At 45.4% G+C, this 70,664-nt stretch overlaps 2 protein-coding genes across 5 annotated transcripts in view; both read left to right on the top strand.

Annotated features, from left to right (window-relative positions):
* ZPR1 (ZPR1 zinc finger) overlaps nt 1–7,596 on the top strand; it is a 9,555-nt gene extending 1,959 nt beyond the window's left edge. The window contains 10 exon segments of the mRNA NM_001280293.1: nt 282–368; nt 528–650; nt 1,018–1,065; nt 1,239–1,305; nt 1,712–1,782; nt 2,536–2,625; nt 3,126–3,236; nt 3,910–3,996; nt 6,314–6,379; nt 7,094–7,596. Of these exon segments, the coding sequence (NP_001267222.1) occupies nt 282–368; nt 528–650; nt 1,018–1,065; nt 1,239–1,305; nt 1,712–1,782; nt 2,536–2,625; nt 3,126–3,236; nt 3,910–3,996; nt 6,314–6,379; nt 7,094–7,228 (885 nt within the window). The 3' untranslated portion in view covers nt 7,229–7,596.
* Nucleotides 7,597–12,907: 5,311 nt separating this feature from the next.
* Nucleotides 12,908–37,950, top strand: BUD13 (BUD13 homolog). Of its 4 annotated transcripts, none has more exons than XM_054662721.2 (11): nt 13,069–13,295; nt 15,896–15,989; nt 20,666–20,750; nt 22,841–23,554; nt 25,154–25,371; nt 26,927–27,032; nt 27,697–27,835; nt 28,154–28,338; nt 28,884–28,965; nt 29,762–29,877; nt 37,548–37,950. In XM_054662721.2, exons 1-11 carry the CDS (start codon nt 13,153–13,155, stop codon nt 37,676–37,678), a joined length of 2,013 nt encoding a protein of 670 aa, XP_054518696.1. In that variant the 5' UTR covers nt 13,069–13,152; the 3' UTR covers nt 37,679–37,950. The 4 variants fall into 4 exon arrangements, with proteins under 4 accessions (XP_063640618.1, XP_001152604.1, XP_054518696.1 ...); XM_063784547.1 differs by having other exon boundaries at nt 13,119–13,295; nt 20,436–20,750; XM_063784548.1 differs by lacking the exon at nt 29,762–29,877 and having other exon boundaries at nt 12,908–13,295; nt 20,436–20,750.
* The last annotated feature ends 32,714 nt before the right edge of the window (nt 37,951–70,664 follow it).

Here is a 70,664-nt window from a genome sequence, read left to right as displayed (position 1 = left end):
GGGGAGTCCCATGAGAGGACTGATATATTTACTATTATATCTCTAACATGGCATGAGTGCCTGGGCTAAATGGTTGAATGAGTGAGAAAAATGAGGCTCACCTGTCACCACCCGTCAACTTCAGGCTTGTTTGCTACATCTCATTGTGAAGCCTGAGTCACTCTGTTTCCACTCACACTGAGATAGGTGGTGACTTCCTAATGGAAGTAACATGGGCATGACAAGGGGCAGGGCATAAGGTACACCACCAGGGCTGATGCTTTACTCTCTGTTCATGGCAGGCAAACAAAGATGCTACAGCTGAAAGAATTGATGAGTTCATTGTCAAACTGAAGGAGCTAAAGCAAGTAGCCTCCCCTTTCACTCTGGTGAGTATTGAGAGACTGGAGTTGCCCTTGATTAGGGGAGGAGGGACCATTAAGACTGCTGGGATTTTCCACTGTGATGCCTGCGTGGTCTGATAGTAGGTGATGTAGGATTGTTTATGATTTCCTTTTGCAATGACTCTCTCTTCTCCCATTTGTTAGATCATTGATGATCCCTCAGGGAACAGTTTTGTGGAAAACCCACATGCTCCTCAGAAAGATGATGCCCTGGTGATCACACACTACAACCGGACCCGACAGCAGGAAGAGATGCTGGGGCTCCAAGTAAGTGGACTGAAGGATCCAGAAGAATGCTCTGGAATTATCGCGCACTCTGGATTGCTTGGAGTCAGTGGAACTTATTTTGCTGCTGCTGCTCTGTGTGCCCTATCTCAGCATGTTTGTGCTTCTCATCTTGCTTATGTCCAGGACTTGGGTAAACTTCACAGAAAGGATGGCAGTGGCTGTGATCCTATCTTAAGTCCTGTTCTTCCTTTGGTTGGGGCTTTACTTTGTGGTTTCTCTAACTGATGAGGTGGCACTTGACATAACTGATGAGGTGGCACCTGAGCATTTCTCCCACTCCAGGGCAGGGTGTTGGGGACGCTGAGGTATACCTGCCAACTTGCGACGTGCATCTTTGCTATTTTAGGAAGAAGCACCAGCAGAGAAGCCAGAAGAGGAAGATCTCAGAAATGAAGTGAGTCACATTGGCTACTGGTGAGGAAGGAGCAGAGTTGTGGGCTGAGACTGATGCTGTTCAGCATCTGTCTTGTCACCCACATAGATGACCACCAGCATACCAACTGAGTGTCTTTAGCCTGAACATCCCATCTGAGAGGGCTCACCCTTTGTCCCCATGTTGTGTTGCAGGTGCTCCAGTTCAACACAAACTGCCCAGAATGCAATGCCCCGGCTCAGACCAACATGAAGCTAGTACGTATCTTTTGCCAAGCAGTTGGGTTGCTCTTCATCTGACTCAGGCATGAAGATTATAATCAGGCTGGGAGCATCCCTTTCAAGGAAAGCACATGCTTTATACCCAGTGATAAGGAAGATATTATCTTTGATTAGACTGTATACCTTGGGTTTTGTGTTCAAAGAGAAAATTAGGCCATGGTCACTAGACTGTGTGTGTGTGACCTGAGCCATGCCTTCAAATGTGTGAACAGGGATCGCCATGGGTTGGGAACTTGCCCTCTTCTGGAGGACTCTGTGGGCTGCCTCTTGTGAATATTTCCTGCAGTTCTGGGACCAGCATATGTTTGTGTGGGGTTTGGCTTTGTTTTTCCCCAGATGGTGGTCTTGTTCGCCTGGAAGTAGATTTCCTTAACTCCGTTTTCCAGAAATCCCTCACTTTAAGGAGGTTATCATCATGGCTACCAACTGCGAGAACTGTGGGCATCGGACCAATGAGGTGGGTGGGCGCCATTATTTGGGAAGAAGACTAGCTTAAGGGTAACCCCCTTTTAACTATCATTCTTCCTAAGTACTTCAGTACTCGGGGGCAGGGGGTGTAGAGTAGCTTGGGTCTTTTTCTTAGGTCTAGTGTAGGGTGAGGAGCCCTAGAAGGAACGGGAATTAGCCTAGAGAAGAAGAGTTAGAGATTCTATAACTTGTTTAAGACATATTAAAGGTTGATGATATGGAAGAGAGAAGTCTTTTGACCCACTCCTCAGAGGTGTGGAAGTTCAGGGAGGCAGACTTTGACTTCACAATGAAGAACTCAATAGAGCTGTCTGAAAATAGAATGAGCTGCCTTGGAGAATTATAAATTCCCTTCCCCTGAGTGTATCTGAGTATAAGCTAATTAAATTCTTTAACCAGAATATTATAAAGGAGACCCACACATTGGATGCAGTGGATGAAAGGACTGCAATAAATGCTTAAAAGTCTCTTTCAACCCCAAGAGTCTTTTTTTTTTTTTTTTAAGGTAAATTCAGAGTTTATTGGCAATTTGGGATAAGTTTTGGCATGTTACCAGGGTTGGGCACTGTTCCTGGCCAGCTCTTGGTGTTTTTGGTTTGGCGACTGCTGTTTAGAAGGCTCTTTCTTTGGTAGCTATTAATGGGCCTAACTGATTGGATGTCCAAGCCTACACTCCAGGTCTCCTGGGTACCAAGTGAGGCTCAGGTCTTCTCTCAGTTGCTCCTGACTGTTATCTATGCAGGTGAAATCTGGAGGAGCAGTAGAACCCTTGGGCACCAGGATCACCCTCCACATCACAGATGCCTCAGATATGACCAGAGACCTCCTCAAGGTAACAGTCTGCTTGGGAAAGTCACTGTCATCCTTATAAGTTAGATAAACTGTCTCTATCTAGGGGAAGTTGTCTTTTAGAAATAACGTTCAGGGACATGAGGTATCTCCTACTTCCCTGGCTTTGAGGACCCCTGAGCAGAGGGAATTAATCTAAGATTGGAATTGCAGGTTTAGAAGGCGACCCTGTTAGCTCTTTCTGATGACCTGGTAGCTTTTTGGCCTCCAGTGTCTATCTGGGTCCTCTTCTCTGTCTGTCCCCTAGTGACAGGATACCTGACAGCTCGAAGCTATGACTGAGTTTCCCTTTATTAAGTTGGATCTATTCCCGTGGTTCAGATGGACAGGAGTGAATCTCAAGCTTTAACAAGGGAGTCAGAGAAAACTGAGGCAGCTGCCCTTGTCCGCAGTCTATCACTGCTGGTATTAATTGGGCAGGAGGCCTCTGGTTGGCTTTCTTTGCTTCTGACTTAAAGCTTAAACTGACCTCTCATCTCACAGTCTGAGACTTGCAGTGTGGAAATCCCAGAGCTAGAATTTGAACTGGGAATGGCCGTCCTCGGGGGCAAGTTCACCACACTGGAAGGGCTGCTGAAAGACATCCGGGAACTGGTGAGTCACCTGAGAAGTGTGTAAACCACCTTTGAGCAATTTGGCTGTGTGAAGAGGGACTGGAAGACTTCAGACATCCTAATTTTCGGTGCTGGTAACTGTGGGTTTCTTTGCCGTAAAGCTGGTTTAAGAGACTTAAATATTACTTTGGATTGTGAAGACAAGTTTATGGGAAATGTTGAATGGAAATTCCAGGCCTAACTTTGGGACTTTATAGTTATTTTGTGGTCTTGGATAAGTCATTTATTTTACTGTAAAGTTAGGGGATGAGGGTCCTTCTAGCACCTAAAACTTCCCAACATAAAAAACATACATGTATGGGTTGACTTAGCCCAAATATTTATCTTCTTGATGAATTATTTCACTTGATTCTCTGTTGGGCATTTTGTATTTGTAAATTGTACTTTTTCTTTGCATTTCTTCTCCAAATTCGTATCAGAGGTCATATTCTAAGAACATGTTTCAATTTTGTTTTACATTGCCAGTTTTGTTATCTTGGCACATTATCCCATAGACTCCTAGGAGTGATGCCTTGGTCAGAAAGGTGGTGTGGGCTAAATGGAAACCAAGTTTCCCTGACAGGGCACCTACTGTCACCCCCTGCCTAGTTTATGGTCAGGCCTAACAAATATAAAGCCAGTATTCACACAGTTTGGATTATCATTTATTGCAGGTGACCAAAAATCCTTTCACACTGGGCGACAGTTCCAATCCTGGACAGACGGAGGGACTACAGGAGTTTAGCCAGAAGATGGACCAGGTAAGAGGTCACTGGCTAGTCAGTACTTAGAATCCTGGGGCTCCAGTGAACAAGAGGCTGCATGCTCATGTCTTGCCACTTTTTGAACATCTAACCATCATGTTGGGGATTCTTCTTCTGGTTTTCTTTTTTTTTTTTTTTTGGAGACAGAGTCTCGTTCTGTTGCCCAGGCTGGAGTGCAGTGGCGTGATCTCGGCTCACTGCAACCTCCGCCTCCCGGGTTCATGCAATTCTGCTGCCTCAGCCTCCCAAGTAGCTGGGATTACAGGCGCACACCACCACGCCTGGCTAATTTTTTGTATTTTTAGTAGAGACAGGGTTTCACTATGTTGGCCAGACTGGTCTCGAACTCCTGACCTCGTGGTCTGCCTGCCTGGGCCTCCCAAAGTGCTGGGATTACAGGCGTGAGCCACCGCACCCGGCCCTCTTCTGGTTTTCTATATTCCATGTCTTCTTTCTTGTTTTTCTCCCTTATTTTGTTAGAGCATCTTCTCCAGTAGCTTCCTGGGAAAAAGTGCATGGGAAATAAAATTTCTGGGACCTTCCACATCTGAACATGTCTTTATTCTGTTATCACACTAGAGTGATTATTGGCTGGGAATACGATTCTAGGATAGAAATAATTTTTTATCAGAATTTCGAAGACTGCACTATGGTCTTCCAATTTGGTAAAGACATTGCACTACAGTCTTCCACTTTGGCTATTGAGAAGTCTGAAGCCATTTGATTGCTGGTCTTTTATATGTGACCTAGTCTCGTGATCTCTTCATTTCCTTTGATGTGAAATTTCAGGGTGTGCCTTGGTGTGGGTCAATTTTCACCCACTGGGCTAAGCACTTGGTAGATGTATCTTTTCAGTCTGGAAAACTCATGTGGTTCAGTTCTAGGAAGCTTTCATGAATTATTCTATTGAAGATTATCTTTTTTCTGATTTTTTTTTTTTCTGTTCTTTCTGAAAACTCCTGGGTTTTAGATATTAGACTTACTTGTCTGGTCTTCTATAATTTACTCTTTTTTTTGGTCCTATTTTTGGTTTCTTGGTTTTTTTGTTCTTTGGGAGATTCCCTCAACTTTATTTTCCAACCCTTCAATTGAGGTTTTCATTTCCACTAAAACTTTTATTTTCCAAGGAGCTTTTTAAAAAATAGCATCCTGTCTTAAGGATGTAGTATTTTTTCTTCTTGAGGATTATTATTTTTAAAATTTTTTCAGCATGCAGTTTATATAGCACTTATTGATACTGATGTTGGATCTTTTTTGACATTTTATTCTCCTTGCATCCTTTTTTTCCCCATTTGATTTCCCATCTTTCAGTGTTAAGGGCTTTGCTCAGATGTCTGATAATCATTGATTGTCTTCTTACAAGTAGCGGGCTAAAGACCTGAGTGGGGGGTGAGCCTTGTTGACATGGGGCTTATTACAGGGGAATTTAACTTAGCTGTTTTGCTGAGGTGGCCTCCAATGCCAGAATTGTTAGGTCTTTCCTCTTGGGCTAGTCAGACAAAGAGGCTATGCCTGCCAGACAAGAACCAACCCAATTTATATTACAGAATCCTCCAAAGTTTTAAGAATTGGTGAAATTAGGTAGCTCTGAAAGTAGAGGGGAAAGGATCTAAAATAAGGACTGTTAGAAAAGCCAACATCAGCAAGCTGTGGACCAGGGGGTGCTGGCCCAGTTGAAGGTAGAGGGAAAGGACTCAAGAACAAGGAGGTTAAATGACTGTGGCTGTTCCATTTCCTGGCCTGAGGGTAAAGGCTTGGCTGGCAGTGTTCTGAGAGCTGTGGGAAGGGGGCTGGGGTGTGTATGTATTCTGTTTCCCATAAGCTTACATTCATTCAACCTACTTGTTCTTGATTCCTTTCCCTCTACCTTCAACTGGGCCAGCACCCCCTAGTCCACAGCTTGCTGATGTTGGCTTTTCTAACAGTCCTTATTTTAGAACCTTTCCCCTCTACTTTCAGAGCTACCTAATTTCACCAATTCTTAAAACTTTTGGGGATTCCGTAATATAAATTGGGTTGGTTCTTGTCTGGCAGGCATAGCCTCTTTTTTTAAAAATTTTTCTTTACTTTCATTTATTTCATTTCTTTTTTTATTTATATATATTTATTATACTTAAGTTCTAGGGTACATGTGCACAACGTGCAGGTTTGTTACATATGTATACATGTGCCATGTTGGTGTGCTGTACCCATTAACTAGTCATTTACATTAGGTATATCTCCTAATGCTATCCCTCCCCCCTCCCCCGACATAGCCTTTTTTTTTACCAGGGGTTATGTAAAATTTACTTGCTGTGTTCTCTCTCTCCTTTAGATCATCGAAGGTAACATGAAGGCCCACTTTATTATGGATGATCCAGCAGGAAACAGTTACTTGCAGGTATAGTAGACCTTCCCTGATGTTTCATAGAGATACATTTTCTGATCTTCCTTGAATATGTATCATTTCCCTAGAAACTGAAAGACTTGATTCTAAATGGACTGCTTTTTACCAAGGAGGCAGAAGTTAGAAGATATATAAGGGAGAAAAGAGGGGGGTGTGGGAGAGGATTTTTTTTTTAAGTGTATGTAAAGAAGGAAAAAAAAAGGATACTCTGAGGCCCCTTTTTTTTCTGTAGTCAAGCTCTTGTCCCAGTTCTGGAGTTTTCATTTTGCAAATCTGATTATGGATTGAGGAGAAATGGTACCTTGTCCAGAGGCCAAGATAGGAAATTGATAGGCTTTAAGTTGGCTGAGGAGAGAGTCTGGTGATTGATGTACCTTTACCATTTATTGGATACTTACCATGGGTCAGGCAAAACTCTTCTAAGTTCTTTCCAAGATTGAGACCATTTGTCATACTTTTCATAAGAAGGTGCAGATAATAACAAAATAGGTGGATTGTTCCCTGATTCTGGGGCTGGGGTCTTCTACCCCTGGCCCATGTGGGCTCTGTTGCTACCCACTAGTTCAGTCTAGCCATGGGAAATTGGAGGCCAATAAAAAGAAAAAAAACCCAAAACTCATTCTGTTCTTGGGAAAGTGGGAATTGGAAGCTGCCTGCAGAGAGGGGGAGTGGCACGGCGGCACTGATTGTCTCTCCTTGATCTTGCAGAATGTGTATGCGCCTGAAGATGATCCTGAGATGAAGGTGGAGCGTTACAAGCGCACCTTTGACCAAAATGAGGAGCTAGGGCTCAATGACATGAAGACAGAGGGCTATGAGGCAGGCCTGGCTCCGCAACGGTAGCAGTGGGTGGCTCAAGGGCCAGCCTCCAGCGCTGCTCTTTCTGTAGGTTATTTATTGGTATTGGAAGAAGGCGAAGGCTGGGAGTGTCTTTCCCACCAGCCCTTGCCCATGGTGGGGAGGACATCTGGTCTGAGTCAGAGATCTGTGCACACTTTCTAAACAGCTTGTGATGCAAGTGTGAGCCTATTGTGTTACTTGACCTTATTTTGGAATTTTTGAATTGGCCTAGGAGGAAACCCAGAAATGAACCAGGGGTATGTCATTATCACTTTTTTCATATCAAGTCCTTACCCTCCTTCCACATAATGCTCTGTCCTCTAAGGTTGGAACTCTGAAGTTGGAGAAGGTGGAATAAAGTTACACCTGGAGTTTGTTGTTGGTTTTGAGTATATAAAATACTGACTTTGAACAGGAAAGGAGTCTCCTGAGGGGAGACCGAGTCCAGCACAAGTGAAGGAGTTACCATTGAAATGATGACTTTCAAACAGCACTGGCCTCTGTATTGACCCTATCCTTGTTTGATATCATGCTGTTAGAATTCAGCCTCCTAAAGAAAATTTTCCCGTGTATCTACTGTAATTTGGGGATTGCAGCTGGCATTTAATTCATTCCTTCAGCAGATGCTTGCTTATCTACTTTATGCCAAGCACACCACAGAACAGAGGACAAAATAAATCTCTTTCATGGAACTTGAAGTCTAGTGGGGAAAAATGACAATAAACAGATGAGGAAAACAGTACATCAGATGGTGATTAGTGTCATGGAGGAATGTAAAGCAGGGAAGGGGGCTGGGTTGTGCAAGGAAACGGGGAGTAGGGAAGATCTTCTGAACAAGAAGGTGATAATTTGACATTTGGGCAAAGCTGAGGAGGTGGTCAGGGAGTGAGCTGTGTGGGTATCTGGGGGAAGAGATTTCCTGGCAGAGGGAACTGCAAATGCTAGAGCTGTGAGGTTAGAGCCAGTGGGGGTACCTGATCAGTTAGCCCTACTCTCAGTTAGAAATGTTGAAACACATTCATCCAGAGAGACAGGAGGCTATCTGCAGTTCTTCTGAAAGTTAAGGACCAGTGAACACTCTGCTGCTTGGGCCCTGGACTTCCCAGCCAGTGTTCTTTGCACCGTAGTCTCCTGCCTCTCATAAACAAAAGGTGACTCCTGTGGTGCAGACTGCAGGGTATTTGTTCAATAAAGACCAGTTCATTGATTAAGATGTTATCACAAACCTTATTGCTTTGTGTTGCAAACTTTTTTTTTTTTTTTTTGTAGAGACAAGAGTCTCGCGCTGTTGCCCAGGCTGGAGTGCAGTGGTGTGATCTTGGCTTATTGCAACCTTTGCCTCTCGGGTTTAAGCAATTCTGCCTCAGCCTCCCGAGTAGCGGGGACTACAGGTGCACGCCGCCACACCCAGCTAATTTCTTCTGTATTTTAGTAGAGACGGGGTTTCACTGTGTTGCCCAGGCTGATCTCGAACTCCTGAGCTCAGGCAATCCGCCCGCCTTGGCCTCCCAAAGTGCTAGGATTACAGGCGTGAGCTACCGCGTCCAGCCTGTGTTGCAAACTTAACTCTGAAGAATGAGTTAGAGATGATTTAGCAATCAGACATCTACTCTCATTGCTCTGTTAAACTACTCTCAAAGGTCACAAGTGATTTTCCACTTGGAAAGTGTTATCTATTTCTGTCACATTTGATAGTGGACCATCTCTTCTTAACCCTTCTTTTGGCTCTCGAGATACTATACCCTTGGTTTTCCCTTCACTTTGAATCTTTCTTATTTGGACATTTTGCCTCCTCCCCTCTTATTAAATTTGTTTCTGAGAGTTCTGCTTTCAGACATCTCTCCATACCAGATTCTTTGGCATCTTACTATCATGTGGGACTAACTTCCATACCTGTATCTCTAATTTCTGTAAGTGAGGGCGAGAGTAAGGTGTTTGGAGACTCAGGTTAGCAAATGACTCATTCAAACTATAAAGCTTCAGTACTTTGGGCAAACTTCTCACAGGCAACTATTCTACCCTAAGAGATTATCTCTAGATATGTTTCCAGCTGACTTGGGAATCTAAGTTTACCAGACAACCCTCCGATCTATCATTTGGTCTCTTAAGTAGACTTCCCCATAGTGTAGCTGTGCTCTGTTAAGATAAACTGCAGTATCAGGTTCATTTTCCATTGTGAAGGAAAAAAATGGCACTCTGGCTTATTACTGAATCTCTTGTGAGTTTGGTTGGTGTGAGGCAATCTCCCAGAATCCACCCAGTTCCTAGGAAATGAAGACCTGAGTTTCTGAACTTGAAGACTGAGGACTAGGTGCCAGACTGGGATAACCCAGCTAAGGTACTTCCTGCCCTTTGATGACAAGGCATTCTTCAGTTTCATACCCTTCTCTTGAAGTATCTCTCAGCTCCTTTCTCATTTCATAAAGTGTGTCAGGATGGGAGCTTACATATAGTTAACTGAGTCTTGCTCCACAGCCCCTAGCATATGACACATGGTTAATAAAATCTGTTAAAATCCTCCATCCTAGATTAAACCCTATTAGGACACTAGGGATAACGTCTATAGGTAAAAAGATAGGGAAAGGGTCTCGCTTTAAGGCCAGGGTAGGTGAGTCAAAGTGCCAGGAACATGTGGATTCAGTTTCACAGCCATGAGTAACATTTAAGTGGAAAAGGTTTGTGATTGTGTTAAAAAAGGAAAGTGGTTCATGCATGAGGGCACACCTCCTGCTTTCATGGGTCAAGTATGTGAAATGCAGCCATGTTCGGTCATTAGACGTGTGGACGAACACACAGGTAGGTACTGAATGTACATCTGTGTCGTGATGAGTGGAGGAGGGGAGGTGAGTGTTGGGAGCAAGTATGAAGGGCAGTTGACTTGGCCAACTGAAAACTTTAATGATGGCAACACTTTCATTCTAACATCAGTATATTTCCTTCTTTGTACACCTGTGGTATGTGCCTGATGCACACTGCAGAAAATGGTGCCTCTGCTTACATTTAGGGCAGTGGTGGTTAAGACTCCTTGGCTTTATTCCTATTAAAAAATGTTTTTTACACACTTCTTTTTAAGGCAAATGGCAGTGTTTCCAACTGTGAAGAGAAAAAGCTGCTTATTTTGTGTGTTCGCCTCAGTTTAGTATTGGCACTTCCAATGCTTGTTTTCCTAGTCTGTAAAATGGGGATAATTAGGATAAACAAAATTATCCCCATTTTACAGGTGACAAAACAGCCTCAGAGAGGTTACTTCCAGAAGGAAGCAGAGCTTTTTTTTTTTTTTTTGAGACGGAGTCTCACTCTGTTGCCCAGACTGGAGTGCAGTGTCGCGATCTTGGCTCACCACAACCTCTGCCTCCCAGGTTCAAGCGATTCTCTTGCCTCAGCCTTCTGAGTAGCTGGGACTACAGGTGCACGCCACCATACCTGGCTAATTTTTTTTTTTTTTTTTGGAGACAGTCTTGCTCTGTCACCCAGGATGGAGTGCAGTGGCGCGATCTTGGCTCACTGCAGCCTCCGCCTCCTGGGTTCAAGCAATTCTCCTACTTCAGCCTCCTGAGTAGCTGGGATTACAGATGCCCACCACTGCACCCAGCTAATTTTTGTATTTTTAGTAGAGATGGGGTTTCACCATGTTGGTCAGGCTGGTCTCGAACCCCAAACCTCGTGATCCACCTGCCTCGGCCTCCCAAAGTGCAGGGATTACAGGCGTGAGCCACCGTGCCTGGCCAGAAGTAGAGCTTCTAAGAGGCAGGTGTCAAACCCAGGCCAGTCAGACTCTGAAACCTGAGGTCTGAATATTTTAAGCTCAACTCCACAATTACTGTGTTTGTTCTATTAGATACAACTGCAGAGAGAGGCCAAAGCTCAGAGCAGGCCATTGGCACGGCATCTGATCCTGCTTAACTGCCCTGCAGCATAGGGTGGAGACACTTGGGCCTTGTCAGGCTAAGGGACTGGGGTAGGATGGGTAGCAGTGGAATTGAAGACAAAGAAAACAAATGGGCAGAAGATGGGTGGGTGGAAGTTGAGAGGGCTATCCTGGCAGTGTTCACTGGAGCAGAAGTGTGAGGCTTTCTGAATGCCTGCTGACACCAGGGTGGGGCAGGGCTGTGTAGTGTGAGATGCACCAAATTCGACGAGAAGCCAAGGCAGGGTTGTGTATGGGGTACCCCTGGGGCCCTCCGCCTAGTGAAGCCCTATCTTCTCAGCCCAGTGTCCTCATCTCACAAGCCCTCAGAGCCCCAGCCTGCTTTCCCATCTGGGCCTGTGCTGCAACCCCCTCAACAAGGCCCACTGGGTAAAAATTCATGCTTCAAGACTGATCCCCAAGCCTGTTTTGTATTATATGAGTAAAGAATTTTTTAAACACTTATCCCCAGATAATGTGTATTTATTTATAAAGTATAGCCCTGTCTGCTTGACTAATATATTTAAAAAGTGACCTTTTTGACTCCTGGTCCAAGAAACTATTGTCTGCACTTTTGTGTAGTTGTGTATAGCATCCTGCAAATTCTGTCAGAAGTCTGTGATTTCAGTAACACTAAAACTTCTCTCTCAAATGGTACAAATTTTCAGTTTTAAGACAAGTTCTGGGGATCTAATGTACAACATGTTGATTATAGCTAATAATTCTGTATTGTTTACTTGAAGTTTGCTAAGACAAATTAAGTGCCCCCCACCGAACTACTACATAAATTAGTGAAGGATGTTTTAATTAATTTGATTTTGGTAATCATTACACAATGTATAATTATATCCAGTCATCACATTGTACACCTTGAATATATATAATTTTTTGTCAAATAATAAAGCTGGGAAGAAAACGATAAAACTGACAATCTAACATATATGATGAGGTAAAAAGATCTGGTATTTCAAGAAATTTGGATGACCTCTTGCACCCCACTTCGCTAGCCTCTACTCCCTAGAGTCATGTTCTGGCTATGTGAAGTTGAGCAACTTCCTTAATCTTGCCACGCTTCAGTTCTTATCTGTAAAATACGATATGAAACGATTTGAGAATTGTGAGGGTTAAATGAGATAATTCAGGTAAAGCTCTAAACCCCCTGCAAAGAATAAAGTCTTTTCTTTCCCCCCAAAACTTGAGTGTTAGAATTCATTCTCTCTGGTTTCTTTTACTATGCTAAAAATGATCCAGGTCCGTCCTTCTCATTGGTAAGATTGTTTTACAGTTTCCTTCAAGAGATAACTGGGGGCTACTTGTAATAGAACACTAGAAGAGTTACACAGGTCTTAGAAACTATGTTTTTCATAGTAATTATGTTGGTTTGCACTTCCTGGCTTCCTTTCTTGGACGGTAGGTACCTGGAAGCCTAGTGGAGCAGATTCCCGCCACTTAAAGATACTTATAAAAATAACGAACATAGTTCCGATGACCATGTGCCCAACACCGCTCTGCGCACTTCACACAGTAGTATCATCTCAGCCTGTGACCGTTCCGAGTTAGGTGCCGGGATTCTCCCTGTTTTGTGATAACTTGCCCGAGGTCGTACAGCTAGCCAGCTATGGAACCAGTATTCAAACTCGGCTACGCTGCAGCCCGTGGCCCTCCACTTTCTTGCTCGTGCTCTGGAGTTTAGGCGGCCGCTGGGGGCGGGGTCCTTTGGGTCAGGTTGTGGCCTCACAGAACAGCGCTTGCTGCGGTTGGGTGGATGGGTGGGTGGCTGGGTGAATGAAGAGAAGAAACCTGGTGGCGTCGTCCCAGGGCTGTGGAGTGCCCCGAAGGTGTGCACGTCCCTGGCTAGCCTGCGAGCGCGTCCCCGGTGGCCGCACCTGCCAGCCGCGCGGTTCTTAGCACTCTCCGCCACTTCCGGCCGTGGCCCCGCCCCGTCGCGTGGCTGGCGTCCCTTACGCGTTGAGGCATTTTGTCCCCAGCGCCGACCCGTCTCTCTGCCCTCGCCGCTGCCATGGCGGCAGCTCCGCCGCTTTCCAAGGCCGAGTATCTGAAGCGTTACTTGTCCGGGGCAGATGCCGGCGTCGACCGGGGATCTGAGTCCGGTCGCAAGCGTCGCAAAAAGCGGCCGAAGCCTGGCGGGGCCGGCGGCAAGGGGTGAGTTGGTACCGGCCGGGGCGGGGCCTGCGACGACTAGCCACCCCTTCCCAACTCCGCCCTCGGCCGCCCGGCGGTTCCTTCCCTCTTGGCGGGTCTCCTGGCTTCTCCGCCGACCCCTGCTCATGCTCAGGGCCCCACTCACATCGCTTGAGGTCCCCCGCCTTGCCTCTGCCGCCCCGCTTACATCTCGAGCCTCTGAGCAGTAGCGTCAGTGCGTTAAAGCCGGGGTGTAACTTTGATTACTCTTTTCCCGCCTTGGTAGACTTCCGTCCTCTCCCATAGAGAATGAATATTGTGCCTCGAGAATAATGGAGCGGATTCAAAGCCTCTGTGCTTGGATCTTTAGGGCCCGGTACCTGCCTGTGGGGATTCCCAGATCCCAAGGACTTGGTTCTGAATCAGAGACCTTTGATCACCTTCTGTTACTCTTAGTAATAGTCCTAACGAGAGAAGCTAACATTTATATAGTTATACTTTTCTTGCCAGGCACCATTATAAGAAACTTAAACATATATAAGTTTATTTAAGCCTCACCAAACTACCATGAAGTGGGTATTATTTTCATATGGGACAACTTTGTGGCCCAGTGTAGTGGGCCCTACCAAATCGTTTTCCACCCAGAAGCACAGAGTGTGACATTTAGAAATAGGGTCTTTGGAGATGTAATCAGTTAAGATGAGGTCATACTTGATTAAGGTGGGTGCCAAATCCAAGATGACTGTTTGCCTTTTAAAAAGAGGGAAGTATGGATACAGACACAGCAACAAAGGAAAAACGACCATGTCTAGATGAAGGCTGAGACTGGATTGGATTTATGTTGCCAAAAGCCAAGGTATGCCTGGGGCTACCAGAAGCTGGGAGAGGCAAGGAAAGATTCTCTGCTAGAGACTTTCCAGGGAGGATGGCCTTGCAGACACCTGGATTTCAGATTGCTAGCTTCCAGAACTGTGAGAGAGTTTCTGTTGTTTTATGCCACGCAATTTGTGGTACTTTGTTACAGTAACCCTAAGGCACTGAGATACCCAGTGAAGTCACATTGTTTTAAAGAACTAGTCCAAGTTCTTTTCTGGTTTGGTGCTTGCCTTATTATTGTCTTCGTCTTTCTGCCTCGCTGACTTGTGTGGATCCTTTGGAGGCAGTGCCATGTGATGAAAGTAGCTTGAGTGTTGGAGCAGCACTGGTCAGAGTTCGAATCCTAGCTGTGCCACTTTATAGGCTGTGTACCCTTGGGCAAGGTGTTTCATCTCACTGAGCTGCAGTTTCCTTATCTTTAAAATGAGAATAATACTGAATAATAATGGTTTTATTAAGTGGTGGTTGTGATTAGAGGGATTGCATTAAGTGACCTTGGCTTTTTGAATAACTTCACATCATGGCAGTCATTGTTATTATTTGGGCTCAGCTATATAGTTTATCCATGTAACAAACATTTATTGAATATTTCGTATTCCAGTTACTGTAGGGTGTTGAGGATGCCTCTGTGAACAAAAAAAACATAGTCCCTGTTCTTGTGGAGCTTATAGATTAATGGGAATACAGGCTTTAAGCAACTAATTACACAACTAATCGATATATTTTCTTTATGATAAATGCAATGAAAGTATTCCAAGAGTTTTTAACAAGGGTTCTTAGTCTTGAGTGAGTGTGGGATGGTGAGGGAATTGGGTGAAGCAGTCAAGAAAAGTTTGCCAAAGGAAGTTAAATTTGTGTTAGGACCTGAAGAATGAGGAAGAGTTTCCTGGAATGAGAAAGAGTTTCCTAGCACTTTGGGAGGCCAAGGCGGGTGGATTGCTTGCATCTAGGAGTTTGAGACCAGTCTGGGCAACATGGTGAAACCCTGTTTCTACAAAAAATACAAAAAAGTAGTCAGGCACAGTGGCACATGCCTGTAGTCCCAACTACTTGGGAGACTGAGTAGGGAGAATAACTTAACCCCAGGAAGTCAAGGCTGCAGGGAGCCATGATGGTGTCCCTGCACTCCAGCCTGGGCAACAGTGTGAGACCCTGTCTCAAAAAAGAAAAAGACTAGGGCCGGGCACGGTGGCTCACGCCTATAATCCCAGCACTTTGGGAGGCCAAGGCGGGCGGATCACAAGGTCAGGAGATTGAGACCATCCTGGCTAACACGGTGAAACCCCGTCTCTACTAAAAATACAAAAAATTAGCCAGGCGTGGTAGTGGTCGCCTGTAGTCCCAGCTACTCAGGAGGCTGAGGCAGGAGAATGGTGTGAACCTGGGAGGCAGAGCTTGCAGTGAGCCGAGATCGTGCCACTGCACTCCAGCCTGGGCAACAGAGCGAGACTCCGTCTCAAAAAAAAAAAAGAAAAAGATTGAAAAGAGTAGATCAGGCAGAGGGAAGGAACTGCATATGTGAAAACTGATGTGATAGGAACTTGGCTCCTTTCTAAGCACCAAAGGATGACCAGGGAGGTGTTCAACCAAGGAAGTAGCAGTAGGAGATGAAGTTGACCTTGTAGACAAAGACTGGACCATGCAGGATCCTGTAGGATTTTGAACTTTATTTTAAAACCAATAGATAAGTGTTTTTATGCTGGTATCCTACAATGACTCTTTTTGATCTTCTTATTCTCATTTAGAATGCGGATTGTGGATGATGATGTGAGCTGGACAGCTATCTCCACAACCAAACTAGAAAAGGAGGAAGAGGAAGATGATGGAGATTTGCCTGTGGTATGTATCTTTGGGGCTGTCAGGATTTTGAAATGAAGCAAGCTTCTCAATTTCTTTTTTTTTTTTTTTTTGAGACGGAGTCTCGCTCTGTCACCCAAGCTGGAGTGCAATGGCATGATCTTGGCTCACTGCAACCTCCGCCTCCCGGGTTCAGGTGATTTTCCTGCCTCAGCCTCCTGAGTAGCTGGGATTACAGGCACCTGCCATCATGCCTGGCTAATTTTTTTTTTTTTTAGTTTTTGTAGAAACGGGGTTTCACCATGTTGGCCAGGCTGGTCTTGAACTCATGACCTCAGGTGATCCACCCGCCTTGGCCTCCCAAAGTGCTGGGATTACAGGCGTGAGCCATTGTGCCAGGCCAAGCTTCTCACATTTATTTTTCCAGCTCAGGGTAGATTTGTAGGGGGGTTAGTTGAGAACAGAAAAGAGGTGACAGTTTCCAAAGAGCTGTTTAAAATAGTTTTCTTTGCTGATGCCTATACACCAACTTGTCTCTTTATGGAGGGTCCATCAACCTAGAAATGAGATGGATCACAGAGAGAGGACTTCTCGACATCAGTGTTAGAGTAATGATGAGACTTAGCTGTGGTTCATTTTGTTGGAATCTTCCTTAAAAACAATGCTGAGGTTCATTTATAGGGAAGTTTTTATTTGCTCCTTTTTTCAGTGATTTAACTAAGCTTTCAAATTGTATATTCTTGCCTAAGTACTGGAGATATGTAGATTAATAGAACATAGCTGTATTTTAGAGTTTATACCCTAGAATGAAAAACTGAATTTCAGATAAATTTCAACAGTATGGTAAATGTTGGGGATGTTTCACATACGTACCAAGTACCATTAGAGCCCGGGGAGGTAGCATACTTTGTATTCTGTTGGGAGATATCCTGAAAGATGTAAATACCGAGTTTTGAAGGGTAAGTAAGAGCCAGGTGGACAAAATCATAGGCAAATGACTTCCCAGTGGTTCATGAAACCATTGCTGAGAATTTCTGAGAAACAAAGTGGAAAGGAGAGCTGTAGATAGGCTGAATTCCACTAAAGTTGGTAAAGATGGATTCCAGTGAGTATTTAATATTAATTCCCAGCAAAATTCTTTTTTTTTTGAGACGGAGTCTCACCGTGTTGCCCAGGCTTGAGTGCAGTGGTGCGATCTCGGCTCACTGCAAGCTCTGCCTCCTGGGTTCACACCATTCTCCTGCCTCAGCCTCCTGAGTAGCTGGGACTACAGGGGCCCACCAACACGCCCAGCTAATTTTTTGTTTTTTTTTTGTATTTTTAGTAGAGACAGGGTTTCATCATGTTAGCCAGGTTGGTCTTGATCTCCTGACCTCGTGATCCGCCCGCCTCGGCCTCCTGAAGGGCTGGGATTACATGCGTGAGCCACTGCACCTGGCCAATTCCCAGCAAAATTCTAAAATAGGTTATTTAAAAGAGGGCTTCCTAGTAATTAGAAGGGAAATAGTGATCTTAGGGAGCCAATTTAGTTTTGGTCAGAAGAAATAAATATTAACAATGTTTGTTGTTATTTTTTAATTTTATAAAAGCAATGCATATTTATTACAGAATATTTGGGAATTAAAAAAAGTTTAAAGTTTTTAAAAGAATAAACACTTGCATTGTTACCATCCAAAGATAACTGCTAATACTTGGATGCATATCTCTTCAGGTTTTTCTCTTTAGAGATTATACACGCTTGTATTTTATTTTTTTGAACATAATTGGGATCATACTGTACATAGGGTTTTGGAGTCTACTCTTCTGCTAAATAATGTGTTGTGGATACTCTGGTAAGACCTTAAAATATTCTTTGAGTGTATGATTTTTAACGGTTATGTAGTAGTTCAATATATATATTTTATCTGTTCTATTACTGGATACATGGATTGTTTCCACTTATAAAATATCATACATCGTTGTACATAAATCATTTGTAGAAATCAGTTTATTTCTTTATTCCCATAAAATGAAATGAGTGGATCAAAGGGTATGGTTCTTTTTAGTTATATTCCCATGTCGCTTTCCAAAAGGTGCTACCAATTTACACTCCCACTAGAGGTGATGAGAATGCCAGTTTGCCTACGTCGTCAATATTAGAGCACTATTATGATTATGATTATGATTATTATTATTATTTTTGAGACAGGGTCTTGCTCTGTTGCCCAGGCTGAAATACAGTGGTGTGATCATGCCCCATTGTAGCCTCTACCTTCCATGTGCAAGCAATCCTCCTACCTTAGTCCTGCAAGTAGCTGGTACTACAGGTGTGCACCTCCATGCCTGGCTAATTTTGTGTATTTTTTGTAGAGATGAGGTCTCTGTGTTGCCCAGTCTGGTCTTGACCTCCTGGGCTCAAGTGATCCTCCTGCCTAGGCCTCCTAAAGTGTTGGGATTACAGGCGTTAGCCACATGCCCCACCAATATTGAAGGATTATTAACAAAACAAAACCAATAGCAAACCTATGCCGATTTAGCAAGTGAGTAATGGTATCCAGTTTCTTTTTTTTTTTTTTTTTTTTTTTTGGTGGAGTCTCACTCTGTTGCCCAGGCTGGAGTGCAGTGGCGCGATCTCGGATCACTGCAAGCTCCGCCTCCCGGGTTCACGCCATTCTCCTGCCTCAGCCTCCTGAGTAGCTGGGACTACAGGCACCTGCCACCATGCCTGGCTAATTTTTTGTATTTTTAGTAGAGATGAAGTTTCACTGTGTTAGCCAGGATGATCTTGATCTCCTAACTTCATGATCTGCCTGCCTCGGCCTCCGAAAGTGCTGGGATTACAGACGTGAGCCACCGTGCCTGGCCCAGTTTCTTTGAACACTAGTGAAATGAATCATTTTTTATATGTTCATTAGGCTTATGTTGTGGGTGTATTTTATCATTTGCCTTTTCACTTAGTTCATAATTGTTTTTATTATTTTTTTTTTGAGACATATTCTCACACTGTCACCAACGCTGGAGTACAGTGGCTCAATCTTGGCTCACTGCAGCCTCTGCCTCCCAGGTTCAAGTGAACCTCCTGCCTCAGCCTCCCGAATAGCTGGGATTACAGGCGCCTGCCACCATGCCCAGCTAATTTTTGTGTTTTTGGTAGAGACAGGGTTTCACCGTGTTGCCCAGGCTGGTCATGAACTCCTGGGCTCAAGCAATCCACCCGCCTCAGCCTCCCAAAGTGCTAGGATTACAGGAATGAGCCACTGCACCTGGCCATTTTCTTTTATAATATTGTCTTGCTTTTATGATGGCCCAAAAACCTAAACAAAGGAGGCTTTAGTGCCGCTGCTCTCTGCATTGGTTAAAACAGATCTTGATTACTGAATTCATTTTTGTAACTGCAAGATCACCACCACCACCAGTAATAATGGTAAAATGATTATGATGATTACGATAGCAGTGGCAGCACAGGAATAATTAATAGGTGTAATTTATTGAGCATTTATCATGTACCAAGCATGGCTAAGCTTACGTGAATTATCTCATTCAATCCTTATAGCAATCCTTTGAATCCCACTTTTACAAATGAGGAAATTGAGGCTTAGAATAATTTACCAAAGGTTACACAAATGCTAAGTGGCAGAACTGGGGTTTAGATCTTAATTCATCTTGCCCGAAACCTGTGCTTTTAACGCTCAGTGAGAGATCTCAAAACTGGGTTATATGAAGAATGATGGTAGGATTTTGGGAGAAGTAGAGGGCTATTATGACCTGGATTTAAATTCCAGTTCTGCCATTTGTTAGCTTGTGACATTGAGAAAGTTACTGAACTTCTCCGAATCAGTTTGCTATTCAGTAGTGTGGAGCCTTTCTTTACAGGGTTATTGTGAGAATCGAGTTAGATTATATGAGTAAACCACAAAACACAGTACCTTGCACATAGTTGCTACTCTGTAACTAGGATTTATTATGCCAGCAATCTTGAAAGTTTGTCATGTGGAAAGGGGATCACTTACATCACAGGTCAGAACTAGAATGAATTCAAAGAAGTTATAGGAAGGCAGATATGGTACTAGTAAAACTAAGAACTTTCTAACATTTTTGAAAAATGCAGTGGACTGTGTTATAAGATAATGAGTTCCTTGTCAGGAAGGGATTGGGCGAGTGACCACTTATTAGGAATACTATAGAGAAGATTCTGATTTGTTCAGAAGTTTAGAAGATATGAAATGTAGTTTTAGCTCTTAAAGATTAATGATTCTGTGTACATCTCAGTGGCTCTTTTTGGTTGTATTCAAGAAAACCTATCACTGTGACTACCTACAACAAGAAAGGTTTCATAGAAACCCAAAGTCCTTGATTAGTGCTAGGCATGATGGGGGGAGCCACCTATGTTTCCACTGTTAATGTAGAAGTAAAAGTGTAAAAGGAATTTAGTTGTTAGTTTACAAGTGGCTGTTGTGTACCTAGCAGGTTAATAAAAAGGTTTGTAATGAAAAAAATTAACCTTTGCAGGGAAATTGATTAATTAGAGAAAGATCTACAATTAAACCAATACAGTGACAATCAGATGTTTATGGAGCAAACATAACTGAAGACCCCTACTTACTTCTTCATGACCATTTTGGATATATGTACGCCCTTGTGTTAGGAATCGGAATGGTTGTAACTTCAGGTTCTTGAGACAGTGCTTCTTGGCTGGATCCTGTGGATTTCCTAAGCATAGGAAATCTTTACTCTCACAGGTGGCAGAGTTTGTGGATGAGCGGCCAGAAGAGGTAAAGCAGATGGAGGCCTTTCGTTCCAGTGCCAAATGGAAGCTTCTGGGAGGTGAGTTCCAACAATAGATAAATCTAAATTTCCATTAGTAGGGGAGATCTTTTTTCCTTTTCTATACTTTTCTTTAGAGGAATGCATAGTTTATTTTAGCATGTCATTGATCCTGAAAAATAAAGCAGGAAAAAGGAAGTTGGACTTCTTCAGAGGTAGTAAGACATAGGAACTTATAGACCAGATATTCCTCTTTCCCTTATATTTTGGCATTAGGATTACTGAGGTCGGTGACTAATTTGGAGGCCTTTGAGCACCCATTCCTCTTTGACTTAGAATAGGAGAGCACTTGGTGTATAGGCAAGACTTTGGGAGGAGTTTACAAGAAACAGGAACAGAATTTGGGGACTTTAGCTACCACTGTCCTCTTCCACAATGAAGCAGCTCATTTCTGGGGGGGTCAAGGACCAGTGTATTTTGTTCTGTTTGTGTTAGTAAATTTCTCTCTTCTTTCCTTAAGTATTGGTGTTTTATAGTGCATTACCCTCCACTTGCCCACTTTGGACTCTTCCTAAACTAATAATCTTAATTTAACTCTAAAAAAATTTGAGTCCTTGAGAATTGGATAAAAAGCATTTGTTTGTCACATCTGTTTGAGCATAGACTAGTCTTATTTGCCATGATATTCCCCTATCTAGCACAAGGAGCTACCTTTAATAAATATTTGTAGAATTGTTTAATTGCTAGTAGGTATTTGATTTTTGTAGCCTAATCAGAATTCTTTTCCAAAGAGAATCTTTTGGTCTCCATGTCTGTTTGTCTAGGAAGACACACAGACACACACACACACACAGTGCCTTTTCTTGTGTATCTGAATGTTTAGAAGGTCAGTCACATACACACACACTCACACTCACACTCACTCACTCCTTTTCTTCTGCCTTGCTTTCACTCCCCCATCCCAATTTGTTATTGGAAATACGCTTACCAATCTCTGACCCTTGCTTCCTTCAGATTTACTGTTAGGCCCCCCATAGACATCATACTTTTCTCTGTGGAGTGGATTCCAATCAGATAGGGCTGTTCCCCAAAGTAAAGGAGTTGACTTGGTTTAATTCATCCATTTAACAAGTATTCATCAGTTCCTACCCAGCTTTTATTTGTATTTGGGCTATGGAGCTCAGTGACAAGAAACAGAGGTAGAGGAAGAACTGGATTTTGAAACTGTTCCAGTTGCTATAGATATTTCATTCTCTGGTGCCTTTGAATATGGAAGGTCTCAAACTATGTATTTTAACTTTAAAGCTTTACATATTTTAAAGATTGCACATGGACTCTGGAGTCAAATAGAGCTGGATTTAAATATTCCTCTACAACTTATTAGCAATATGACTTTGGCAAGTTAATCTTTCTGAGTATCAACTTCCTCATCTATAAATGAAGTGACAATATTTATGTCCTAGGCTTGTTGTGAGAATTGAATCAGGTGATCTCTATGAAACATTGGCACACAGTGGGTGATTGGTAATTACTTGCTCCTTTCTTTTTTATGGTGATTTTTCCCCTCTCTAAGAAAGAGCACAGTGAAATGGATTAAATAGTTAACAGCATTTTATTTTGATATTCACTGTTTTAGTCAATTTACCTTTTGAAAGAAGAGTGAGTACAAACTATAAAGTATCTAGGCAAAATATCAGTAGGAGCCACTAGCTGGGAACTCTGCACAAATGAGGTTTTAGAAAGAACATTGGATTGGGAGTTAGAAGACTTGGATTCTAGCCTGTGTCTTCATTTTAGGAGCTGTGACCTTAGGTAAGAAATCACTCAGCTCCTCAGCTGAAAACAGGCTGTGGCCTCTGTTTTCATGCTGTAATACAAGGGTACCTGCCCTGCTTACCTTAAAGGGTATAATATGAAAAATGTGCTGAAAATGCTTTGCAAATTTATGACTTGGTAGGCGGAGGGGTTATTCTTAAGATATTCATGAGTGGTGGTTTGCTGCCCCTAAGCAAGAAACCTGTGCAGGCCTTTTGGGCTTTCTGAGTAGTTCTGAGGTATGTGCTGCTGGAGCATCTTTTGAAACTGGGTGTGGGGGTGGACAGAGGGACAGAGCATTTGTGGGAATCTGACTCTTTGTTATTTGTGTTTAGGCCACAATGAAGACCTACCCTCAAACAGACATTTTCGTCACGATACCCCGGATTCATCTCCTAGGAGGGTCCGTCATGGTACCCCAGATCCATCTCCTAGGAGGGACCGTCATGACACCCCGGATCCATCTCCTAGGAGGGCCCGTCATGACACCCCAGATCCTTCTCCCCTCAGAGGGGCTCGTCATGACTCAGACACATCTCCTCCCAGGAGGATCCGTCATGACTCCTCGGACACTTCACCCCCAAGGAGGGCCCGCCATGATTCGCCAGATCCTTCTCCCCCAAGGAGGCCTCAGCATAATTCTTCAGGTGCATCTCCTAGGAGAGTCCGTCATGATTCACCAGATCCCTCTCCTCCTAGGCGAGCCCGTCATGGTTCCTCAGATATCTCTTCCCCCAGAAGGGTCCATAACAACTCCCCTGACACATCTAGGAGGACTCTTGGCTCTTCAGACACACAGCAACTCAGAAGGGCCCGTCATGACTCCCCTGATTTGGCTCCTAATGTCACTCATTCCCTGCCCAGAACCAAAAGTGGTAAAGCCCCAGAAAGAGCCTCTAGCAAGACTTCTCCACATTGGAAGGAGTCAGGAGCCTCCCATTTGTCATTCCCAAAGAACAGCAAATATGAGTATGACCCTGACATCTCTCCTCCACGAAAAAAGCAAGCAAAATCCCATTTTGGAGACAAGAAGCAGCTTGATTCCAAAGGTGAGCATATGACTGTCCATGAGAGGGATGTATGTATCCCTGGGAGCTTTCTTTTGGCCGTTTACTTGATTTATTAGGTATAAGAATGGAATTTCTTTGGGAAAGTTTTGAAAAGTGAGAGGCTGGGTTTGGGAGAGTTGAACAATTATGGTGGCAGGGAGAAAGGTTTTCATATGTCTTTTTATGTACTCGCTCCACCCCATATAAAAGTACAATTTATTTGTTGCAGAAGCTTTGGAATGTACAGAAGTATATAAAGATAAAATGTGACACAAAATTCTGTCATTCAGAGGCAATTATTGTTAGTGTTGTAGCCAGGGTCATCTTAGTCTTTTTTGGTTTGCATTTTTTATATAGTTGAGCTCTGGCTGTGTAGAACATTTGTATTGCATGTGCAGTCTTGCCTGCTCTCCTTTCTTAACGTAGTCTTCCTCAGGCCATAAAAACATCTTTATGTTAGTATAATTTTTAATGGTGTTTCATTACATAAATTTAACCATTTTCCTAATAATGAATGTTTTTGGTTATTTCTAAGTTTTTTCTTCTGTAATTCTATAATGAACATCCTTGTACATAAACTGTTGTCCCCATTTTGGATTATTTCCTTATCTACTTCTAGATAGATTTCCTGGAAATTCAACTACTTCTATATAAGTTTCCTAGAAAGCTGAGAAGTTGATGTACTGGGTCAGAAGATGTGGGCGTTTTAAAGACTGTCGATACATATTGCAGAATGCCCTTTGGGAGGTGACTTGTGATGCTTATACAGTCGCTAGAACTTAGGCCTGTGCAGTGAAATTTTTTACTCCCTCTTTTGTTCCTAGGAACTATTTTAATTTTAAAATTAAAGTACTTTGTTATCCTTTAGTCCAAGGATATCAGAATATATTCCAGGTATTTCTGACTTTTGCCACACTATGGAGAGCTGACTACAAGTTATTTTGTCTTTCCATGGGTGGGGTTACTGACATAGAGGAGTGTGTGGAGATTTTACACACCAGTTACAGTCAGTGGTCACTTGGGAATAGAATGCCATATTCTACCTGTTGGTCTTAAAAGTTGTTTCTGACTTTGCTCTTCTCCTGTGCCATCCATACTTATGTTTAGGTTAATGATAATTCTTCATAGGAAAACTAAATAAATATTGTACATTAGCTTGGTAAGTTATTTTTTTAGATTCTTCCAAGGGGATTAAAGAACTCTTTGGCCAGGCATGGTGGCTCAAGCCTATAATCCCAGCACTTTGGAGGCTGAGGTGGGCAGATCATCTCAGGTCAGGAGTTCAAGACCAGCCTGGCCAACATGGCGAAACCCCATCTCTACTAAAAACACAAAAATTAGCTGGGCGTGGTGGCGCACACCTGTAATTCCAGCTACTTGGGAGGCTGAGGCACAATAATTGCTTGAACCCAGGAGGCGGAGGTTGCAGTGAGCTGAGATCATGCCACTGCACTCCAGCCTGAGACTGTCTCAAAAAAAAAAAAAAAAAAAATAAGGAATTCTTTAATTTCTAGGTTCTTCTCCCAGCCGTAGGAGATTTCATGTAAGTTCTTCACCTAGGGGACGTCAGAGTCACACAGATTCTTTGCTCCTATCCAGGTGACTGCCAGAAAGCAACTGATTCAGACCTTTCTTCTCCACGGCATAAACAAAGTCCAGGGCACCAGGATTCTGATTCAGATCTGTCACCTCCACGGAATAGACCTAGACACCAGAGCTCTGATTCTGACCTCTCTCCACCAAGGAGGAGACAGAGGACCAAATCTTCTGATTCTGACCTGTCCCCGCCTCGAAGGAGTCAGCCTCCTGGAAAGAAGGTCAGGATTTTCAGCAGCCATGTCCTTCTTTTCGTGTGACTCTTCTCTCTCAGCTTTATATATGTCCCAGAGAATCAAGCCAAGAAGAAGGACGTAGCTCTTAGAAGTGTAGTAAATCTTAGTTAAAAGGACCTTTGGAGGTCTTTCCTTCTGAAGGCAAACTGGCTATAACCCATCCCAGATGGACTTACAGATACCAGATTTCCCAAGTAGCTTCTGCGTTTATAGCCTCTTAATTCTACAATCTCATTTTAACAGGTCTAGAAAAACTTCCTATTTTCTTAGGAATAAACTGAGGACTGTAATTTGCAGAGTGAAGTTTGGAGCACAAGCATTGTGTCAAACAGATCACATACAGAAATTCTCCTTCTGCCACTTACTGTCTGTGAGATTTGGGCAAGATGCTTAATATCTCTAAACCTCAGTTTCTTTATCTGTAAATTGTGGATAATAGTAGTACCTACTGTGTAAGGTTGTTATGATAATTAAGCCAGTGTAAGTAAAACTCTTAGCACAGTGTCTGGGACAAAGTAAGCATCTAGTGTTAGTGATTTACTAGTATAAATTGGACTATAGGTCTCTGTATCCAGAGCTTAAGGAGAGGCACTTAAAATATGAAACCACTTTTAGAAATCATGTTGTCTGAGAAGTCAATGTTTTGTTTTAAATTCATGATAAAGCTTGATGAATTAGCCAAAAAACCCCAAAATCCATATGAACCTTGAGTAATTATATTGTAAAGAACATTGGTAGTAGTAAAGGAATCTTATTTGTAAGTGGTTAAGAAACAAAATGATAGAGCCTGTGATGTGCATTTTTCTCCCCAGTGCAGACTTATCAGGTAAATCTTGTCTGTAGAAGACTCTGAGAAGACTGGTCCTGGCAGGGTAGACCAGCCTGTTCTTTACCCAGGAAGTGAGATTCTTCTTTTTTAGGGAAAAAAGAGGTCTCTGTTTCAGCTGGACCCCTTGGCATTTTATATATCCATTTAGTTCATGGACAACTTAATATTATTCCAATTTCGTTGCTTAAGGATATCAAGATATACTGTGTGCTTCATTCGTGGGCTGATTTGCTATCTTGATACTAAGTGGAAATTAGCAAAAAGTTTTCATTTGTTAGATCTTCTGTTATTACCGTGAAATATATCCACAATTTAAGGATCTTAGGTTTGCTTGAGTTTGTACTGTAAATGGAATATTTTATCAGTATGGGTCTCTAATGGAAGGCTTAGTACTTTATACTGGTTTTTGATCAGATGACCTGAGATAATCTTCACGTGTGCAGTTGATACACTGAAAAGTCAGAAATACAAATGCGTAGCCCTCCATTTAATATATTGTTAGTGTTTCTGCTTACTCTTAAACTTGATGGTTTTGATGATGGTTTTCTTTTATAGTTTTTGAATCCTATGGTAATTATTGAGAATATAAAGCTAGAGTTTTAGGTTTAATTATTGCTGGTCATTAGACACAAATGCAACTAACTGTGTACCCATGGAGCCTACTGTCACATCATCTCATTAATGTTGGATGCTCCCTTTTCCGTTGCATAGGCTGCACACATGTATTCTGGGGCTAAAACTGGGTTGGTGTTAACTGACATACAGCGAGAACAGCAGGAGCTCAAGGAACAGGATCAAGAAACCATGGCATTTGAAGGTAAAAATATGAAAGTGCAGAGACCAATTTAGGCTCATACTGGTTTTTTTTTTTTAATTTAGCTTATTGTACCTGATATTTTGAACTTTTAATTGCTATCAAATTTCAGCTCTGGTTTTATGCATTGTTGTAATTTCTCAGTGAATCCCAGTGCTTCTTTCCTTCTTGAAAAATGCCATTTTGCCCAGGCGCAGTGGCTCATGCTTGTAATCCCAGCAGTTTGGTAGGCTGAGGCGGGTGGATCAGCTGAGGTCTGTAGTTCAAGACCAGCCTGGCTAACATGATGAAACCCTGTCTCTACTAAAAATACAAAAAAAAATTAGCCAGGCATGGTGTTGCATGCCTGTAATCCCAGCTACTCAGGAGGCTGAGACAGGAGAATCGCTTGAACCTGGGAGGTGGAGGTTGCAGTGAGCCAAGATCGCGCCACTGCACTCCAACCTGGGCAACAGAGCGAGACTCCATCTCAAAAAAAAAAAAAAAAAAAAGGAAAATGCCATTTCTTGGGCCCAGTGCCAATATGCACCAAGATGTTGGTAGGAACTACTTTGTTCTGGCTGCAGAAGTTCTTATCTAGCATTAGAATCCCAAGCGGTTGATTTGATCTCTTAGAATGTTATTTCTGATTTTGATCCTGATATTTGAGTATAATTTTCCTTTGCAGCTGAATTTCAATATGCTGAAACCGTATTTCGAGATAAGTCTGGTCGTAAGAGGAATTTGAAACTCGAACGTTTAGAGCAAAGGAGGAAAGCAGAAAAGGACTCAGAGAGAGATGAGCTGTATGCCCAGTGGGGAAAAGGGTAAGGGAACCACTGAAAGGGTAAACAAGATGGCAGTGACTGGAACAAGTCATTTCTCTGCCCTTCTGATCACTCACTTTCTTATTATGCCTTCAGAGCTGTTATCAGTAATGGGAAATTTGGTGTGCTGAATCTTCTTCCTAGGATATTGATATATTCCACACTTCTAGTGGGTATTCTGGGAATTTTACCCTGCTCAGTATTTGCCCTAGGGTACTAGAAAGAGGAGATTCTCCAAACTTAGCAGTATGGTCCATCTCGTGTAGAAGTGGAAATGTCATACAGGATAGCAAACACTCTTGGTTCTTTTTTGCCCAGGCTTGCCCAGAGCCGGCAACAGCAACAAAATGTGGAGGATGCAATGAAAGAGATGCAAAAGCCTCTGGCCCGCTATATTGATGACGAAGATCTGGATAGGATGCTAAGAGAACAGGAAAGAGAGGGGGACCCTATGGCCAACTTCATCAAGAAGAATAAGGCCAAGGAGAACAAGAATAAAAAAGGTGGGACTTCTGGGAATCATCAGCTGGAGGTGACTTGTGAAGAGAGAATCATTAGGATGCTGATACATAGCTACATGCAAGGAAGGATTTCCCAAATAATTTAAATTCATTGTATTTGTGAGTTTAGATTCAACTCAATTGGTCTTTCTATATAAAAATTTTTCCAGGCCAGGCGCAGTGGCTCATGTTTGTAATCCTAGCACTTTGGGAGGCCGAGGTGGGTGGATCACCTTAGAGTTTGAGACCAGCCTGGCCAACATGGTGAAACCCCATCTCTACTAAAAATACAAAAAAAAAAAAAAAAAAAAAAATAGCCAGGCATGGTGGTGCACGCCTGTAATCCTGGCTAGTTGGGAGGCTAAGGCACAAGAATTGCTTGAACCCAGGAGGCAGAGGTTGCAGTGAGCTGAGATCGTGCCACTGTACTCCAGCCTGGGCAACAGAGTGAGACTCTACTAAAAAAAAAGGAAAATTCCACATTGCCATCCAGCTCTGAATTAAACTATGTCATTAACTGAATACTTTTTTCTTACTCCTCTCATTAGTGAGACCTCGCTACAGTGGTCCAGCACCTCCTCCCAACAGATTTAATATCTGGCCTGGATATCGCTGGGACGGAGTGGACAGGTAAGCCTGGGTATTTCTTACATTTTCTACCTGACTGTAACCTTCCCTAACCACTCGTAAGTTGCTCCACACTTTATTTCATTCTCTGCTTTAATCACAAGGTGAAAAATATGCACTTTGCTTGCTTCTATTTCTGAGGTCCACAAATCCTATTTCTCATGCTTGGAACACTCCTCCTGTTTCCTTTTCATAATACTTTTTAAAGCGCTGGACAAACACCTCAGGTGGTTCAGATAAGACACCCTTTGTTTTGGACATTGGTCACTTTTAATGATATTTTGTAAGGTTTAGAGGGGTTGAGTGATGAGTTGTAGTCTGGAGCCTTCTATGTGATATATCTTTAAAAGGTAGCCTCTGAATCTTTATTCACTTCATGGTTTTAGGAGGCAGTCACTGTTAATGTCTTCCAGTCCTCTACCACCTCATCTGTCTACCTACCAACATCTGTACCCACGTACTCTAACTTCCTGTTATGATGGATGAATATTTGCTTCCATCCAAAGTCAGTTTGTGTACTCACATATTAGATCCCATCTCCTCTTGCCTACTAAAGGACATTGTTTTAGTATCTAGCACAATAATTCTTAAACTTTTTAATCTCAGGACCCTTTTACAGTCTTTTTTTTTTGAGATGGAGCCTCGCCCTGTCGCCCAGGCTGGAGTGCAGTGGCGCAGTCTCGGCTCACTGCAACCTCTGCCTCCTGGGTTCAAGCGATTCTCCTGCCCTAGCCTCCCGAGTAGCTGGGATTACCGGCGCCCGCTGCCACACCCAGCTAATTTTTTGTATCTTTAATAGAGACGGAGTTTCACCATGTTGCCAGGCTGGTCTCGAACTCCTGACCTCAGGTGATCCGCCCACCTCAGCCTCCCAAAGTGCTGGTATTACAGGCTTACAGGATTACAGGATTACAGGTGAGCCACCATGCCCAACCACTCTTATTTTTTTTTGAGGCAGAGTCTTGCTCTGTTGCTCAGGCTGGAGTGCAGTGGTGCGATCTCCACTTCCCGGGTTCAAGCAATTCTCATGCTTCAGTGGCCTGAGTAGCTGGGATTACAGGCACGTGTCACCATATCCAGCTAATTTTTGTATTTTTAGTAGAGACGAGGTTTTGCCACATTGGCCAGGCTGGTCTTGAATTCCTGGGCTCATATGATTGTCTGCCTCGATTTCCCAAAGTGCTGGGATTACAGGCTTGAGCCACCGTGCCTGGCCTACACTCTTAAAAATTACTGATGACCTCAAAAAGCTTTTGTTGATGTGGATTATATATATTGATATTTACCACATTATAAATTAAAACTCAGACATTTAAAAAGTGTTTATTCATTCAAAAAAATAATAAACTAATTATGTTAACATAATTACTGTATATTTAAATGAAAAATAATTACATTTTCCAAGTGAAAAAACAGAAGGATGGCATTGATTTACATTTTTGCAAATCTCATTAATGTCTGACTTAATAATAGGTAACTTGACTCTGTATTTGTTGTGATTTGTTCAGTTGAAGTATAGAAAGAAAATTTAGCCTCACACATAGGTAGTTAGAAAGAGAAGGCATATTATATTTCTTAATGTTACACAAAAACTCAACAAGTGCTGGTTTCTTAAAGGTGAGCTATGTGGAACCTGAAACCAGATCAAAGAACTTTCATTACTGTTATATTAATTTTTTTAATACTTTGAGTGGATCTTTTACCCATGCATGATTTTATAACATCATGCATTGGTCATTTGTAAAATATTGGTTTGCTGAGTTTTTCAGACCTTCCAAATGTTGACATATTTCCACTATACAATATCAGAAAATCACTTTTGTTAACATCACTTCTGGTCTTATCACAAAACTCTTTAAATAATGGAAAGTTAAAGAGTTCACAGTTTTTCAGAATTCTGATTTACACTTGAAAGTTTAAATGTTATCACTAGCATTTCCATTGCTTGAGCTATTTCCATTTAATAGCTTAATTTCTCTGCTGAGATTTCCCATCTGTTCATTATGAGATATTTTCCTCTTCTTGAAAATATTTATGATATGTAATTGGTGCTTTGAAGTCCTTCCTGTCTGTTAATTGCAACATTGGATTCACCACAGGATTGGTTTCTATATTGGCAGCTTTTTCTTCAGTGTGTATTACATTTTCCTGTTTATTTACCTGTCTGGTCACTTTTTTAAATTGTTACTAGACATCATGAATGATACACTGTAGAGACTTTGAGTTCTGTTACACTGTATTGTCAGTTGTTTTCCTTCAGGTAAAGCTCACTTTGTACAATAGCTTTTTATAGATTCCATCAGATTTTGTACCTAGAGGGTCTTCCATCTTTGCATACAGTTTAATTTCTTACTTTACAATCTAGATGCTTTTTGTTTCTTTTCCTTGCCCTGTTGCATTAGCTAGCACTTCAGTGCAGATGTTGAATAGAAGTAGTGAGAGCAGACATCTTTGCTGTGTTCCTAATCTCAGGAAGAAAACATTTAGTTTTTGCAACACATTTATTAAATGTGTTGTAAGCTCTATAGGTTTTTTGTAGATATCCTTTATGGAGTTAAAGTTCCCTTCTATTCCTGTTTTGCTGAGAGTTTTGTTTTCAGGAATGTATGTTGGATTTTGTTCAAAATATTTTCTAATTATCCTTTTGGTTTATTCTTTGCTCCATGGGTTATTTAGGAGTGCATTAATTCCAAATATTTGGACTTTTCTAGATATCTTACTGCTATTTACTTATAATTTAATTCCATTTTGGTCAGATAATATACTGTAATATTTTGATCTTTTGAAATTTGTTGGCCAGGCACGGTGGCTCATGCCTGTAATCCCAACATTTTGGGAGCCCAGGGCAGACGGATTGCTTGAGCCTAGGAGTTTGAGACCAGCCTGGGCAACATGGCAAAACCCTGTCTCTACAAAAAAATACAAAAATTAGTCGGGCATGGTGGCAGACGCCTATAGTCCCAGCTACTGTGGAGGCTGAGGTGGGAGGATCACTGAGCCCAGGGAGGTCGAGGCTGCAATGTGCTGTGATTGCACCACTGCACTCCAGCCTGCATGACAGAGTGAGACCCTGTATCAAAAAACAATAATAAAAATGAAATTTGTTAAGATGTGTTTTATGGCCCAGTGCATAGTCTATCTTCTGAATGTTTCATTTGCACTTGAAGAGAACGTATATTCTGTAGCTATATAAGGTAGTGTTTTATAAAAGTCAGTGAGGTCAAGGTGTTTAGATCTTAGATCGCCTGTATTCTGGGTTTTTTGTGTTTGTATTTTTCTATCAGTTACTATCAATTGTGGATTTTTTGTTTTAGCTGGTTTATTTTGTTTTTCAACTCTAAAATTTCCATTTAATAGCTTACATTTCTCTGCTGAGATTTCCCATCTGTTCATTATGAGACATTTTCCTCTTCTTGAAAATATTTATGATATGTAATTAGTGCTTTGAAGTCCTGTCTGCTAATTGCAACATTGGATTCACCACAGGATTGGTTTCTATTGACAGCTTTTTCTTCAGTGTGTATTACATTTTCCTGTTTATTTACCTGTCTGGTCACTTTTTAAAATTGTTACTACGCATCATGAATGATACACTGTAGAGACTTTGAGTTCTGTTACACTGTATTCCTCTTAAGTGTGTTAGTTTTTATTCTAGCAGGTAGTTAACATAGCTGAACTCCAAACTGTCTCCTTTGCAGTGGACCGCAGCTACAATCTTTGCTCAGTTCTTTCAGTTTCTAGCTGCCATTTTTTAAATTGGCCTGATGGTATTTTCTCTGCACATGTGTCATTTAACAGTTAGCCAAGGATTTGACTAGGGTTTGTATGTAGATTTTGAGGTTCATCTCTTTTGTAGTTCCTTCTCTTCCAAGATTTCCCCCCTAATTTCCTAGCTGTTCTGCCCACTTTGCACTAATTCCTCAAGCCAGTAAGCCTGTGGCTTTCTGCCTTCATGAGCCATGCTGTTTGGGAAGTTGCCCTCCAGCAAATCTCTTTTCACATATAGACTTCATCCAGTTCATACTTACTTTTGGTCACTCTTCCACACCTTCAAATACCTATTTTTTTTGTTTTGTCTAGGTTTTATAGTTGCTAATTGAGGATAGGTTAGTCTGTTCGGGTTACTCTGCAATGTCTAGAATCTGTCTCCCCACCTTATATGGGCCTAAGGCGTTGTCTTCTGTCCCTCGGGGTGCCGTCAAAATCCAACAGCCAGGTGTGGTGGCATGTGTCTGTAGTACCAGCTATTTGGGAGGCTGAGGCAGGAGGATCGCTTGAACCCAGGAGTTTAAGTCCAGGCTAGGCAACATAGTGAGACCCCAACTCCAGAATAAAAAAATTTAAGGCTCTTCTTTCTGATATTGGCAGATATCTATAAGTTGACTGTAGTTCCTCATCTTGGCAGATATCTTTAGGGTAGCTGTGGTTATAGGCTAGCTTACTAGTTGCGTTTGCAGTTCACTGTATGTAGGCTTTTTGGTAGAAGGAGGATTTTTCAGAACACTCATTTGCCATACATACAGCCAGAAGTAGATCTTTTTATAGCACAACCCTACAGATGTTCCCTGCTACTGAGTTTTTGTTTTTTGTTTTTTAATTTTTGGACCCAAAACTTAGAATTCTCCCTGACCTAGTTTTTTTTACTAGTATTTAATTTGTCTTCATCTTTCTCAGTTGCTTTTTTCCACTTCTTGTTCTGATTTTATCCAAGATTTCTTCTCTTATTTCCCTTTGTCACCCTTGCTTTCTTTTTGTTATTCATCTTTCATCATTTTTTCTAGTTTTGTCTCTTTTCGGCCTGCTGCAAGGGAATATTTCCGGAACAGATATATAGTATGTTACAGTTGGAAAAACCCATGAGATAATTACCCAGCCTCTCTTAATTGAAAGAGAAACGGGGCCGGGTGCGGTGGCACATGCCTATAATCTCAGCACTTTGGGAGGCCGAGGCGGGCAGATCACGAGGTCAGGAGATTGAGACCATCCTGGCTAACATGGTGAAACCCCGTCTCTACTAAAAAAAATACAAAAAATTAGCTGCGCGTGGTGGCGGGTGCCTGTAGTCCCAGCTACTCAGAAGGCTGAGTCAGGAGAATGGCGTGAACCCGGGAAGCGGAGCTTGCAGTGAGCCGAGATCGTGCCACTGCACTCCAGCTTGGGCAACAGAGCGAGACTCCGTCTCAAAAAAAAAAAAAAAAAAAAAAAAAAGAAACTGAGGCCCAATAAATAAGAGTTTGCCTAGAGTCATGCAGTTTCCCTGAGAAAGCTGGAATTAGAACTCTGTGTTCCTGATTCTCTGGTCCAAAGCTCTTTCCACTGTGAGTTCTCCTGCAGTTTGTTTTCTGATTCTGCTTAGGATTTGGTGTTTGTTATTCATATGTCCTTTGTATTATCATATTAGTGTAACTCTCTTAAGACCTTATTTCCAAGGTAAAAAACAGTGGTTTCCTTGGTGCTTTGGAATACCATCCATGCTTCTAAGGTTGGAGAGGATGCCATTTATAATAAGCTTCCCTTCTTTTTTTTTTTTTGAGAGGGAATTTCGCTCTTGTTGCTCAGGCTGGAATGCAAAATGGCACGATCTTGGCTCACTGGAACCTCCGCCTCCTAGGTTCAAGCAATTCTCCTGCCTCAGCCTCCCGAGTAGCTGGGATTACAGGCGTGAGCACCACGCCCAGCTAATTTTTGTATTTTTAGTAGAGACAGGGTTTCACCATGTTGGCCAGGCTGGTCTCGAACTTCTCATCTCAGGTGATTCACCTGCCTCGGCCTCCCAAAGTGCTGGGATTACAGGCGTGAGCCACCATGTCCGGCCAAGCTTCCCTTCTTAAAGCCCTCTGTTACTCACTCCACTCATCCCTTAAGGGAAAGTCTTAGCATACATGTTATAAGTGTAAGCAGCTAGGTAGTCGGTACTAGGGATTCCATGATTAATGAGAGATAGCCCCTGAGCCCAGGAGCTCACTTTCAATCTAGAATAGAAGACAGACAGTTTCAATGCTGTTTGGTTAGTGTTACTATAGAAGATTTTCAAGATGTTTTGGGAGCACAAAGGAAGAGTAAGTTGAGCCTTAGGAGGATGTGATCAGGAAGTGCTTCCTAACGGATGAAATGTGGGAGCTGAGTTTTAAGGGATGTTGGTAACCAGCCAAGATAAGAAGGAAAGGAAGGATATTAAAGGAAGAGGGTCCTGTATGTGCAGAGTCATAAGGCTATGAGACACCATGGTGTTACCAGGTGGTGGGGGTCCCTAAGTAATTTGCTATTGTTGGATAGCATAAAGCGTGAGATGGATGAGGGAGGTTGGCAGACCGTGATCACAGAAGGCCCTGGAAGCCTATCTGAGGAGCTTGGTCTTCACCCTAGAGGTAAAGGGGAGACACGGAAGGATTAAAAACAGCTCTGCATTTTAGATAGACAAATCCATTATAGCAGTAATATGAAGGATTTGAAAGGTACAAGATTGGAAGTAGAACAGATACAAGGCTTTTGCAGTAGCTCAGGCTGAAAGTAATGAGTGTCTGAACTACGACTTTCAGGCAGTGGTAGTAAGGATGGTTAGTAAGAGAATAGGAAGTGGGGATGTGGTCAGGGGTGAGCTGGTGGGACCTGTTTGCTGATTTGGGGAAGAGGAAGGAGGAGTCATTGGATTTGGCAACAAGGAGTGTCAGTGATGACCTGAAAGGGCTAGTTCCTTTGCGTAGTGAAACAATGGCCAGGTTCTAATGTATTAAGGAGTGAATGAAAAGTGAGGAAACAAATAGTGAATACAGGCTTTTTAAGAAGTTTAGATAAGAAGACCAAGAGAATGCATGGTAATTAAAGGGATTTGAGGTCCACTCACTACCTCCTTGAAATTCACCCCTGTATTGTTTTCCATGACACCCTACTCCTGGTTCTTTTCTCTGATCATTCTTGGCCACCTTTGCAAACTCCTCTTCCTCTGTGCACCTCTTAAGTCTTTCCCAGGGCTCCATCCGTAATTTTTAGCTGTTCTCACTCTATGTGCTCCCTCTGGCTGATTCTTACCTAGTCATGTTTTCAACTATGACCTATATGTACATGATTTCCAAATCAGTATTTGCATCTTGGTCTGGTGTATTTAGCTGTTTGTTGGATTTCTCTATTGATTTAGACTTGAGAGATTTCAAATGCATTGTATTCAAAGCTGAACTCATCAGCTTCTACTGTAAGCCTGCTCCTACTCTTGTGCTCTCTAACTTGCCTCCTCCTTCTTTGTCCTTGTGTACCTAATCAATTAGTGCTACTAATTAGTCTTACTAATTTTGCCTCCTGTGTCTTCTCTCTTCCGTCCCTCTTTATCATTGCCTTCATCATCTGTTGCCTGGACCATTGCAGTGATTTTCCTGCCCCAGATCCCCTCCAGAGTGATCTCTTTGAAATGCAGTTTAAGTTCTTGCTTTAAACCCATCGTTTCTGGATGAAATCTAAGCTTTTTACCATGGCCTACGGAGCTCATTATGCATTGGCCTCTGCCTACCTTTCCAACTTTGACTCATGGCTGTTCCCTTTGTCATACTTCAGGTTCCAGCCATACCAGTTTGCCTTTGGTTTGCTGCACATACCAGGCCACTTCTTATTTCCGTGCCTTTGTTCTTGTTGCTCATTCTGTTCTGAAATGACCTCCAGACCCTTCTGGCCCTTCCATCCCCAGTGCTGTAGTTAACACAGAGCCTTTACTGATCATTCTTGCCCAACCCTCATGTCACCTTTTTATCATACCTCCCCCAAGCTGATTAAGATACCCATTCTGTTTCCATGACACCCCATGCGTATTTCTAAGAGTTTATGCTGTTCTTTTAATTTATTTGTTTAAATGTCTCTCTCTTCCACTAGTCTGGGAGTTCATCAGGACAGATGCTGTGTCATACTCATTTTCATGTAGTGTCTACCATGGTACCTAGTATATAATGAAAATTCAATAAATGTTTGTGTAATGAATGGATAAAATATAAGATGTGGACATCAGCTGAGAGAGAACCAGGCTTTTAGAGAGTGGCAAACGTTTGAAATAGCTGTCAGAGTGGGGGAAGGGTGTGAACAAGGACTAAGAAAAGGATGAATGATATATTGTGTCCCTTTGATTCTATTGCATATGCCTTAAATATTTTCTTTTCTTTTTTGTTTCTTTCTTTCTTTCTTTCTTTTTTTTTTTGAGACAGAGTCTCACTCTGTCACCCAGGCTGGAGTGCAGTGGCACGATCTCCGCTCACTGCAACCTCTGCTGCCCAGGTTCAAGCGATTCTCCTGCGTCAGCCTCCCGAATAGCTGGATTACAGGCACCTGCCACTGCACCTGGCTAATTTTTGTATTGTTAGCAGAGACAGGGTTTCACCATATTGGGCAGGCTGGTCTTGAATGCCTGACCTCGTGATCTACCCGCCTTGGCCTCCCAAAGTGCTGGGATTACAGGCGTGAGCCACCGTGCCCGGCCATGCCTAAAATATTTTCATATGACTCCTTACTTTCCCTGCTTTTCATTATATTGTGAACTCTTCCCTTTCTTTTGAAACAAATGCCCCTTTCAGGGTTCTAGCTGAATAGTATGTCTCTTTTGATTGCAGATCCAATGGATTTGAACAGAAGCGCTTTGCCAGGCTTGCCAGCAAGAAGGCAGTGGAGGAACTTGCCTACAAATGGAGTGTTGAGGATATGTAACTTTCCTGAGGCTGTGGGGGTGGCTGGGCTGTGGTAGTGGGCATAGGCAGTGAGATATCCAGTGGTAACAGTTGTCTGTGCTAATAATTGGAGCCCACACAGACCAGCAACTTGTTGAATGCCAGTTTTGACCACAGAAGAATATTCGAGACCTGATGTTTGGACTGAGGTACCTGTACTTCTTGGGTGTGACAGCACCGGCTGTTGCTGGCTTTCAGAGGAAGCATTGATTTCTCATCGACCAGGGTTTGTTCTTGGTAGGGTTTTTCTTTTTCTTTTTTAAATAAACATGTATTTATTTTTTTAAAATTATCTTCTTAACTGGGTATTCTGTTTTGGGAAGAATACAGGCTAATATTGAACCCGTGGGGATTTGGGGGGTGGTGGTTGAATTTTTCACTAATCTAGAAAGCAGTGTGAGTAAAAACTTTCTTAGTGATAGATCCTTCCTCTGAGAAAACAGGAATTAGTACTAAACTAGACTCAGGAATAGACACACAGATATTTGGAGACATGGTGTATGATAAAGGTAGTGTCACAAGTTAGTAGGGAAGAGATGGATAATAGTGCTCAGAAAATTGGCTTATTATATGGACAAAAATAAAGTTGAACCCTCATAACATATAAAACAAAAATCCCAAAGTGATTAAAGACCTAAATGAAAGATAACGTGATATACAGCTAGTAGGAACAAATGGCAAATGTTTTTGTGCCTCGGGGTAAAGATAAATTTCTTAAATAAGATCCCAAAGCACAATGCATAAGATTTGATAGCTTTGATTACTTTGTAATTAAAGGTTTCTATTTAGCAAAGCATCCCATAGTCAAAGCTAAAGATGGATATGGATTAGGAGAAAATATTTGCATTGTCTAAAACTGACAAGGATTGCATATACAAGGGATAGAATATAGAAAGAGCTTCTGCAAATCATGAAGAAAAAGACAAATGAAATAAAAATATGCAAAAATATGAATAGGTAAAATCTAAAGAGAAAACCAGAGTGGCTCATAAGTATATTACCTCACTAGTAATTAGAGATATGCTAATTAAAACACTGAGTTTCTACCTTACATCTTAGTTTGGCAAAAATAAGCAAGAGACTGATCTGATGGGGAATCAGAACTCATGGAATATTTTCTCTTCTTTTCTTTCCTTTTCTCTTTTCCTTTCTTTTTTTTTTTAAAGACAGAGTCTTACTCTGTCATCCAGGCTGGAGTGCAGTGGTGCCTCTGCCTCCCAGGTTCAAGCAATCCTCCCACCTCAGCCTCCTGAGTAGCCGGGACTGTAGGCATGTGCTACACAATTTTTGTTTTTTTAGTAGAGATGGGGTTTCACCATGTTGGCCAGGCTGATCTCGTACTCCTGACCTCAGGTGATCCGCCCGCCTTGTCCTCCCAAAGTGCTGGGATTACAGGCATGGACCACTGTGCCCGGCTACGTGGAATATTTCAGCTGGTGTATTCATTTTGGAGAACAAATGAATGAAACTTACTGAAATCAAGTAATACCTAGGGAGCGATATTGCAGTTTTTAATAGTGTGGCTCTGGAGCTATACTGCCTGAATTTGAATCCCAGCTATGTCGTTTGCTAGCTGTGTAACCTTTGGTAAGCCAGTTAACTTCTCTATGCCTTAGTTTTTTCGTCTGTGAAATAGACATAATAGTAACTACCTCATAGGTTTATTGTAAGCTTAGAACAATGCCTGGCACACAGTAGTGTCACAGAATTATTAGCTGTTATTATTATCATTGTCATCATTATCATCAGGTAGGGCAGGCAGCTTCCACGATGGCCCTTAATGATCTCTGCCCTTTGGTATATAAACCCTTGTATAGTCCCCTCCCACAATAAATAAGGTTGACCTGTGTAACCAATAGGATGTACTAGAAATGTGTGACTTACGAAGATAGGTCATAAAAGGTATTAAAACATCTGCCTTGTGCTGTCTTGGATCCTTGCTCTGGAGGATGCCAGCTTCCATATCATGAGGACACTCAAGCAGCCCTCTGGAGAGGCCCAGGTAGAGAAGCTCTGAGGCCTCTCACCAACAGCCAGCACCAAATTGCCTTCTGTAGGAGTGAATCACCTTGGAAGTGCATCCGCCAGCTCTACTCAAGCCCTCCCTCAGGCTTGCAGCCCTGATCGACCTTGTGAGAGATCCTGACCCAGAACACCCAGCTCCAGATTCTTGAACCAAAGAAACTCTGAGATAATAAATGTTTAGTATTTATTTATTTATTTGAGGTGGAGTCTTACTCTGTTTCCCAGGCTGGAGTGCAGTGGTGTGATCTTGGCTCACCACAACCTCTGCCTCCCGGGTTCAAGCAATTCTCCTGCCTCAGCCTCCCGAGTAGCTGGGACTACAGGTGCCCATGCCCAGCTAATTTTTGTATTTTTAGTAGAGGTGGGGTTTCACTATGTTGGCCAGGCTGGTCTTGAACTCCTGACCTCGTGATCTGCCCACCTCGGCCTCCCAAAGTGCTGGGATTACAGGCATGAGCCACTGTGCCCGGCCATGTTTAGTATTTTTTAAAAACTGCTTTATTGAGATATAATTTACATACTACACAATTCACCCACTTAAGGTGTATGATTCAGTGGCTTGTAGTATATCACAGAGTTATGCAACCATCACCACAATTAATTTTAAAACATTTTTATCATCTTGTGGGTACAAGAAACCTTGTACCCATTAGCAGTCACTCCCCACTTTCCCCTAACTTCTCCAGCCTTAGGCAAACACTAATCTACTTTCTGCCTGTATAGTTTGCCCGTTCTGGACTTTCATATATTAATAAGATATGAGTGAGACTGTCATATAATATTTGGCCTTTTGTGTCTGGCTTTTTATGCTTAGCATAATGTTTTCAAGGTTCATCCATGTTGTAATATGTATCAGCCCTACATTCCTTTTTAAGGCTGAATAATATTCCCTTGTGCGGATATACCACATTTTATTTATGCATCATTTGATGGACATTCGAGTTGTTTCCACTTTTTGGGTGTTATGAATAATGCTGCTGTGAACAATTCATGTATAAGTTTTTGTATGGATGTATATTTTCTTTTTTATATTCCTAGGGGTGGATATATTCCTAGGAGTGAAATTGCTGGGTCATATGTAACTCCATGTTTAACTTTTTGAGGAACTGCCAAACTTATTCCAAAGAAATGTATGCCGTTCCAATTTCTCCACATGCTTGCCAACACTTATTATTTGTCTTTTTGATTATAGCCATCCTGATGGGTGGGAGGTGGTATATCATTATGGTTTTGATTTGCATTTTCCTGGTGGCTAGTGATGTTGAGCATCTTTATATATCTTTTGGAGAAATCTTTATTCAAATCCTTTGCCCATTTTTCATTTGGGTTATTGGTTATATATACACATACACAGGCACTCTCTTACATAAAGGGTTCTTTATATATATCTTGGTTATAAGTCCTTTACTAGATATATGATTTGCAAATACTTTTCTCATTCTATGGGTTGTTATTGTTTTAAGCTGCTCAAGCATTTAGGGAAGGAAGTTTGCATTTAGGGTAGGTAAGCAACAGCAGTTACAGTTATAACCATAACAATTGTTATACAGCAACAGATAACTAATACTTTAAATATGTACATACTTCACAGTAGTTCCACTGCTGGCTATATCCTTCAGAGAAATTTGCATAAATCCTTGAGGAGTAGATACAAGGATGTTTTTCTATGTATAGTTTGGGTGGCAAGAATTTGGAAAAAACTTAGATGTCCATCACTAAGGAAATTGATAAGTAAAATGTGGTATATGCATATAATGGAGTTTTTTTTTAAGTCAAAGGCAAGCTGTTAGGAATTTAGTGAAATGGTAGACTTCAAGTGAAAAAATAAGGAACAATGAAATTTAAAGCAAATATCAGCTATATAAATTAAACACATGAAGTGATATTATTTTATAAGGAGGATATACACCTTAATCAGTAGAATAGGTTTGTGGGAGGGAACAGAATGAGACTAGAATGGAGAATGAAGCGGGGAAAGGGAAGCAAAGAGGGCTTTGCACGGATGAAAGTGATCGTGTATCATGAACTCAGGCCTGTGATAACTCAGTTCTGTGCACCTGAAGCCCTAAGTGCAGCTCCAGAAGCAAGGTCTGGTTTCATGGAATTGACATTTAGTACCCATATTAGTTAGGGTAGACTAAACTGCTAAAGCAGACTCCAAATAGACATGTGTTTCCCCCCTGCTCACTTGTGTAACATGCAGGTCGTTTCAGGTTGAGAAAGTAGGAGTGAGATACTCTATGAAGTTGTTTAGGGATCAGGCTGATGCCAGCTTCACTATGGCTTCCAAGGTTGTGTTGGGCATTACCATTTTAGTGAGTTGAGCAGAACGTGAAGGATTGCTTGGCAGATGTTACCGGCTAGCTCTAGAAGCGGCACACACTTCTACTCATATTCTGTTGGTAAGAACCTAGTCACAAGGCTCCCTCTTAATGCAAAGGAGCCCGAGGCATATAATATGCATCAGGAAGAAGGGATAAATGGATGTTGTTGGACACATAACATATTATCTTTGCCACATTATATACTTCTCAGACTTGTAAAGAAAGGCTGTCCATCCCCCAGCCATTTGAGACATAGTTTTGAGACCTGAAAATCCCGAAGGGAGTATCAGTTGGGGTCACTACCAAGTTAAGGATGTCTCTTCCCTAACTCTGGCCAGTGATTGTCAGAGAAGGGCTTAGGTAGGGAGATAAAATATAAACTGGAATTGTGTCGAGAATCAGCATTTATGAGATGGAAGTACTTTATTTATTTATTTTTACAGCTCTGGTCTTGCTGTGTTGCCCAGGCTGGAGTGCTATGGCATGCTTATTGCAACCTGAAACTTGTGGGCTGTGATCCTACTGTCTCGCCTTCCCAAGGTGGCAGAGGAGGCATTCAACTCCTAGCTCATTGTCACACCCCTTCTGCACAGCTAGGTTTTGTTTCTGTATGGGTTCGGGTTTTAACTTCATTTTTGTGGGACCCTCACGCTGTTTCTTAGGAACACCTCACTCCTAAGAGGCTCAGAGGCTTTAGAAATCTGAAATCACTTTTTTTCCCTTAACAAAGGAATGTATTATTTATTTATTTATTTATTCATTTTTTATTTTTTTGAGACCGAGTCTCGCTCTGTCGCTTAGGCTGGAGTGCAGTGGCACGATCTCGGCTCACTGCGACCTCCACCTCCTGGGTTCAAGCAGTTCTGCCTCAGTCTTCCAAGTAGCTGAGATTACAGGCATGCGCAGGAATGTATTATTTATTTTTAAGCAGAGATTAAGGTGTAGGGAAAGCAGTTAGATTCTGTTTCAGGTGAGCTCTATGTTTATTTAGTAGGCATTAGTGAACATTTAAAAACTCCACCCCCTCCAATTTCTCTGCCTGTAAGTGTGAGAACACAGCACATCTTGTAGGGCAGAGATCGCAAGCCTGTCCAGCCCCTAGCTGACTGTCATTTCCTAGGCTGTCTACTAGAGGGCAGTGTGATACGCCTTTTCTAGACTGGCGAAAGCAGGGCCCTGGGTCTATACACACTTAATAATAGTAGGCCTTAGATCTAGAACATAATCCTGTTTCCAATATGGAAAAGATTTTCAAGAGAGAGACCTAGTATTTAGGTTTTGACCAGAATCTCCCTTACTTGGGCTTTGGAAACCTTTCTCTACGTGGAAGATTTTTTTTTTCCTTTTAATCAAATCAGACCCTTTTACTCTCCTTTCTTGCGCCTCCTCCACTTTCAAGTTTAGACTTAAGAAGCCATGAGCAATGTGAAAAACCTCTGAATTGTACATTTTAAAAGGGTGAACTTTATGGTATGATAATTATATCTGAATTTAAAAATATTAAAACAGGCCGGGAATGGTAGTGCATTCCTGTAATTCCAGCTACTCAAGAGGTCAAGTGGGAGGATCACTTAAGCACAGGAGTTCAGGACCAGCCTGGACGATGAGACCCCATCTCAATGAAATAAATAAAATTTAAAAAATGTAAAAACAAAAAAGAAGAATCACTGAGCAGACACTCTGGCTCAGATAGAATATAATAGTAGTAATAGACTGGAATGACTCAGTCTCTCCTTTATCTCTCCTGAATGATTCAAACTTGATGGTGTTGATCTTGGCCTTATACAGCTTCACCCTTTCAGAAAACAAGGGCATGTGGGCGATCTTGGTGGTAGGTTGATACTCAGGCAGTACCTGTGAGCCCACCCCCTTGGAGGGGACAGAGAGCAGTCTGCTGAAAAAGGAGTCAGTCTTTCCCTCCGCATATCACATCCAGCGCCCTCTGTCAGCTAAGGAATTACAAAGTGTGTGACTTTATCCTGTCACATGTAAAAATGCAATCTCTAGTGCTTAGTAAACAGGGCCTGTTTTCTTTATTTTCTTTTTAGTAGGAGAGGAAGCAATTGTGCAGAGAGGTTAACTTGCTCAAAATCGCTCTGAGTTGGGAAAGAGTCAGAATTTAAACAACAGATTCCTCTCCCTGCAGTTGTCACCCCCACCTGTCTTCACTCCAGTAGCAAGGTAAGAGGTGAGGGGGCAGTCCAAGGGACTGTTTCCTGTCCAGAGCAGTTCTTACCAGGGGTTCTCATAGCCTCTGCAAGGAGGTCCATAGTGTACTTGAAGCTGAGTTCCCCAGTCCTGGAAGAACTGCTTGCTGGTAGTTTCAGTTTGGAACTCGGCTTTGAAGATCCTAACCAAGTGTGTTAGAGGGGCACTTGCCCTTGACTCGTGTGTGTGTGTGTGTGTGTGTGTGTGTGTGTGTGTGTGTGTGTGTTTTGAGACAGTTTCATTCTGTCACCCAGGCTGGAGTACAGTGGCGCGATCTCAGCTCACTGTAACCTCTGCCTCCTGGGTTCAGGCAATTCTTCTGCCTCAGCCTCCCCAGTAGCTGGGATTACAGATGTGTGCCACCACACCCAGCTAATTTTTGTATTTTTAGTAGAGACCGGGTTTCACCATGTTGGTCAGGCTGGTCTCAAACTCCTGATCTCAGGTGATCCGCCCACCTTGCCTCCCAAAGTGTTGGGATTATAGGCGTGAGCCACTGCGCCCGGCCCCTTGTCTCTTTTTGCCAGGGGCTTGGGAGGTGGTAGACAAGACCTCTGGGAAGAGAGGAATGCCTGTCTGGGAAAAAAATTATTGTTTTAATTGCTCTCTTTCATTAAGTACTTACTGTGTGTCAAACGTGTATGTTCAGTGCGTACTTACATTACCTCTGTTGTCAGGGAGAGATCAGTCTGTGAATGGTTGCAGATTAGGGAGAGCCACATTTCTGGGTCTCCCAAGAAAAGGGGGGTTGGGATATCCCAGCAGGATAAACTCTTCCTTGTTTTCCCCCATACATCCTGAAGTAATAGGACCTTCATGCTGATTACTTGTTGACAGAGAGCTTGGGCACTTTACCCTGGTCACTGTGTCCCCATCAAATTTGACAGTGCTGTTGCCACCCAGGATGGCCGTCTCCTGCTTTGGCCAGCTCAGCTCTTCATGCAGATTAAGTAGTGGGCTGCCAGCCGGGGGCAGTTTCCTTCTGCACACGCTGGATATGTTTGCTGCCCGGGGTAAAAATAATGCTGCAGGATGGAGCCATGCCAAGGGGCTTCAGGTGGTATTTAACATCTCCTGGGGCTATTTCCTCCTGGGCTTCCAACTGCTGAAAAGCAGCTCCCTTCTGCTGCTCCCCCCAGTGGGAAGTTCAGTTTGTGGGGGGTTGAGGGGGGGTGAGGGGGGGTCCTTCTGACCTTCCCTTCATTAATTGGGCTTAGTAGGGGAAGTCAGTGGTGGTCAGTCTCCTAGAGTGAGAGGTCATCAAAAAGTAGTCCATGTTACCTCCTATCAAGTTACTTAACTTCTCTGAGCCACAGTTTCCTTATTTATTTATTTATTTTTGGTTTTTTTTTGATACAGAGTCTCGCTCTTGTCCCTCAGGCTGGAGTGCAGTGGCGCAATCTCAGCTCACTGCAACCTCCGCCTCCCGGGTTCAAGTGATTCTCCTGCCTCAGCCTCCTGAGTAGCTGGGATTACAGGCTCCTGCCACCGTGCCCAGCTAATTTTTGTATTTTTAATAGAGACAGGGTTTCACCATGTTGGCCAGGCTGGTCTCGAACTCCTGACCTCAGGTGATCCGCCCACCTTGGCCTCCCAAAGTGCTGGGATTACAGGCGTGAGCCACTGCACCTGGCCACACAATTTCCTTATTTGTAAAATCAGGGTAATACCTCCCTTTCTGGTTATTGAGAGGATCTGAAATAAAGTTATCTAGCATAGTGTCTGGCATGTAGTAGGTGCTTAATAAATAGTTTCTTAAAATAGATACTTAAAGAGCATGTCTGCTGCCTCAGTGGCACATGTCCCAGTCTCTGTTGATCCTTCTCTTGTCTCGTTCCTGGCTTTACCTGAACACCAGGGTCACAGTTCTCTGGCTGTGTTTGGAGAGCCAGTGTCTCTTGCTGGGTGGGATTGAGGGATGTACTGTTTGAAGAAGAGTAGTCAAACAGGTGGGGATCTTCTGTCCCCTGGAGAGGGGGTGTCTAGAGGCGGGGGAGAAGTGATTGGCTTGTTCCAGTGATTCTTGCCTGTCTCATGGTAGCCTTCTATTACCCATTGCCCCTTGTCAGGGGAGAGGTGGGTGCTGGTGGTGGTGTCCAGACAGGACCCAGTTTGAATTTATTTGAAGCTGGGGACATAAGAACTAGTGGTGGGGGTGGGGAGGGGTGAGGAGTTCTCTGCATTTAACATTTAAGGGCATGTGGAATTTCAAAAGCAGTTTTCACCAGCATTTCATGTTTGTTTGGTTGTTTCTTTTGCCTTTGAGCATAGTGCTGGTTGGGGGCAGGGTGGCTTATGATGAAGATAGTCAATGGTGGACTCCTGCATAGGTGGGTGGAACTCCATATAGGAAAACACATTACCGCTGGGCTTAGTGCGGTTGCCACGGTGTCTGTGTCTCCTAAGGGGCAGGAAAAAGAACAGTCTCTAGGAGCAAAAGAGGAAGAGAATTGAGTCAGGGGTTTTGTTCTCTCTCTGCTTCCAAAGCTGCAAGGCTGTGTCCATGAGACCTTGAGGAAGCCCCTCCAGTTCCTCAGTGGGAGGGAAGAAGGTTGGCCCTCTGCACTGGCTGTGTTTTGACAGAAGTAAAACTCTTGACTCAGCCTTCAAAGTTCAAGGGTGGGATATTGGGAGAGGATGAGCAGCTTTTTGGCTTGTTAAGAAAGTCACGTTTTTGGCCAGTATAAAGTGGAGGAGGCAGAGTGGGGTGAGGTGTGTGGGAGTCCTGTGGGATGGAGAAAGCAGTCTGCCAAGGGCCATGTTACCTGTGGGTGATGCGGAGAGGCTGTGGTCATAATGGGGAGCAAGTAGTGAGAACTCTGTGGGGAGGGCTGTGTTTGAACCACTGAGGTCTGAGCAGGGCCCAGGGCAGGAAGCGTCCTGTGTTCTCTGCCTATCCACCCTGCATTAGAGGGAGGGAAGCAGAGAGCAGGAGCTCTGGGGACAGGGAGGGGAGTGAGAGAGGGATGCCAGGTAGTGGGTGACTAGAGGACTCTTATCCACAGTCTCAGAGCACACAGAGATGGCTGAAGGATGCCACTTTAAGTGATACCTTCTGGTCATGCTGGCAGTAGCTTCTGTGCTCAGCCCCATCTTCTGTCCCCCAGCTTTTGAGGGGGCACCTATGCTTTGGCAAATGGACTTTGGTTCTGAGGTTTGGTGTCTTAGGTTGCCTCAAGCCTGCACTGGTTTTGGGAGAGGAGGTAGAGGCAGCTGTGTCCCCAACAATAGATGACTGTGGCCAGCAGCTAAGGGAAGGGTCCAACTCTGGATCTCCACTGTGTGTGTGTGTGTGTGTGTGTGTGTGTGTGTGTGTGTGTGTGTCCAAGCTCTGGCCCTGCAGATGTCTATCTTTTCCTGCCCTCATCTCTGCTTCCCACACCCACCCCCCACCCACGTGCACACACCAGGTGTTGTCCTGAGACCTGAGACAGAGGGGTGAGCTGCATCTTGTCAGCTGTGTAGATCTGCCAGTAGCTCTACAGTGGCTCCCTTTCAGAATCTGGAATCACAAAATAAGAATCTCAGAGTTGGAAGATACCTTAAAGGGCTTCTAGTTATTCCACCTTCCCCATACTAATTAGTGTGTAAGTATTTCCATCAGTTCACTAGCTCAACTGCTATTCCCCTCTAGTACCATGGAAATGCAGTGTTAATTCGATTAATCCTAGAATCAAAGTTGGAAAGAGCCTTCGACGAGAGCTAATCCTCACACTCACCCCAGTGCCAGGATCCCCTGGCAAAACACATTTATGTGATGTGCCGTTCCACTCACATTTGAACATATGTATTCCATTCCTGAGCAACTCTAGCTTTTTTCCAGTTGTCTTTCCCCATGGCTTCACCATTTGTCTGAATTATCCAACTTGGGGCTTATAAAAAAAAAAAGACTAACTCCTTTCTATCTGACACAATTTTAGATGCGTTGGGATAAATTTTTCTCCCTGTGCCCTACCTGTTTCTGTTCCTGGGCCCACAGCGTTAAGCTAATAGGAGGAGAGTCTTGCATTAAAACTTATACAGGAAAGGAAGCAGACAATCTTTTACATAATAAGGTAGTAGGAAATTAATCTTCATACACGGAGTTTTATTTTTGAAATTATTATATTCTTATTTGTATAAATGTATGGAATAGAGGTGCAATTTTGTTCCATGCACAGCTTGTGTAGTGGTGAATTCAGGGCTTTTAGGATATCCATCACTTGAATAATGTACATAAGGCCCATGAAGTAATTTCTCATCATTCACCCCCTCCCACCCTCTCACCCTTCCAAGTCTCCATTGTCTATCATTCCATGCTCTTATGTCCATGTGTACACATTATTCTTATTTTTTGAGACAGAGTCCCACTTAGTCACCCAGGCTGGAGTGCAGTGGCGCGATCTCAGCTCACTGCACCCTCCACCTCCTGGGTTCAAGCGATTCTCTTGCCTCAGCCTCCCGAGTAGCTGGGATTACAAGCAAACACCACCATGCCTGGCTAATTTTTTTTTTTAAATACTTTTATTAGAGACAGGGTTTTGCGTTGTTGGCCTGGCTGGTCTTGAACTCCTGACCTCAGGTGACCTACCTGCCTCAGCCTCCCAAAGTGTTGGGATTACAGGTATGAGCCACCGTGCCCAGGGTGTACGCATTATTTAGCCCCCACTTACAAGAGAGGACATGCAATATATGTCTTTCTGTGTCTGATTTTGTTTCACTTAAGATAATGGCTTCCAGTTCCATCCATGTTGCTGCAAAAGACCATGATTTCATTCTTTTTTTATGGCCGAATAGTATTCCATTGTGTATATATACTACAGTTTCTTTATCCAATCATCCATTGATGGCCACTTAGATTGAGGTTGATTCTATATTTTTGCTATTGTGAACAGTGCTGTGATAGACATATGAGCACACACAGAAGGTTTAATGGTGTTCATGGACACCTCCCCTAGAGGGCCTCATCCTTCTCCTCTACCCTCAGTTCAACAGCAGAACCAAGCGTGACAACCTGTGCCAGAGGCTGACACCAGAGGGAGAGGCAGGAGGAAAAGGATGCAGGACCCTAGGAGAGCCATAATGTTGCCATTAGAAGAAAGCTGCTGGGCCCATCTGACTTTTTTTTTCCCCCAGTTTCTTCAACCATCCTTTTTAATGCATGATTTCGAGTCTCACACTGACTTCTCTGAACTCATTCCAGTTGGAGTGAGCTGGGCCATAATGTTCAAAGTGTGCTGATCAGAGTACAATAGGTATCACTTCCCTCAGTGTAGACATTATGCGTGTGTGTATATGTGTGTATATATGTATAGTGTAACCTCAAACTCCTGGGCTCAAGAGATCCTTCTTGCCTCAGCCTCCTGAGTAGCTGAGACTATAGGTGTGCACCACCATGCCTGGCTAAATTTTAAATATTTTCTAGAGATGGGGGTCATGCTATGTTGCCCAGGCTGGTCTCGAACTCCTGGGCTCCCTCTCACCTCAGCCTCCCGAAATGTTGGGATTACAGGCATGAGCCGCCACACTCAGCTAGATATTCTATTTAATTAATTAATTAATTAAATTTTTAGTGGGTTAAGGAGTGGAACGTTTAATAGACAGAAGAAAGCAGAGAGGAGAGCAGTTCCTTGTGAAGGAGAGAGAGATGTCTGAAAAAGGCCTAGATAGATATTCTATTTTAATCAGTGTATTTAAGATTGGATTAGCTTTCTTTTTTTTTTTTTTTTTTTTTTGAGATGGAGTCTCACTCTTGTTGCCCAGGCTGGAGTGCAATGGCACAATCTCAGCTCACTGCAACCTCTGCCTCCCAGGTTCAAGCCATTATCTTGGCTCAGCCTCCTGTGTAGCTGGGATTACAGGCACCTACCACCACGCCTGGCTAATTTTTATATTTTTTAGTAGAGATGGGGTTTCACCATGTTGGCCAGGCTGGTTTCAAACTCCTGACCTCAGGTGATCCACCCGCCTCGGCTTCCCAAAGTGCTGGGATTACAGGTGTGAGCTACCATGGCCGGCCTGGATTAGCTTTCATGGTGACCACATCACGCCACGGATTCCCACTGCACTAACGATCGTCAGAAGCTCCCGTGTCTCCTTTACACATATCGTGAGAAAGGAGATGGAGCCATGTTGCATCCATCTCTTTATTTGTGCAGTTGGTGTTTTGCACTCAGTATAGTTACCTTTAGCCTCTAGAAATCCTACTTTCTTGTTCTTCTATGCTTTCTCAGCATGAAAGTGGTAGGATGCTAAGCTTTGTTCTGGTTTTTCTTGGTGCAGGAGAGGAGGAGGCCGGAATGGGGGTTACAACTTGGGCCCGGTTATACTCCTGAGGCTCAGATGAGCCCGGCCAACATGGCCTCATGCTGGAGAGGACTTAGCTTCTGAGTCAATTTGAAAAGTCTTTTGATATGAATTAAAGAGAAAGTGTGGGCTGGGGGCAGTGGCTCATGCCTGTGATCCTAGCGCTTTGGGAGGCTGAGGTGGGTAGGTTGCTTGAACCCAGGAGTTTGAGACCAGCCTGGGCAACATAGTGAGACCTTGTCTCTACAATAAGTTAAAAAATTAGCTGGGCATGGTGGCACCCACCTGTAGCCCCAGCTACTTGAGAGGCTGAGGTGGAAGGATCACTTGAGTCTGGGAGGTTGAGGCTGCAGTGAGCTGTGATTGAGCCACTGCACTCCAGCCAGGGTGACAGAGTAAGACTCTGTCTCAAAAAAAAAAAGTTGTTGGCAAAGACAAAACTACTATTCAAGCACTCATCTGAGGTGCTAGGAGACCCCCAGGCTTTGTGGCAGGGGCTAGAAGGGCCCTGTCTGCCCAGTTATACTTAGGAACTCAGAATTTGAACTCTTGCTACTGCTCCCAGGACAGGATCTGCTTACCAATTCAGCCATTTTCTGAGTTTTCATGGCGCTTTGAGGACAGCATTTATCATACTATTTTGTGCGTTGGGAGTTCCTATGGCCAGAAACTATTTCTTATTCATTTTCAAATCCCTAGCTCCTAAGCCAAGGTATTACACCCCAGAACTAATAGCTATCATTTATTAAGTACTAACTTAGGCACTAAAAATAGGTACTCTCCATATATTAATCTCACAACAACCCAACAAGGTTAATGCTAATATTTCCATTTTGTAGGTGAAGAAACTGAGGCTAAAGACCACAGCTCTACCAAAGCCTCTGCTCTGTCTTCAAATGAATGAGTGAGTCTGGGGCGGTTGCTCTGAGTGAGAGTGGGCCAGAGTGGGTTCAGGGCATTCAGGAGCCACCACAGCTCATTCGTGGAGGTGTCTAATCAGCTATGCTAATTGATTGTCGTGTCTGCAATATCAGATGCATGCTTAATTAGCACATGAACTCTCCTGTCAGATATTCCTGGAGGGGCTCTGCCAGCCAACGTAGGCCCAGCCACAGGAGCCTGCTGCTTTCATGGAAACAGGGTGGGGAAGCATGATGATCCCAGTATTGACAGGGATCCTGAGAACAGGAAGGTCCACTGCTTTGTCGTGTGGGAAGCAGATTCAGGATGAAGCCCTGTCTACAAGATGTGTCCAGTCTCCTCCGCCTCAAGGCCCTTGGTTCATCGACCTCTTCCCTACAGCCTTTGGACTTTGCACCACTCTTTGAGGCCTCTGTGCTTTTTTCCAAGCTCCTGCTTCTGCCCTGGTCTTCCTCTCCCTAGCAAATCCTTATTCACCCTTAAGGGTCCAGCTCAAATGTCACTTCCTTTGTGGAGTTCCCCCTGGCCCCCTTGCTACCCGCAGAGTGGCAGAATCAAATGCTTCCTCTTCAGACTTGCTCCTATTGTACTTGTACCTACCTGACTCTAATGTGAGTCTCTTCAAATTACAGTGTTTTTGATGTGTTTTTCTCCCCCGGCCAGACTTAGGGCTTATTCAAGGCAGAGACCACAGTCTTCAGCATCCGGCACAAAGCCTGGCCTGTACAAGACACTCAGTACATTTAATTTGTTGAATTAAACTGAATGCTAGGTTGAGATTCCACTGCAGGTAAGAACTGGGCAAGTGTAAACTTCCAGAACTCAGCAGCTATTTATTGGTGATATGCAGATGTAGGTAGGGCATCTTTGAAATCTTCCCAAGGATTCTGTGATCCTTATTTTTCCTTTTCACAATAATCCTCTCCTACTTGGGAAAAAGGGGGATAAAATCGCACTTTGGCCCCAGCCTGGGGAGAATCTTGGCATTAGGCTGGGGGGCCATGGTGGGAGGAGGCATGGGACTGAGGCCTAAAGGCCATCAACCAGACTGCAAGCTGCCTGAGTGCAGGATGTGACTTCCCCTGCCTCCCACACATATGGCCATTGCTTCACCTGGAGTGACTTGGGACTGGGGAATCAGGGGTGGGCAGCAGTGCAGGAAAACCCATCCGCACCAGCCTGGGGCTCCCTCTTCTCACTACTTCATGAGGCCCTGTGGAGTGTGGACTGTTGCTGCTGTCCTGATCCCCCAAATGCCACAACTGCTGACTTCTGGTGTAAATAGTGTACATTTGTTTTTTACTTTGCAGCTAATTTGCATTAACTTCTCTGAATGACAGACATATAGAAATTCCCTGATTTCTATGACCTCACTTCCACACCACAAAAAACCACAGTGGTCCCTATACCTCTGTACTCAGGGACTCCCAACCCAGGTGGGCAGATAAAAGGGGGTTTCTGAGGAGCCCTGCATCAAGCAGGCACCAGCCCAGGAGGAGGCGATCCAGGAATCCCACTACCCCGGAGCCCACTGCTCTGGCGTCTCTTTCTTGTCTCTCGGGGTTGTGCGGGGTGAGGGCATGGGGGTTTGTGAAATGTCTTCGTGATTTTGTAATTCAGGCTAGGGAGTCATTCGGAGAAAAGCGAATGAAAAGTAGGGTAAAGGGGAAAGAGGGGCTTTGTGACTTAGGTGGGCTTTGCAGAAGGACAGGAAGCCACACCCCGAGCCTTACAAGGCAAGCTGGATGGGGCTGCCCAGCTGCAATGGGGATGGACCGATACAGACCGCTCAGTGTAGCCACCTGCTGGACACATGGAGTCATAGCGTTCTGCTCCCTTCATGCTTCCTACCCTCCAGCTGCGCCTGCTCTTCTTTCTTCCTTCTTTCTCCTCCTTCCGCCTAGTTCCACCCCGGCCCGCATACCTGCTTTCCCTCTTCCCTCAGGTGTGACTACCCAGATGCATCTGTCTTGGCCCAGGGCTGGGGACTCTGAATTTCCTCCTTTGGTGATGACTGAAAGGGAGCAGCCATCCCTGGTTGAGGCCAGAGAGAAGGCTTTTCATCTCCATGTTCAGTCTCTCCACCTTCTCGCTTGGCTTGCTGGGATCCTGCGCTTGGCTGCGATTAGAGACCACTGAATTTATTGTCCAAACTGGGATGCTTCTGAGAGTGAAGGGTGTGTGTGCGTGCTATTAGTAATTATGCAGAGACAACAGCTGTAGACCAGAATTGTCCCGGGCCAGCGGGGACTCATGGTAAGCATAGTTCCGAGGGTCCGCCGGCCTTTTCGGCCGTGCGTCAGGTGTGGAAGGCTAAGGCGGCCAGCAGAGGCTGCTGCGGCACTTGTTATGTGCCTCACTATCTAAAAAGCTCCTTTTGCCATGCTGGGACTGTGGTGGGTGAAGTTGGTTGTCGTACAGGGCTAAGGTCCCCTGAGTAGTGATTGTACCAGATTTGCTCACCTGGACCTGGTGCACAGTGGGATAAGAAAGCTGCCTGCTTCCTCTAGTCTGGGTGGGAGACACAGCCCAAAGTCCCAGGGCCTACCTTCTCAGAAACTCCCCATCATCCTGGATTGGACTGTGCCTTTCCTGAATTCTGACACTTCTTGTTCCTGCCCCTTCAGGCAAAGACTGGGCAGGCAGTTTCCTAGCACTGCCAGCTCTGAGGCTGGTGCCTTTCTGGGTGGATTATTGGCCTTCCTGGATACATTGGCAGGAGGACTCATGGGTCGGCCCCAGGATGCCCTGGCCAGAGGGGACCCAAGGAATGCCTGACAGTTTCTCTGCCTGACTTGCAGGGGGGAATTCAGACCAGCCTTGGAGTCCTGTGAAGGGGAAGGGCTCCTGGAATCTTCTAGCCCTCCTTCCTCTCACCCAGTTCTAACTCTGGCAGAAAGACCTCATTTCCTCTTCCCCATGTGGGAGACTTTCCCTCCCTTGACCCCTCTTGCAGTTGGGAGACCTTGATCCTTGTGGGAGGAAGGGGTTGCTGTACCAGGATGGGGTCCCTCCGCTCCCCTGGCCAGGGGAAGCATGACCTGCTGAGCTGGAGTCTGGCCCCGCAAGCTGTCGTGGCCTGACCTGTAGTTGCTTGCCCAGTACCAGCCCCTCTCTCCCATCTTCTCTCCCTGCTCACCTGAAGGGAGAGGCCAGTATCAGGCTTTCCAGGCTACGTGCTGGTGATCATACCATGGCAAAGGGCGGTGTCTCACACAGGCTGCGGGAGAGCTGCCCTGCTTAAGCAGAGAATTCTGGAGCAGCAGTGGGTATCCCGGGCAGCCACAGGGATTGCCATGGCAACACACGAGGCAGCAGCAGCGGGAGACCGGATGGAGCAGGGCCTTTTCTAGGCTGGAGCTGAATTCCTGGGGTGGTCAGGAGAGGGCTGGAGGGCAAGAGATCCATAAACCCACAGCTGCCCCGACAGAGGGCAGTCTGCCTTTGCTCCTGGCCCCTTGTCAGTGGAAATCCCACACTCCCTGGTACATGTCTGTTAGGTGTCCAGCCTGGGCAGAGGGCCTTGTTGGTGTGTGGAGAGGGGGAAGGGGAATCAAACTTAACTGCAGAGATTTGTTTTCTCAGTACATCTGAAGAATAGAAATGGGTTTTAGGCTGCGCCAGCCTGCGTTTTTCTACCTGGGGGACTCTGAGCCATCAAAGTTAACCTAGACTAGTAACCGGGGATCAATTACAGACCTGTAATATGCTTTCCAACTTCCCATTGTAAAAAGCAGCCTATTTGGAAAAAAAATAAATCAAAGTGCTTTTCTTGGTCTCTGGTGCCACCGAGCCAGTGTGATTCCCTCCCTCCCCAGTTGCCTTTGCCCACTCCTCACTCATTACCTCTACTCAATTAGCCAAGGCTGGGTTAACCCCTCAAGAGCCAGGATTTGGGTGAGAGGGGATTGCTGTCACCTTCTACAGGCACGCCCTCCTCCTAGCACAGTTCTCGGGAGCGCAGAGCGGGCCAAGTCCAGAGCCTGCCAACCTCCTCCCCACCCTCTCTCTCGCTGCCAAATCTGACTTTGATTAGCGTGTGGAGGGGGAAGAAAGCAGGAAAATAGAATATTAAAATCTTAATTCAATTTAAAACACTGTCATTCACAGGCATGCCAAACAGTGAGATGACTAATTATTATGCAAATGAGGCAGATAGAAAAGTGATTAATAATTGCACAAATTAAAAATTATTGTAAACATCCTGTGACGAGTGATAAGTCCGATGGAGAGGCGAGAGCGGTGGGCCGGGGAGGCCATGGCGGAGCTGGCTCCTGCATCCTTATTTCCTCATTAGGGGGATTTAATTAGCGCCTGATGATGGGGCTCCGTGCTGCCAGGGGTGGAGGAGTTGGTGGCCAGGGCCTGGGCGGTCTGTGCTGGATCCTTGGTTTTTCTCCAGTTCCTCCTCATTGCTCTGTGGCTGGGGCTGGAGCTGGCTGCACAGGAGGAGGGGTGGGTTGGGGTCGGGGAAAGGCTGGCCACCATAGAGGAGCAGGTGCTGTGCAAAGCTTCTCTGCCACCTTCCACTGGCCTTTTGCCCACTGCTACCTCTGTCATTTAAGTCCTCAGGTGTGGGTCAGGGGTGTTGGTGAGGAGGCCCCTGGGTGGGGAACTGTGGGCACATCCTGATTCAGCCAGGCATATTCCTCAGGGTTTAGTGAAGCGACACACGGGGCACGTCCCCAGTGCTTAAAGGTCCCAGGGAGGATAGACAGGTACATGATGCTGCCTGGGGCCTCAGGGTTGCCTTGGGTCCAAGTTTCCCTGACTTTGCCGGGCACACAGAAACTAAGTCAGTGTCCTGAGCCAAGTGACTTGCCCTTAGCCATGTTCAACCTGCATCCAAGCGCCCCGCAGCAGGGAATGCTTAGGAGTCACTTTGGCTTGGGTGGGCATGGCTGCTGCAAGGCAGGGGACAGAGGAGGCCGAGCTCCTTGGGCCCAGCAGCACCAGGTGCTTTCCAGGACATGCAGCCCTCCTGGATTCTTCCTGCCCAAATAGGGCAGCAGCTGATATGTTCTTGACAAAACATACCAGCCAGCCACAGTACAGCTTCCCCCTGCCAGTCCCCAAGCCCTGAACTCTGAGCAGGAGGGGATGGTACTGGGTCTAGGCTCAGGGAAAAGTGGCTGATGATGGGAAATCCATCTCCCTGCTCCACCCCCAGTCACCATGGACCTTAGGGAGATGGTCTTCCTTGTCCAGAGAAGACCACAGAATAAGCTGGGAGGTCAAGAGCCTGGTGAAGAGCTTTTGCTCTTCAGAGGAGCAGTGGATGCTGGAAATTCTGGCAGTTGAGAAGGCTTCTGGACAGGGCTAAGGTGGGAATCTGGCCTTTGAAAGATGTAGAGGACTCAGAAAAGAGGGTTGGAGGTGAGAAATAGAGAGAATAGCGTTATCCAAGCCTTTACCTTCTCCCTAAGAGCCCAGATTTTCCTAATGGGGCTAAGAAGCTGAGATTTTCACAGGCCAAAGGCCCAGCCTGTGTGTCCCTAAATTTCTCTTCCTGAGACTGTGGTGTATAATTAATTTTTTTTTCCTGGTGAGGGTTTGGAGGTGAGAAAGGTTTATTTCTGTTTCAGGACTCACGCAGTTATCCCAGGGTTAATAACCTGCACACAGCCTTGCCACCACGGCCACTAGTGCCCCTCTTCCCACCCCCTCTCCGCCAGCCTCATGGCTTCACTCTGGTTCCTGGGTTTCTCTAGTCCCTTTCTGATTCCTGGAGGAGGAAAGTTCTTTCCTATTGGGACTGCAAGTCCACCCCTCTGACTTCTGGCTGAAGCTTCCTGGACTCTGAAGGCTCTCCCTTCACTGTGAACTGTTTAGCCATAGCTGCCAACCTTTAACAAACTCCCTTCTCCATCTCCTCTCTTTGCCCACTCCTGACTCCTGCCCTATGCTACCCTGAGCCCCTCCTGGGTTCTTATTCTGTTTTTCTTTTGTTTTGGTTTCTCTGGGGCTCTGCTGAGGCAGCAAAGGGTGATGGGGTATAGTACTGATTCTTTGTTTACCTTGGACAAGTTATATCACCTCTCTGTTTCCTCATTGTTATAACTGGGAAAATGCTACAACCTCATGGAATCTTTCACTTTCCCATCTTCATCAGTTCATTTATTCCATCAAGACTTCACTTCTACGCGTCAAGTGCTGGGGATGCAAAGCTGCAGATGGTCTCAAGGAACGCGAGCCCTGTTGGGAGGCAGATAAAGGAACAGCACGCGCAGAGGCCCGGAGGAGGGAGGAGAATAGAAGTGTGGAGACTGGCAAGGGATTTGGGATGGCAGGAGGACAGGTTGCACTGGGGAGTGGTAGAGTTGGAGGCCTTTTGTTCCCTGGAATTTCAATACGATTTTGTGGGCTCTGAGCAGGTAAGAAGGGACTTTGTTGGGGTGGCAGGCAGGACTAACACTGTGTTTTAGAAAGACCATTTTGGCAGCAGTGTGGAGATGGGCAAGGCTGGAGGCAGGGTCCCCACCCAGAGGCAGCTGCTGCTGTCTGTATGAAAGACGATGAACTGCAGCCATCAGGTGTGGCTCAAGAGTCACGGGAAGAGGAGAGAGCTTTGTCATGAGTCAGAAAAGGCAGGATGCAGCATCTCATGACTGTGAGGGTGACCGAGGGGGTGTCTTGGGTGACACCTGGGTTTCTGGCATGGAGCAATGCTCTTCTTTGAGAAGAGGGATCTAGGGAAGAAGGAGAGATGATGATGGTGTTGCTTTGGGAATCCTGGGAATGACCACCCTGGGTTTATTTGCCCGGGACGGAGTGGGAATTGAATATCTGCTATTGAATATTTGATATTGAACATGCTGAATTTGGCGCTTCATCTGCCCTGCCTGTTTTATTTCTCACTCTGACCATACCTAGATCTTGAAAGGGGGCTTGACCCTATCCTGAAGCTTGACCGTGACCTTCTACCTTTCAACATTTTGGTTAGCGGGCGCCTGCTTGCGGACTTTCTGAGATGCACTTCTCAGTTACTCAGCTGTGTCTACATTCATTCCCACAGGTTCTGGGTAGGTTGGAAGAACCCACATTTGACCCTATGGCATTGGACTTGGGTTGTTGCTACCTCTGTTCTGTGCCATGGGGAAGAAGGCTCTTCTCTGCTGAGTCCTAACAGGCAGATACTGGCTGTAAATCCTTTCTAGATCCCTCCCCGGTGCCCACGCTCTGAGGCTACTCGGAGGGCGGTGTGTTGTTGCTGAGACCCCTGAATCTCACTACTTCAGGCTGTCCCCTCACCTCGGGGGTGGAGATAAGGCCTGGGGTCTGAGTTTGAGGGGACTGATGCCAGGCAGGGCTCCTAGCAGTAAGGTGGAACTGCTTCCCTCCTCAGAGCGATTTTCTAAACCAGCTTCCCATTCCTCTGAGGCTGCCGCCACCCCTGGGAAGCACACATTTGTGGTTGCCGAACAGTTGAAGGGCAGTGGCTCTTTCTTCCAGGGCAGTGTGGGCCTGCCTCTGGCTTCCCCGGGAGGGCTGCACCCCCACCCACCTGTGCCCCTCATTAAGAGTAAGCAGCCCAGAGTGCAGCACTTGGTGGGACCCATGAAGACCCCACCAGGAGTCCCTAGTGGTCCCCAGTGTCTCCATCATGCCCTCTGCAGTTCTCACAGTGCCCTAGGAAAGTCCATGTGCTTTTGCTCTCCAGAGAGCTCCTGGTCACTTTCTAATATGTCTCCAGCAACTCAGCATTATCAGTATTGCCCCAATATCTCTATGATGGAATCCCTATCAGGCTTCTGGCATTCATAGCTACTTCCCACAGAATCCCAGGAACACTCCAGTAATTCCCAGTGAGCTCCCAGTAGTGCCAGGTTGCTCCCATACCTCACAGTGGGCTTCTAGTGATATCACATTGTGTACCCAGAAGCACCTGGTGTTCCCCCAAGAACGTTCCAGCATGTTCCCAAGAATGCACCAACACATGGCATCAACATTCCACTATTCCTGCAAGATTTCCAGTAGATGCCATTACTTCTCAAGTTATCTCCACCAATGCCACCGATGTGCTTAGAGGAGAATCTGCTGTCCTGCCCACCAGGAATGAAGAGAGGTTCTTTGCCTACTCCTCCTGCAAGACACCTGGGCTTTCCTGCTTTGGGAGGCTGGTAGGGAAGGCAAAGGAGTGGGAATAACATTTGTTGAGTAATAGCCATGGCTTAGGCATTTATTTGTGCAATAAACTGCAAGGTGGATGGTATCCCTATTTTATAGACTCAGAAACTGTTACCCAGAGAGTGGAGTAATTTTTTTCCAAAGGCAGTAAGTGGCAGGGAGTGATCAGAAGGCAGCTCTGTCAGGTCTGACATCCCTGCTTGTCCGGAGCCTGCAGAGACCCAGAGAAGGCAAATCCCAGGGCCAGAGATGCACAGGGTAGGGGCGGGGGAGGGTGGGCAGCAGGTTCTAGGCTCCTTCCTTCCCTCCCTACTTTGTTTTCTCCTTTAGATTGCAGGCGTATTCGTTCCTGAGAAAGAAAGGAGAGGGGTTAGGACTGGTTGAGCTGTCCTGGTTTCTTTGGAGAGAAGCTGTGGTTCCCGGAACGTCTTGGCTCTCTGGGGACTGCAGGGGTCAGATCCATTCTCTCCAGTTTCACATGCCTACTCAGCTTCCACATTCCACATCCAGTGGCTCACCAGACCCACCCACCGGCCCAGATGACCCAGTTCCAGGGCCGGCCTCAGGGTTCTGGGCTCCCTCCTGGGCCTGCCCTCAGCCCTGGGCACAACCTCAAACTCCAGGTCCTGGGTTGTACATCCACCTTTCTGCCCCTTTCCCACACTCGCTGCTGCTCTCCCACTGGCTGCCTTCCCTGGCATGGGCGACCTTGCTAGTGCCAGGGGACTCTGAACAGCGCTGACTCAGCAGGTGGGGCAATGGAGCCACTTTGCAGGTGGGGAAACAGGGGAGCAAGGCTGGTTCTTTCCCTTCTCTGACCCAGCGGGGTCCCTTTGCCCTTGGGAGTGTGGATGGAAGGGCAGGGAGCTGGACAGGGAGGATGAGGTCCAGCGCCCTAGGTGAGGGCCCTGGTGGGGGAGACGGTGCCTGGTGGCTTGGCGTCCCCTGCAAGGACTCTGCCCCTTGTTCCTCAGCCTGGCGGGGAGAAGAGGAAGGGCTCTCTCTGGTGCTGTGTCGAGCAGCAGCCTCCCACACGGAGTGGGGAGGGGAAAGTTGAAACGTGCCTTGACTCCTGACCATTTTCTCCCCACCCTCTCCCCACCCCCACCGCAGCAGACATTGTTGGAAGGCATATTAATGGAGGGGTTAGGCAGTTTGGAGACAGACTGCCTAGGTTCATGTCCTTCTCTATCTCATTCTTGGACGTATCACTTAGGGTCTCTGAACCCTGATTTCTCCATTTATAAAATGTGGCTAATAATGTTACTTACATGTCACATGGTAAATGCTCAATTGAAAAGGCTAACATGAGAATGCCATTTTCTGTATGTACATGATGCTTCATACAATCACACTGGTGCACATATGCGATTATGTGTGGGCTTTCTGTGCTCTCTGCCCTTCCCCAGCTTTGCTGTCTGTCCTTGTTGCTTCCAGAAGGTTGAGAGGGAGGTGAGGGGTCTGCTCCTGACAATGCTGACTACTGAGGGGCTGAGTGCTGCCCAGGAAAGTAGGTAGCAGAGGAGAGAGGACTTGGCCTAAGCGAGGGAGCCAGGGCCTTACAGAGGAAAGGAAAAGGGGGCAGGGGGAAGGAGGACAGGGAGGGTGGCTGGGTATGGCAGGAGTCAGGGCATCTCAGAGGCATGAAGGAGCTGGGGGTGCTGCCTTCCTACTCGGGCTCACCCGTCCAGCCCCCACACTGCCCTCCACACCAGACACCCAGCAGTGCTGCTAAGGCCACTGGCCAGGGGGTGTGGGCCACCTGCACCTACCGCTTGCCTTTGGGGGAGATTTTTTTTGGGGGGATTCTTGGCTCTCTTGGGTTATGCTCCTCCTTCTGGTGTACCCTAGGCAGGGAAGAGTTTGGGGAGAATGGGAGGCTGCTGTGAGGGTTATAGGTGGGTTACTTCATGGACTCCGTGAGTCTGGGGCTCCTTCTGTGAAGTCTCAGTGACAGGACACGAACCCAAGAACTGTTGGCATGTGGCATCCTTGCCTCAGGAGCTCTTCAGCAAGTGTTGGAGTTCACATGGCCAGCCTGAGGGAGGGGCATTCTGTGTTCTCTCTGCACCCCTTCCCCTCCCTGCAGCCCAGTGTCCTCAGGGCAGGGGTGGGTGGCAGTGGGGAGGAGGGAGGGGAGATGGTCCGTGATCTCTGGTTGCAGTGAATTTGGGACTAAACATCATTAATGCTGACAGATGCCAGCCATACTTACTTGTAGAATAACAGGACAATCTAGGGGAAAAAAATCACTAAAAATATTGACTAAAGGCTTCAGATTTGTGCCTCCTCCCTGCACACCCCAATATGAGATAAATCTCTCTGCATTTATGGACTCCAAGTGTGTCTCAGCATCCCTGAAGTGCCTGCGGGGCGGGGGGCTTGCTCTCCTTGGGTCTGGTTCCCTCTCCTCAATATCCCTGTGAAGTGGGGGCAGGTGGAGGAACATGGAGAAAGAAAGGACAATGGTGTGTGCAGGGCCCTATTGTGGGGAGGGGGCCAGGGTCACCCACACCACCCCAGGGATGGTGAAAAGAAAGGGTTGGGTTTATGAGCTTCTCTTCTCTCTTTTTCTTTTCAATTACAATGATACCTCAGGTAATTAACTGCTAATAACCTTGTTAATTTAAAATGGATGCTCTCCCTTCTGGCTCTCTCAAGGAAGGCTAAAGCCACCAGGGGTCAGCAGGTTTGGGGGAGCAGGAGAGGGTGGGCAGGAGAGGAGAGGATGCTGGGTGGGAGGCCCTTGTGGTGGGCAGGCAGGGCTGTGGCTGGCTGTGTGGCATGCTCTAAGGGGCCCAGCTGCTGTGGAAGTCCAGAGGTACTGGGATCCCTTCAGCCCCTCCATATTCCTGCACAACAACTGGATGGGTCACCTGGGCCCCCCACCTGGGGAAGAGAGCCTGTGGCTCTCTCCAGCACCGCAAGCCTTTGCCATGGAGCAGCAGCAGCTGCTCAGCCCGAGGCACCCCCCTGTTAGGAACTACCCGGGGCCTTTGGGCTCACTATCCGAGAAACTCACCCTGCTGAGGGTCACGTCTCCCATCCCCACTGCTTCCCAATCGCAGGGATTGGAGATACAGTCAGGAAGGGAAGAAATGTCTCATTCTGAACAGTTTAGACATTTGTCAAGAGTCAGGCATCTAGACGAGTTATCTGTGATCTTTTTAGTTCAAATATGTATTCGTTAGACAGACTTTTAAAGTCTAGCCCAGGTCTTAGTGATACAAAGCTGAAGAAAGATAACGGTTCCTGCCTTCAAGGAGCTCATTGTCTCAGTGAAGTAAACAAATAATTACAACACAAACTGTGCAGAGCGTAGGGGAAAAAAAATACCTAATCTTGTAGGGTGTGGGCAGTCAGGGCAGGTTTTCCAGAGGAGGGGTATTTAAACTGGGCACTGATGGAACAGGAGGAGCTGCCTGGGCTGCTAAGATGGAGTGTAGGAAGGCCCTTTCAGCAGGAGGGATGGCAGGAAGCATGAGAGGCCGTGGCTGCCGGGGAATGGGCAGTGCCTTGATAGGGATGAAACACAGGGAGAATGAGGAGGCAGCTGGAAAGAGAAGCGGGAGCCAGGTCATGAAGGGTTGATAGGATTTCTTCCAAGAGGTGACCTCCCTTGCCCATGGGATCTTAGCCCAGGCAACTGGGGGGCCACTCCCTATGGCCTGGTGCCCAGGGAGGCTCCTTCTTTGTGGGATTAACTCCTAGAAGGCGTGGCAAGGAGATCCCTGTTCCCCTGCCCTTTTTCGTAGAGGACAGGGGATTTTAGAGTGAAAGAGTGGGTGTTGGGGTGGGAAGGGGAGGAGAAATGGAGATTTAGAGATAAATAGATCCCTGATTTGGTTTTTCCAAGTGGCTTCTTTCTGTCCCACCGTGCTTTGAGACCATTTTGGAGCCTGAGCGCGTGAGTCTTGGAGTGTGTCTAGGGTGTCTGCACCCTCCCTGGGCAAAGCCACTGTTCAAAGCTAGGGATTTCTGTTCCCAGTGAGCTCCCACTCTGCTGCTGTGGGTCCCTGAGCTCCGCCTGGCAGTGCCCACCATCCTTCCCCAAACCTCAGATCCTGGAGGAGGCCTGGATGGAGGTGCCAGGAGGGACAACAGGAGCTCCAGAAAGCCCACATGTAATAAGATTTGGGGGCTGAAGCCACCCTTGCCACCCTCAGTGGTTAGAATTGTTTGCTTCTGAGTTAGGTCCAGGTGGTTGGAACCTCCATTCTCTTGTCCTGTTCCTGTTGTTTCAATTTTTTTTTCAAGACAAACAGCCACACAGCTCCATCTCTTAATGAAACTGTTTGATGTTAATTAATTATGCAGTAGCCTCATTTGCATTCACAGGCTGTGGCTTCCCAGCTTCTCGCCCACTCTCCTCTGCCAGGAGCCCTGTATGTGCCTCAGGCAAAACAGAGACTTGATAGTGCTAGAGTCTGCCCACTCGCAGGCAACCCTCCCAGTCATTCTGCCATATCTGGAGCAGGACACAGAGGCTGGCCCCAAGGCTGGCCGCTACACTGGGGGCATATTTTGAACCCTTGAATCAACCAAAGAAGCCAGGGTACTTGAGTATTATCTAGTTCCTCCCCTTTACTTACCAGCTGCTGGTAAGTTAGACAGACATTAACCTTTACCTGGCTTCAGTTGCCTCCTCTGTAAAACAGGAATAACACTAATTTCATCTCAGTGGACCATGCCTTGTCTATCTTTGTGTCTCCGGTGTTAGGTACATGGAAGGGACTAAAGAAGTGATTTTTTTGAATCAGATGACCTCTTTGGATCTCTTTCAGAGGTTAACTCCAGGATTCTACAGCATCCCCACTTTTACCAGGGTCCCCATTTCCATCTGCTGTAACCATAGGCCCTCTGTGATGGTTAATACTGAGTGTCAACTTGATTGGCTTGAAGGATACAAAGTATTGATCCTGCGTGTGTTTGTAACTGTGTTGCCAAAGGAGATAAACATTTGAGTCAGTGGGCTGGGAAAGGCAGACCCACCCTTCATCTGGGTGGGCATCTAATTAGCATCTAATCAGCTGCCAGTGCAACTAGAATATAAGCAGGCAGAAAAATGTGAAAAGAGAGACTGGCCTAGCCCCCTGGCCTGCATCTTTCTGCCATGCTGGATGCTTCCTGCCCTCGAACATTGGACTCCACGTTCTTCAGTTTTGGAACTCGGACTGGCTCTCCTTGCTCCTCAGCCTTCAGACGGCCTATTGTGGGACCTTGTGATCATGTGAGTTAATATGTTAATACTCAAACTCTCCTTTATATATATATCTATTCCATTAGGTCTGTCCCTCTAGAGAACCCTGACTAATACACCCTCTAACCTCTAAGTGGCCACAGTATTGATGCAGCATCCACTGTGTACAGAATCTAGTTCTCATCAAGGTTACCCACTAGGACCTTGCAGGGCACACCGTGGAAGGCTCTGCTTTGGAGGAGACATGGTGGGAAGCATGGTGGCAGCTCATGGCTTGAATACTAAGCATGTGGTGGAGGAATAAGGCCATGTCCTGTGCTGAGGACCACAGTCGGGGGAAGGGACAGGGGTGTTGAGGTGATTTAAGTGGCAGAGCCTTATGCCCTTGAAATCCACATAGGTGTCAGGCCAGGTGGGAGGAATCATGTTAACAGGGCACCTGAAAGGGCAAAATTCACACTGAGTTACAGTGGATGGAACCTGAGCTGTCCTTCATGGCAGAGTGGAAGGTGGGAGGGGGTCTCCAGGCAGTGAATCTCAAGCTTTCTAGGGAGGTGCCCTCTAGCTACAGATCCCTTTCCTGGAAAATGTGCAGGTAGGTGCGCCTCCAAACCCCAATGCAATGAGGCCTGCTTTGGGCTCCTGGGCCTGAGGTAGAGGATTCCTGCCCGGTCCGGGCAAAGACATGTGGGCTTTAGAAAAACCAGACAGGAAGAGAGGGCAACAGGGACAGTGGGAGCCAGATGGCCTGCCCAGGGTCTATGTGGGAAATCCGAGGGGGCCTCCTAGGAAGACAGAACCCTCTGTGGGAGAGGTTTTGTCTGGAGACGGAGGACTGATCCTGGGACCACGAAGGTAAGCAGGCTGCTGCCTCAGAACACAGAGCCAAAGGGGAGAGGGCTCTGACGTGGCACTGGGGGCAGAGGTAGGAATAGAACCAGGCACGAAGAACTTCCAGCCCTTAGGGTGGTGGGCGGGGTCAGGAGGTGGGGCAGGGAGGCTGCTGTGAGAAAATCACCAGACTCGGGTGTGAAAGGACCCGTCACCTCCTCGAATTCAACCTTCAGAGGAATGTGTGTGAGAGCCGTCATGACTCCATGCTATCAATAAGGAGACTGGGCTTGGAGAAGTTGGGAGTGAGGGGCATGGAGGTGGAGGAAAGAAGGGAAGACGTTGCAGAGGCAGGTGCTTGTGGAAGGGCAAGTGCTGGGGCTTTGAACTGGCATCTGTGTGATTCCTAGTGCTGTGCTGCTCACACAGGGCCGTCGGTGCCAGCTCTTCCATGGGCACTTGCACTCTGGCTGCCACTGTCTACCTTTACCTCACCAGTTGGCAGCCAGATTCTTCCAGACCAGTGATCAGAAAGGGCCTCTGTGTCTCTAGTCCCTGGTCACTAGGCTCTCGGGATCCTGCTCTTTTTATGGGAGCCGAGTTGGCAGGAGCTTGGCTTCTGACCAACTGCTGGAAGAAGGATGGGAATCAGATCTTCAGAAGGGTGGACCTTTCTTGGTGGATTGTGTTCAAGAAATCAAAGAAGAGAGATAGTTTGAGTATTGCGAGCAGGCCCGATGGGGAGGCTGTGAACTGGGACTGGGTGCTGCTCTGTCACTCGCTGTCTGATTAGTCTTGGGTAAGTCACTTTTTCTCTCTGGTCCTTAGTTTCTTAATTTGTAAAATGGGATAATTTATCCTTCATCCACCTGCCTTTCTGTCCATTATTCCATCTATCCATCCTTCCATCCATCCACCCACCCACCCAGCAACTATTTATTGAATGTCACCTCTATGCTGGGCACGGTATGTGGCACTGAGGATACACAGCGTGACAAGGTTGACATGATCCCTGCCCCTTGTGGATCTTAGATTGACCAAGGAAGAAAGACATTAAGTAATAATAACAATAATAATGATAATATAATGATAATGCCTGTCTTCTGTGGCTGTCTGGGGACTAAACTAATGAGACAGTGTAGGAGAGGGGTTTTACAAGCACTTTCTTGCTAGGAGTTCTTATTATCAGAAGTCCTGCCCAAGCAGGAGCTAGAGAAGCCTTCAGCTCTTTAAGCCTATGACAATGTTTAGTCCAAACAAAGTCCATTCCCTCTCTATTATCCACCTCAGCCAACTCCTGGAGCTGCTTCTCCTTCCTCTTGCCCCCTGCCTCTAGCTTCCTGCTGTGTCTTCCCTGCAGGAGAGAAAGGAAACCTCAGTGATCAGTCACGTCCCTGCCCTGGCGGAGGGGCCGGATGGGGGAGCTGAGCTAACTGCTGCTAATTAGCACCACTGAACCTTGGCCAAGCTGGAGAGGCAGATAAAGGGAGGTGGCAGAACGGGGGCAGTACATTTATGGTCCTGTTGAGGGTGTCCTAGGCCCAAGCTTCTCTAGGACAGGCCCTGAGATAACCCCTCTTCCATGCCATCCCTTGGCTGTGCCCAGCTAACATCACACATGAACACACAGTGGAGAGGGTAGAGCTATATGGTAGTGGAGGAGGAAGCGGATGGCCCAGAAGAGAGGACCCTTCCAACTGCTGCCTTCCTTCTCCAGATTCAGGGGAGGTAGTCTCCCCGCCTTCTTAGTATTCTCATCTCCAGATCTCAGTGTGGGCTGTTGCCTCTGTGGAATGCCCTACCTTCTTCATCACCACATTTCACCTGTCCTTCCAGACCAGAGAAGAAGCCTCCTCCACCAAATCTGCCCTATCCACTAGCTGGAAGCAATACCTTCTTTCCCTAAATGCCCACAGCACTTGGTTCATGCCTTGCTTATGCATGTATCCCGCTCTCTTTTGCATCATGCATGTTGGGCATGGGTCTTTTCTCCCCACCATTCTTAGGGAGACCTCCACCTAAGTCCTCACTTCACACACACTGCCTTACACAGTGCCTGATACTTAGTAAGTGCTCAGTGAAGTGAATCCAGACAATGTAAGAGTGTCTCTGGGCCTCCTGGGTGTTCACGGGCCAGTTATGAAGGTGCATGGAGGTATATTCCCATTTTACAGATGAAGGAATTGAGGGTCAGGGAGGCCAACTAGTTTTTCTCAAAGCCAAATAGCCAGTAAGAAGTGGAGACACCAGCCTGGGCAACATGGCGAAACCTTGTCTCCACTAAAAATACAAAAATTAGAGGCTGGGCACAGTGGCTCACGCCTATAATATCAGCACTTTGGGAGGCCGAGGCGGGCAGATCATGAGGTCAGGAGTTTGAGACTAGCCTGGCCAATATGGTGAAACCCCATCTGTACTAAAAAAATCCAAAAATTAGCCAGGCGTGGTGGTGTGCACATGTAGTCCTAGCTACTCGGGGTGCTGAGGCAGGAGAATCGCTTGAACTTGGGAGGCGGAGGTTGCAGTGAGCCGAGATAGTGTCACTGTACTCCAGCCTGGGTGACAGAGCAAGACTCTGTCTCAAAAAACAAACAAACATACAAACAAACAAAACCCAAAAATTAGCCGGGCATGGTGGTGTGCACCTGTAGTCTTAGCTACTCGGAACTCCAGCCTGGGCGACAGAGCGAGACTCCGTCTCAAAAACAAACAAACAAAGAAACAAAAAAATAAAACCCAAAAATTAGCTGGGCATGTTGGTGCGCACCTATAGTCTTAGCTACTCGGGAGGCTGAGATGAAAGGACCACTTGAGCCTAGGAAGTCGAGGCTGCAGTGAGCTGTGATCAGGCCACTGCACTCCTTCTTAAAAAAAAAAAAAAAGAGACAGACTTCAAAGTCAGGCCTATGGGGGCAGTTTATTAATTGGGGAGACTTATGCAGGTAACAGGTTCAAACTACTAAATAATAATAAATGATAGAAACAACCAAACCAGCACCCCTTAAGAGAAGGATGTTCTGAGCATACTTCTGATCTATTGATTGGATGAGCCATAGGCATGCTGACTCTGTGGGACCATGGGGAGGTCATTTTGCCCAAGGGCTCAGTATTCTGGAAATATTGTCTTGACTGGATTTCCATGAGGTCTTTGGGCCCCTGGAACATTTCCTCTGTAGAGAAATTGCTCTCCACCACTCTGCTTACTCTCATTGCACTATGGCTATGAACATCTTCTAGATCGACACTTTGGTTTTCTGTGCAGAATAATCTGGAATGGGTTGGAGGAATCACCAATATGTTCTGCTGTCACAGACAGGCCCTCTGATATTCAGCTCAACTAGTGAGTTTGCTGAGAACTTACCATTGGCACCTCATTGCTTTGGTTAGTGTAATGTAACTTCCTTCTATGTGAATCCTGGGAGATTTGCATGGGCAAAATAGTCTCTGACATTTCGTGGTGGCTCAGTGTTTGACCCAGGAGCTCCAAAGACTTTCTTCTTCTTATTTTAATTTTCTGGGTATAGTGGATGTCTGTGGTCTTTGTCTGCCCGGGATCCCTTACCCCTGTTTTTCAATGACCATATTCCTGCCTCCTCTAGAGCACTGACTGTTGCCCTATTCTAGTGGGGCAGAAGGGCAGAGCTGTTACCTTGTCTCAGGAGTAATCCTATGACTCAGATCTGGCCAACATGCCAATCCCACAGTGATTGGCCTTAGAATGTATATATGGCCCAAGGTGAGACCGTCGGAGCCCTGCCCTGAACTTTTCCATGGGTGTGGAGGGAGAACAAAGCTCTCTCTTCTCTGAGATCTTAAGCAGTGAAATGTACCCCAGAGCAGCCTTTGGCCATGCTAGCCCAGGGGCCATTCTTTCCATGACGCTGCCCGAGGGAGGAAGCTCAAATTTAGTAAGACAGAAGAAGGACAATGCAAAGAGAGCTGGAGAAGGGGAGAGAGGACTGACAACACCATCTGACTTCTGCTTTTCCCATGTTCTTTCTAGTTATGTGAACCAATACATCTCCAATTTTACAATATAATTTTAAATCCATTCCCTGCAGCTGAATGAGTCCTGAGTAATAAGGTTATATATACACCTTACACACACACACACACACACACACACACACACACACACACACACGTATATGTATGGATATAAAACCACAAACAAAATAGGAAGGACAATTTCAGAATTAAGAACATCTATATACTATCACAATGCTCTCTAAGTACACAAAAGAACGTCTAGGCCGGGTGCGTTGGCTCACCTGTAATCCCAGCATTTTGGGAGGCCGAGGTGGGCGGATCACTTGAGGTCAGGAGTCTAAGACCAGCCTGGCCAACATGGTGAAACCCCATCTCTACTAAAAATACAAAAATTAGCCTGGCATGGTGGCGCACGCCTGTAATCCCAGCTACTCAGGAGGCTGAGGCAGGAGAATCACTTGAACCCATGAGGCGGAGGTTGCAGTGAGCCGAGACTGCGCCTTTGCACTCCAGCCTGGGCAACAGAGTGAAACGCCATCTTAAAAAAAAAGAAAAGAAAAAAGAAAAAGAACATCTATAAAATTGAGTACATTTAGCTTTGTGAAAAATGTACTACATTGCCCTTCTTTTTACTAGTGGAAACTTTATCAAGGGCAGCCCCTGGTTGTGTACCTGTGTTTGGGAACCACAGATTTAGTTAACCCTTTCCAGAGGGCAGGTTCACAAGGGGGAAGGGCTCAAGAGAAAATTGGGAAGGTTGGACCTCCCAGGCAAACCTGGCTTTATACTTTGTTTCATGGAGCTATCTCTGCCCTAGCGACTACACCGGTGTGTGTGTGTGTGTGTGTGTGTGTGTGTGTGTGTGTGTGTGTGTGTGGACAGAGAGAGAGAGAGAGAGAGAGGTCTAAGATCTTCCACCCCAGGCCCAGCCCCTGTCCCACCCACCCTCAGTGTTTGTCTCCTGCCTGCAGGCCTCCTGATTCCTGGGATGCTCAGAAGAGCGCCCCCTGGACAATGGGCGTGCGGCCCTGGGAGCAAGGAACCTGCAGGAAGTTGATTCGGCTCAGCCTGGCGGGAGCCATGGGGGCTTTA

Source organism: Pan troglodytes, chromosome 9 (assembly GCF_028858775.2).
Source record: "Pan troglodytes isolate AG18354 chromosome 9, NHGRI_mPanTro3-v2.0_pri, whole genome shotgun sequence".
NCBI lineage: Eukaryota > Metazoa > Chordata > Mammalia > Primates > Hominidae > Pan > Pan troglodytes.
This window is presented reverse-complemented; position numbering and strand designations above follow the sequence as displayed.

Excerpts from the sequence above, each read along its gene's own strand:
- BUD13 (XM_054662721.2), top strand. The coding sequence starts at position 13,153 with ATGGCGGCAGCTCCGCCGCTTTCCAAGGCCGAGTATCTGAAGCGTTAC. Across the intron at positions 13,296-15,895 it reads GGCGGGGCCGGCGGCAAGGG|AATGCGGATTGTGGATGATG; the intron begins GTGAGTTGGTAC and ends ATTCTCATTTAG. Across the intron at positions 27,033-27,696 it reads AGAAACCATGGCATTTGAAG|CTGAATTTCAATATGCTGAA; the intron begins GTAAAAATATGA and ends TTTCCTTTGCAG.